The sequence below is a fragment of the Zootoca vivipara genome, chromosome 2 (assembly GCF_965207765.1).
Source record: "Zootoca vivipara chromosome 2, rZooViv2.hap1.1, whole genome shotgun sequence".
NCBI lineage: Eukaryota > Metazoa > Chordata > Lepidosauria > Squamata > Lacertidae > Zootoca > Zootoca vivipara.
Window position 1 is genome coordinate 102117499 of NC_142584.1, and position 58103 is coordinate 102175601.

At 46.0% G+C, this 58103-nt stretch overlaps 2 protein-coding genes and 1 long non-coding RNA gene across 3 annotated transcripts; 2 read left to right on the plus strand and 1 right to left on the minus strand.

Moving 5' to 3' along the window:
- Positions 1–255: 255 nt before the first annotated feature.
- LOC148686986 (uncharacterized) lies at positions 256–14721 on the minus strand. Its single transcript, XR_015948302.1, has 5 exons — positions 11275–14721; positions 9364–9465; positions 7213–7406; positions 6438–6574; positions 256–5388 (listed from the first exon to the last, which is right to left on the minus strand). It is a non-coding gene; the product is annotated as an uncharacterized LOC148686986 (long non-coding RNA).
- LOC118080065 (monoacylglycerol lipase ABHD6) lies at positions 6410–11264 on the plus strand. The gene is made up of 5 exons (XM_060271276.2): positions 6410–6531; positions 7367–7482; positions 8903–8957; positions 9386–9486; positions 10914–11264. The coding sequence occupies exons 1-5, from the start codon at positions 6453–6455 to the stop codon at positions 11088–11090; spliced, it is 528 nt and encodes a 175-aa protein (XP_060127259.2). The 5' UTR covers positions 6410–6452; the 3' UTR covers positions 11091–11264.
- An 8631-nt stretch (positions 14722–23352) lies between the features above and the next one.
- On the plus strand, positions 23353–55078 carry LOC118080066 (monoacylglycerol lipase ABHD6-like). The gene is made up of 9 exons (XM_088662633.1): positions 23353–30855; positions 37462–37603; positions 38974–39130; positions 40616–40729; positions 41173–41305; positions 41791–41948; positions 44319–44373; positions 46095–46195; positions 48034–55078. Exons 2-9 carry the CDS (start codon positions 37491–37493, stop codon positions 48208–48210), a joined length of 1008 nt encoding a protein of 335 aa, XP_088518759.1. The 5' UTR covers positions 23353–30855; positions 37462–37490; the 3' UTR covers positions 48211–55078.
- The last annotated feature ends 3025 nt before the right edge of the window (positions 55079–58103 follow it).

A 58103-nucleotide genomic window follows, 5' to 3' on the forward strand; every position in this document is an offset into this window, starting at 1 on the left:
ACCCATCCTGTATTCGTGCATTTCATTTTTTTTTGCCGAAGTGTAGTACTTTACATTTCTCCTTGTTAAAATTCATCACAGGTCCCTGTGAGTACTGTCACAAAAGCCCTGATTTAACAGTTACGGCTTCATTCAAAGTATCATGGGAACTGTCATTTTTTAAGGGTCCTGAGAGTTATCAGGAGATGCCTCACAGAGCCACAATTCCTAGCACCCTTGGCAAACTACAGTTCCCAGGATTCTTTAGGGGAAACCATGGCTGTTAAAATGGTATAAGTGTGCTTTAAATGTATGGAGTGGATGTGACCTCACTTACTTTTAATCCAGTTTTGTTAAAAGTGGTATACAGTGGTACCTTAGGTTAAGAACTTAATTCGTTCCGGAGGCTCGTTCTTAACCTGAAACTGTTCTTAACCTGAGACATCACCTTAGCTAATGGGGGCTTCTGCTGCCGCTGCACTGCCGGAACACGATTTCTGTTCTCATCCTGAAGCAAAGTTCTTAACCCGAGGTACTATTTCTGGGTTAGCGGAGTCTGTAAGCTGAAGCGTTTGCAACCTGAAGCGTTTGTAACCAGAGGTACCATTGTACTCCTTGTACTGCTCTTCCTTGCCTCTCTTTTGAAGAAACAGCTAACAGCAGAAGACATTTAAGTGGTGAACCTTAATTTTAATACACTGCCCTCTTTCCCTCCCAATTGACCATATTCACCTGAACTATTATCCAATTCTTTTATTTGTACAGGCAGCAAAGAAGAGTGTTTGGCTACCCAGCATGGAGCTCTCTCTGGCCAATATATTCTTCAAGATTGTGAGCATCGTTGGATTAATCTCTGCACTGACCCTTGTCACAGTGTACCACCTGCTGGCTAGGGCAAAAATATCCAGGATCATGATATGGTGAGTGTATCTCTAGGAAGGGATATGGAATGATTTCCATGTCTTAGGTTTAGGTTAGGTTTCTGACATTTGCACCTTCCACAACAAAAAATGTGGGATGTAATCCACTGGGAGCAGTCAAATACAACATTCCTTGTTTTCCTAGAGTGGACAGGCAAGGGGAGGTTTGGTCCAGCCAGTCAAAACTTCCTTGTTCCTCCTGGGCTGGAGCATCCTTCCTTTTGCATGGGCGTGACCTAACCTGTCCAGGTAACAAAAGGACAAGGCATGCTGCCATTCTCTCTCTTTTTCACTTCCTTCGTCGTTGGACCAGCTTCTTAGCTAGCAATACTCTGGTAGCTTCTCAGCTAGCAGAAGCACTGAGATTAACCCCCCATATGGGGTAGATCCACGTGTACAAATTTGTAACTAAGTCTGCCTTCAGGGATCCAACTGTGAACTGATGTGAGTAAACTTCTTTTATTGACTTTAAATAAGATTGTCGTATCTTTATTCTTTTAAGAGGGATAAAAGGGAACTTGTTGTTGTTCAGTCGTTTAGTCATATCCGACTCTTCATGACCCCATGGACCAGAGCACGCCAGGCTTTCCTGTCTTCCACTGCCTCCCGCAGTTTGGTCAAACTCATGTTAGTAGCTTCGAGAACACTGTCCAACCAAAAAGGGAACTGAATTGTATGATAGTGAGAGGCTTACACAAGCCTGCAACCAGCTTATGGGTGGCATGGTTATCTACTATATGGAAAGGGAAAGAAAAACAAAGAATTCCAAAACCATACTGTAAGAAGGGCCTTGTGGGAGGTGTGGGAGAGAACCAAAGGAAAAATAATAGAGAAAACTCCCTGGTGGGCATCGCCAGTTGAGGCAAATGCCACCTTAAAATGTTATTTGAGACAGGTGTGGCCAACATATAGGGACTTAACCGAAAATGTTAATGGACATATTAAACTTAAAGAATATGATGAACTAAAGGTTAAAGGAATGTCATGGCTTGAATATTTTCAATTGAAAGCAACCTTTGAAAAAGATATTCAAACAAGGGGGTTTGATGAGGTGAATACAAGGTTCGAGAAAGAAATTCTCAATAGTAAAAACAAAACCCTCTCCAAAATGTATAGATTATTAAGGGAACCCAAACAACAGCAGGAAACAAAAAATAAGTATATCAAAAATGGGAACAAGACTTGGGCTACACGATAGAACATACTAAATGGAAAGAATTTTGGGAGAGACGAATTAATTTTACAGCTTCATATGTATTGAAAGAGAACTATATGAAAGTACATTATAGGTGGTACTTGACCCCGGTGAGAATAGCAAAAATAAACAAAAGTGGTAACAATAAGTGTTGGAAGTGCCAACAGGCTGCCGGGACAATGTACCACATGTGGTGGCTGTGCCCAAGAATTAAAAAGTTTTGGGAGATGATTCATCAAGAGATCCAAAAATTAATTAAGATATCATTTAGGAAAAGAGCAGAAGCATATTTATTAGGAATTCTCAATCGGGATATTCCACCCGATAAGATAGATATCTTCCTATATGCAACAACAGCAGCTAGGATGACAATAGCGAAAGTTTGGAAAGAACCTATTATACCATCGAAAGGAGAATGGATTGACAAGCTTTGTGAATATCTGGAGCTAGCTAAATTAACGGATTGGATACGTAACAAACCTAGAAATAGAGTCAGGATTCAGTGGGAATGCCTAAATGATTACTTAAAGAACTCAGGAATGGGAAAAGATACATGGATGTGCCTAGAATAACTGTGTAGGATAATCATATTGATAGAGGTTTGAAGTATTATTATTATTATTTTCTGTATTCATGTAAAAGTGGTTACCATCGAGAGGACAACCGTATAAAAGTGAAGAAAGGTTTAATTATGTGTTCAGTGCAGTGGAAGGAATGTTAGATGTAAAGAATGTAGGTAAGAGAAGGCTGTTGATTCAGTCCTTTTTCCCCCCCTCTTTTTTTCTGATTTTTCCTTTTTTCCCCTTTTTTCTATTTTCTTTTTTCCTTTTTTTCTTTTTTTTTCTTTTTTCTTCCCCCTTTTTTCCTCTTAGTTCTTTTTTGGGATTTTAATCTCATGTAAACAGTATAAAATTGAAGCCATATATGGTATATATATATATATGCTTGTACTGTATGCATGTATTGTTCTTTTTTGCATTAATAAAATTTCTTAAAAAAAAAAAAAGCCTGCAACCAGCTATCTACTGTGCATGTAAAAGGGGGATGTAAACTCTGCTAAGTGAAGGAACTTGCTAATGAAAGTTAGGAAGGATATTAATAAATCTTCTCTCTCTTCTCCCTCCCTGAAGATCCACACAAAAAAGTCCCAAATGGATTTACAATGAGGACAAAAAAAATGCATCAACATAGAATAGAAACATCCAATCACTGGTGCTGCCCAAATGCCCAGGAAAACCATTGATTTGAAGGCTGGGCTGAATTATACCCATTTTGCAGATGGCCAACCCTATGCAAGCAGTAGAGCTGCAGCAATCCTAAAGCCCCTACTTTAATTGGAAGCCACTGCAAAATCACCCCTCCAGTTGAAAATCCCTTGTCCATTCATTTTGTTTCTCTCTCTCTGCTTTTAGGTACAAACGTCAGAAAAGGGGTGTGGCAGTGAATTATGCTGAGCACGAGGGCTACAGGTTCTGCTACTTCTGCCGAGGGGAACCCGGACGCAAGCCATCTGTGTTGATTCTTCATGGATTGGCATTCAACAAGGACATATGGTTAAATACAATCAAAGTATGTTTCTGTCCTTCTGTTCAGGCAACCATGGTTGCCAAATCAAGGCTAGTGCAATAATAATAATAATAATAATAATAATAATAATAATAATAATAATTTTTATTATTATTAATCTGGCTGGGCTTCCCCTGCCACTCTGGGCAGCTTCCAACAAACATCAAAATACATCAAATATCACACATTAAAAACTTCCCTGAATAAGGCTGCCTTTAGGTATTTTCTAAATGTCAGGTAGTTGTTTATCTCTCTGACCTCTGATGGGAGGGCGTTCCACAGGGCGGGCGCCACTACCGAGAAGGCCCTCTGCCTGGTTCCCTGTAGCTTTGCTTCTCGCAGTGAGGGGACCGCCAGAAGGCACTCGGCGCTGGACCTCAGTGTCCGGGCAAAACGATGGGGGTGGACAGAGGCCGTTTAGGGCTTTAAAGGTCAGCACCAGCGCTTTGAATTGTGCTCGGAAATGTACTGGGAGCCAATGTAGGTCTTTCAAGACCGGTGTTATGTGGTCTCGGTGGCCGCTCCCAGTCACCAGTCTAGCTGCCGCATTCTTGATTAGTTGTAGTTCCCGGGTCACCTTCAAAGGTAACCCCACGTAGAGCGCATTGCAGTAATCCAAGCGGGAGATAACCAGAGCATGCACCACTCTGGCGAGGCAGTCCGCAGGCAGGTAGGGACTCAGCCTGCGTACCAGATGGAGCTGATAGACAGCTGCCCTGGACACAGAATTGACCTGCACCTCCATGGACAGCTGTGAGTCCAAAATGACTCCCAGGCTGCGCACCTGGTCTTTCAGGGGCACAGTTACCCCGTTCAGGACCAGGGAGCCCTCCACACCTGCCCGCCTCTTGTCCCCCACAAACAGTACTTCTGTCTTGTCAGGATTCAACCTCAATCTGTTAGCCACCATCCATCCTCCAACCGCCTCCAGGGCACTCACACAGGACCTTCACCGCCTTCACTGATTCTGATTTGAAAGAGAGGTAGAGCTGGGTATCATCCACATACTGATGAACACCCAGCCCAAACCCCCTGATGATCTCTCCCAGCGGCTTCATATAGATATTAAAAAGCATGGGGGAGAGGACAGAACCCTGAGGCACCCCACAAGTGAGAGCCCAGGGGTCTGAACACTCATCCCCCACCACCACTTTCTGAACACAGCCCAGGAGGAAGGAGCGGAACCACTGCATGACAGTGCCCCCAGCTCCCAACAACTCTAGACGGTCCAGAAGGATGTTATGGTCGATGGTGTCAAAAGCCGCTGAGAGATCCAGCAGAACTAGGAAACAGCTCTCACCTTTGTCCCTAGCCCGCCGGAGATCATCAACCAGTGCGACCAAGGCAGTTTCACATTGTGCTGCTGGAGGGTAGGGGAGCCCTGTGCTTTCCCACAAGTGTGATTTGTTTCAGTTGGGCTAGTGTGGGAGATCATTCCACCCAGTGCATTGTGCTAGAGGACAGGGCTAAATTAACCATACGGCTTAATAGGAGGTGTCCACTCTCCTATTTTTGCCCCTATTTAATGGCCTCCCGCTCAGGGCTCTGTGCAACATTTATACACTTATACTGGAGAAACACCAGGGTGTTCTTTGACAACAAAGAACTCCAGCTATTATTGCTTTGATTCCTTGGCGTCACCGCTGATTTGACATCCTTTCACAGTTCCTTCCGAAGGACCTCCACCTGGTCCGCCTTGACATGCCTGGTCACGGTGAAACCACATGCCTGCTGGGAGACAGTTACGCGGCGGTTGATCAAACTAAAAAGATACACCAGGTACGGTCCTGCTGTCCTCAGGTGTGCCTTGAAAGCTGGGAAGTGAGAGGTTGCGAGAAGATGGCCTCTTTTTGTGTGGTGTGGTGGTGGTGGTGGTGAGGGAGAGATGTTTACTGACCAAAAATAAAGCATCGCAATTGGCGATGGTTACTTAAACTAGGGTAAAAACCAGATCTGTTGAGCAGCATTGGCTGGCAGGGCATGGACGTACCCAGCATGGGCAAGGGGGGCAGCTGCCCCCTAGAAGCAGGGCAGCTGGAGAGGACAGGCAGGGACGCTGCCTGCTGTGCTCTGCCTCAGCCTGCTTGGCTGAAGCGAAACGGCAACAGCGGCAGCGAAGCTGCCTCCGTTGAAAAATACCTGGACCTGGACCTGGGCTAACTTCAGCCCACACTCCTTCAAGTCACAGCAAGCACAGCACAGAAAGTGCTGCCCCACAATGCTCCGCGGCACCTTATTTGCTTCGCTGCTGCTGCCTCGTTTTAGTCACCGCTGCCATTAAAGGAGCGGGCGAGGCAGGAGTGCAAGCGCGGGTGGCTCTGTGTGCTGCCTTGCAAACGGCCCCCTTTCCTCTGGGGGGCGTGGACGTTGACCATGCCTCCTGGGGGGATCCTGGCCACGTCATTGCCAGCTAGCCAATCAGGTGGCTGGGGGCGTGGCTGGTGTGCTCCCCCTAGCTTTGATCCTGGGTACGCCCATGTGGCAGGGCAGTGGGGTGGGAATGCGTTGATGACCTGGCATCCTAACCCCCACCCAAGTGTCAGTGGCACTTGCCAAGGATGGGAGTGGTGAGCTTGGCCACTGTGAGGACAAGATACTGGGCTAGATGGGTTAATTGCCTGATTGCTCTTCTTATGGTCTTCTCCAGAAGTTCTTACAGAGAGACCTGGGATTTTCTTGGAAAATGTCCCCAAACCAGAACATCTCAGCAATACAACCTCTCTTCATTCACGTTTCAGTTTGTTGAGTGCATTGGTCTGAACCAAAAACCTTTTCACCTGGTTGGCACGTCCATGGGGGGAATGATTGCTGGTGTTTACGCAGCTCAGTATCCATCCGAGGTATCTGGCTTGTCCCTCCTTTGCCCACTTGGTGAGTATTTAGATTTTCAAGGGAGATCTGAAGCCGATGAACTCTGAATAAAGAAGATATGAAAATATGTCTGAGAATAACAAGAGAGAAGGGGGTTGTTACTATGGGTTGTAGCCAATACTAGTCATTCTCAAAGCAGATTCATTGAAATAAATGAACATAGGGCTCCCACCCAGGTGGCGCTGTGGTTAAACCACTGAGCCTAGGGCTTGCTGATCAGAAGGTCGGCGGTTCGAATCCCTGTGACGGGGTGAGCTCCCGTTGCCTGGTCCCAGCTCCTGCCAACCTAGCAGTTTGAAAGCACGTCAAAATGCAAGTAGATAAATAGGAACCGCTACAGCGGGAAGGTAAACGGCGTTTCCATGTGCTGCTCTGGTTTGCCAGAAGTGGCTTTGTCATGCTGGCCACATGACCTGGAAGCTATACGCCGGCTCCCTCGGCCAATAAAGCGAGATGAGCGCGCAACCCCAGAGTCGGTCACGACTGGACCTAATGGTCAGGGGTCCCTTTACCTTTACCTTTAGGGCTCCCAAATTCAGTGGGCCTGCTCTGAGTAGGATCTCACCCCCCTGGTGCTAAGCTACTATTCTGTAGCATTTTCCAGAACATGAACGAACAGGGATGATGGCAAATCCATGATTATAAACACCTTGGACAGGCCACCTTTCTGTGCTCGCATACCTTCACTTGCAGTAGTCCCAGCATGTCCATAACCTCCTCAGCCGTCAATCATGCCAACACAACCCTGACAAGCAGCAGGTCGGAATCCCATATTTTGGAATTGGTTTTCCACTACATTCCTTCTCTCAGCTGTGCACTCTCTGCCAACTCTTAGGGCTGCGATATCCAGACGATAATAACGACACCTTCAAGCGCTTGAGGGAGCAATTGATTAAGTCACGTGATGTCTTCCAACTTGGTTTATATCATCCCAGCACAAAAAACACGCAGGTGAGGAAGGCAGCTCTCCAAAGATGGGAGTGCTCTGCCCCAGGGATGTTGCTTAAAAGAATTCAGCTAACGTTGACTCATGGTGGACCAGATCCTTTGGCCTTCCAGATGTTGCTGAACTACAGCTGTCCTCATTCCTGTTCATTCGCCATGCTCCTAGAGGCTGATGGGAGCTGTTGTTCAACAACACCTGGAGGGCCAAAGGTTCATTATGCCTGTCCTTGACCTATTGAACTTAATAGCCACGACTAACTTTGTTGTTGTTGTTTAGTCATGTCTGACTCTTCGTGACCCCTTGGACCATAGCACGCCAGGCACTCCTGTCTTCCACTGCCTCCTGCAGTTTGGTCAAACTCATGTTCGTAGCTTCAAGAACACTGTCTAACCATCTCGTCCTCTGTCGTCCCCTTCTCCTAGTGCCCTCCATCTTTCCCAACATCAGGGTCTTTTCCAGGGAGTCTTCTCTTCTCATGAGGTGGCCAAAGTATTGGAGCATCAGCTTCACAATCTGTTCTTCCAGTGAGCACTCAGGGCTGATTTCCTTCAGAATGGATAGGTTTGATGCAGTCCATGGGACTCTCAAGTGCCTTGTTGTGGCGAAGGGGCTTGAATAACTCAGAGAAGCTATGAGCTATGCCATGCAGGGCCACCCAAGATGGACGGGTCATAGTGGAGAGTTTTGACTAAACGTGATCCACCTGGAGAAGAAACTGGCAAGCCACTCCAGTATCCCTGCCAAGAAAACTCCATGGACGACTAACTTAGGTCCATTAATTTCAGTGGGTCTCCTCCGAATGAAACATAGTTGAGTACAACCCCAAATGCTTACATTTGCTACAGTGGGACCTCGATTTACAAGCTTACAATTTTTCCGAACGGAAAACCCATTCGCGGCTAGATGTGGTTTCCTCGACTTACGAGTTTTTAGATGCAGTTTCCTCGACTTATGAATTTTTCTGTTTCCAATGCATTCCTATGGGAAACTGCTTTTCCTATGGGAAACTTGACTTACGAAGTTTTCGACCTACGAGTGTGCATTTGGAATGGATTAAATCCGTAAGTCGAGGTCCCACTGTATATGCTCTTGAAATATATAAATAATGCAGCCCATCCCTTCAGGGCTTGCGATCTAAAGAAACAGAGGGCACATGAGGGAATCACTGCCACTGAGGCCCTGGCTGAAGAGGATGGGAATGGCTTAGGGGCCGGGGAAAACAGATTGGGATGGAGAGCTGCTGTGCAGCAGCCCCAAGCATCTGTGCCTGAAGGAACCACTTTATATGAACCAAAACAAGGAGATACTGATTATCACCCCTCCCTTGGCCTACATTGATGGAACTGTTACATACTGTTGCATGATGGGGTCCTAACTACCTTGCATTTCCCATGAATGACTCTCCTCTTTCCCCCCTCTCCTTAGCTCCTAAAGGGATATGTTGCCGACTGGAGACAACAGAATGCTTTTTTGGCAAAATGTAAGTACGGTAGCAATAATATTACTATGGTGGTGGTGGTGGTTTATTACCTGCCCTTCACCTTCTGAGGCCCCAGGGCAGGGTAGAGCATGAGACTCTTAAATCTCAGGGTTGTGGGTTCAAGTCCCACATTGGGCAAAAAGAATTCCTGCATTGCAGGGGGTTGGACTAAATGACCCTCTTGGTCCCTTCCAACTCTATAATTCCAGTTCAAAACGCAACATTAAAAACAGTCTAGGAGCTACTTAAAATCACAAGGATAGCGTGGGCCCTAAAAATATACATTCCAAGTTTCAAAGGCTATGGTAAAAGCATGTGTCTTCAGCAATTGCCAAAATTTGTCTAGTGAAACCCATTTGAAGCGCAACGGTAGGAATGATGCCTTCCTGAAAAATCTTCACTCTACCTTTTTGGTTTTCGTTCCAAAGGTTTTTTTGATCTTTCCAACCCAAAGTCCAAGTTCAGCCTTCATGACAATATGAGCAACATTAGCGCTCCCACACAGGTCCTTTGGGGAAAGGATGACCAGGTAAATGCTTTATATTTACATGTCTTCTTTAGCTATAATTGTAACGACAACAACAACAACAAAATCCATTGTTTGGATTCCATGGTAGGGCAAGCTGAGGCAACTGCCTCAGGTGGCAGGATCCACAGGGGCGGAAGATCCAGCCTCCAAGGAATCCATCAGCCACTGCTGCTACCACGGCTGCAGGAGGAATTCAGTGTTGCATTATGGCAATTGTCAGTGCAAGCATTTCCAGTGGCGTCGCAAGCCCCCCCTGGTACCAGGGGCGGCCCCCCGCCCCGTGTCGCACAGCGCCCCTCCATAATGAAGTGCTGCATAGTGACATAGGGACGTACGGAGCGGGTTTGGCTGCAGCGGTGCTGGAGCTCCGCCACCGTCAAACTGCTGTGTCTTGCTCGCAGTTTGACAGCGGCGGAGCTCCAGAACCGCTGCCGCCAGCAACAAACCTGCTCCGTAGCACGCAGCATTGTTCCGTAGTGACGTAGGGATGCATTCTTTCTGCTTTCGGGCTCGCCCAAGCAGAAAGAATCAACGCTCGAGTCAAGCAAGCCACGGCACGGAGCAAGTTTGATTCTTTCTGCTCGGGCGAGGCAAGGGGCGGGCTGCTGACGCCCTCTCTGGCCCGCCCCTCGCCTCACCCGAGCAGAAAGAATCAAAGCATGCGCCGAGCAAGCTGCCCTGTCTGCTCCAGCAAGGCGAGGGGCGGGCGCCATACCTGCCAAGTTGCTGTCAGAGAAATAAGGGACCGGGCCGGAAATAGCAGACCGGAAGTAGCGCTGCCGCCATTTTGGAACTGGGCGGAGCATGCTCAGAAGTGACTTTTGATGTTGCTTTGCCCAGTTCCAAAATGGCCGCTGCGCCAGAAGTCGCACTGCAGCCATTTTGGAACTGGGTAGAGCAGCATCAAAAGTCACTTCTGAACATGCTCCGCCCAGTTCCAACATGGCCGCCGCGCCAGAATAAACCGGGGGAAAACAAAAAATTCTGTTTTTTCAGCTAGGAACAGCTGGAAAAATGGGGATTTCCCGGGGAAAACGGGAGACTTGGCAGCTATGGCGGGCGCATGCGGCGGCCATCGGTGGAGGTAGCGAGGGGGCGCCGCGCTGCCCCCCACAGAGTGGAGCCCGGGGCGCCCCGCCCCCTATTGCGACGCCCCTGAGCATTTCAGCTTGTCAGACTGAACGATTCCCATTCTCCTCCTCCTCCATGCTGCTATGGGGGTTCTCCTGGGGGGTTGGGGCACAAGGGGAGGAGGGTGGAAGCCCTGTTGCTCTAGCAGAAATATTTGCAGGGGCTTCCACTAGTTAGCAGGTCAATTGATCGACTCCTGCCCCCAAACAGCAGCTCATAACCCGAATCTTTCAAAAAAATAATAATCAAAGCACTTTGCAAGATGGGAGGAAAAACACCAATTCTTTGTTGTTCAGGTGGCTGACTCGTCTGGCGCGGAAATTTTAGCCCACGCCATTCCCAACTCCCAAGTGCATATGCTGGAGAGATGTGGACACATCATATCATTTGAGAGGCCCAGGAAGTCTGCAAAGCTCCTCTTGGAATTCTACAACTCAGTTTGCGACAAAGCGGAGAATAAGAAGTTGGCCTAAACCTCACTAAGGAGTTAAGACCCTGATGCATTCCAAGCGACTTTCTACTCTGGAAAGGAAAATATGGATCTGATATCCAGGATGTCTGTGATGGTTTCCTTCACTGGTCATTAAAAAAAGAAGAGGTTGGCCTCCGCCCCCTGCCCAACAGATAAAGTTCGGTGTTATTTGTTTATTTACTTACCTTGCTGTCAAGGTCTCCGCTCCTCCACCTGCAGCTGCTGAGTGACCTTGGGCTAGTCACACTTCTCTGAAGACTCTCAGCCCCACTCACCTCGCAGAGTGTTTGTTGTGGGGGAGGAAGGGAAAGGAGATTGTTAGCCGCTTTGAGAATCCTTCGGGTAGTGATAAAGCGGGATACCAAATCCAAACTCCTCCTCCTCCTCCTCCTCCTCCTCCTCCTCCTCCTCCTCCTCCTCCTCCTCTTCTCCTCCTCCTCCTCCTCCTCCTCTTCTCCTCCTCCTCCTTCTCCTCTTCCTCTTCTTCTTCTCCTCATCCTCTTCCTCTTCTTCTCCTCTTCTTTTCTTCTCCTTCTCCTTCTCCTTCGTCTTCTTCTTCTTTTCCTCCTCCTCCTCTTCCTCTTCTTCTTCTTTTCCTCCTCCTCCTCCTCCTCCTCCTCCTCCTCCTCCTCCTCCTCCTCCTCCTCCTCTTCTTCTTCTTCTTCTTCTTCTTCTTCTTCTTCTTCTTCTTCTTCTTCTTCTTCTTCTTCTCCTCCTCCTCCTCCTCCTCCTCCTCCTCCTCCTCCTCCTCCTCCTCCTCCTCCTCCTCCTCCTTTACTTTTACAAATTTTCATACTGGTGTAATGACCTATGGGCACAGAATGCAAAAAATATTAAAATTTTGGTATTTTTTGTAGTAGATGACTACTTTAATCATTGGAACAGAAGTTGAGAACCTGAAGACCAGGACTCTCTATCTGGCACAGCCCCAGACCAGAGCCCTCACTTGTCCTCCCTCCATCATGCCTTCCTAAAGTTATTGTTCAACATAGAACTGTACAGTTGGAAGGGACCCTGAGCATCATCTAGTGATGTCCAACCCCCTGCAATGCAGGAACATGCAGCTGTCCCATACAGGAATCGAACCTGTAACCTTATCAGGATATCAGGATGTCCATCGGGCCTCGGGGCTGTCGTCCTCCATTCAGCAACCCAGCATTGGCTTCCTTCCTTTTCCACGATAAATGAGACAGAATGTACTTTTATTCCACCTACAACACAAGAATCTCTGTGGAGAGGATACTTGTAATCAATAATACATAAATGAATGTATTGCTTGTGTACTATGTACTCCGTATGAAACTTAGTAAGAATGTACCACTGGACAAGTTACTGTACAGTAGTTATGTGTTGTTCTTGTATTTAAATGAAAAACAAACAAAAAAATTATTGGGGTTAAATGTGGCGCTGCCCTGGAAAAGGTGCTTGCAGAGACAACAGCTTGTATTGTGGCATCAAAGTTCTCCAAGGTGCTCTGGATTCCTACCTTGAATTCCTCTTAGACCATGGGTAGGCAAACTAAGGCCCAGGGGCTGGATCCGGCCAATGCAATTCTGGGCTGCATCAATAGGAGTATAGCATCTAGATCAAGGGAAGTAATAGTACCACTGTATTCTGCTCTGGTCAGACCTCACCTGGAGTACTGTGTCCAGTTCTGGGCACCACAGTTCAAGAAGGATATTGATGAGCTGGAACGTGTCCAGAAGAGGGCAACCAAAATGGTCAAAGGCCTGGAAACGATGCCTTATGAGGAACGGCTTAGGGAGCTGGGTATGTTTAGCCTGGAGAAGAGAAGGTTAAGGGGTGATATGATAGCCATGTTCAAATATATAAAAGGATGTCATATAGAAGAGGGTGAAAGGTTGTTTTCTGCTGCTCCAGAGACGCGGACACGGAGCAATGGATTAAAACTACAAGAAATAAGATTCCACCTAAACATTAGGAAGAACTTCCTGACAGTAAGAGCTGTTCAACAGTGGAATTTGCTGCCAAGAAGTGTGGTGGAGTCTCCTTCTTTGGAGGTCTTTAAGCAGAGGCGCGACAGGCATATGTCAAGAATGCTTTGATGGTATTTCCTGCTGGGCAGGGGGTTGGACTGAATGGCCCTTGTGGTCTCTTCCAATTCTATGATTCTATGATTCAATCGCCTTCTAAATCCGGCCCGCAGACGGTCCGGGAATCAGCGTATTTTTACACGAGTAGAATGTGTCTTTTTATTTAAAATGCATCTCTGGGTTATTTGGGAGGGCATGGGAATTGGTTCATATTTTTTTCCAAAATATAGTCCGGCCCCTGACAAGGTCTGAGGTACAGTGGACCGGCCCCCTGCTGAAAAAGTTTGCTGACCCCTGTCTTAGACTATTGATACGGCCAGGCTTCCCCTGCAAGCCTTGAGCATTCAAAGGTCAGGACACTGGACACTGACAGTGGCACCAAGGATATCCCTTTAGACCAGGGTTTCCCAAACTTGGTTCTCCTGCTGTTTTTGGACTACAGTTCAAATGGTGTGCCTGCACAGCATCATATGATTGATTATGCCTCCCCCCAGCAATATTTTATTCAAGTTGACACCTCTGCCTCCATGTATTGTAAGCCTTGTGGAAGTAAATCATGATGATTGCTAAAGAAATAGTTCATCAGGAGGAGCCCAGGCCCACAACCACCTTGACCTTCTCAGTGGAAGGAAGATCAGTATCTGTTTACAGCCAGAAGAAACAGAACAGGATGTGGTGTGGGTCAGGACAGGGGCCAAGTATACCTACGTCAACGGTTTATGAAGTGATTACACCGAGAGCAGCCTTTTCATGGTCACCCTACGATTTCATGGGTGTAGTAGCACGCATGGGCACCATGGTTTCACTTGGTGGCGTCGACCTTTAATACCCCACACAGCTTTGGCCCTGTGTAACTGAAGGAGCGTCTCCACACCTTCTATCATTCAGCCCAGACACTGAGGTCCAGCTTTGAATCCATTCACTGGTTTATGTCAAAGCTCGTTGGCATAGCTGCCTAGGCCCTATCTATGACGTCTCCATCAATATTGTTGTTGTTGGGTGTGTGTCTGTAAATTTAGCCTTTGGAAACCCGGATTATTTAGGATTTAAGGATTATTAGGAGAAAGAAGACTGCTGAACAATAAAAGGGGCGGTGGAGGAAATACTGCCGCAAATTGATTACTGCTACCACTGACACAATAGTCCTTAGAGTTCTCATTACATTAATGCGATTTTCATCTTGACTTGCTGGACCTTCTGTTTGGCATTTGGGTTACAGTCGTTAGTTTCTTTCACACCATATTTTTGTGCCCATAAAACTTAAGACAAGCAAAACATGATCGTCCACAAAATAGGCTAGGTCAGCCTTCACCAACCTGGTGCTGGCTAGAGCTGGCTTGAGAGCAGTATATGTGAAAAGGATCTAGGAGTCTTGTTAGACCACAAACTTGACATGAGTCAACAGTGTGATGTAGCAGCTAAAAAAAGCCAATGCAATTCTGGGCTGCATCAATAGGAGTATAGCATCTAGATCAAGGGAAGTAATAGTACCACTGTATTCTGCTCTGGTCAGACCTCACCTGGAGTACTGTGTCCAGTTCTGGGCACCTCAGTTTAAGAAGGATACTGACAAGCTGGAACGTGTCCAGAGGAGGGCAACCAAAATGGTCAAAGGCCTGGAAACGATGCCTTATGAGGAACAGCTTAGGGAGCTGTGTATGTTTAGCCTGGAGAAGAGAAGGTTAAGGGGTGATATGATAGCCATGTTCAAATATATAAAAGGATGTCATATAGAGGAGGGAGAAAGGTTGTTTTCTGCTGCTCCATAGAAGCGGACACGGAGCAATGGATTCAAGCTACAAGAAAGAAGATTCCACCCAAACATTAGGAAGAACATCCTGACAGTATGAGCTGTTCGACAGTGGAATTTGCTGCCAAGGAGTGTGATGAAGTCTCCTTCTTTGGAGGTCTTTAAGCGGAGGCTTGACAGCCATCTGTCAGGAATGCTTTGATGGTGTTTCCTGCTTGGCAGGGGGTTGGACTGGATGCCCTTGTGGTTTCTTCCAACTCTATGATTCTATGAGTTGTAGTTTAAAACACCTCGAGGGCACAAGGTCTGGGTTGGGACCTCGTCATTTATAGAGATGTGGTGGCAGACAAGCGTGTTTCTGCGTTTAACAATATCATCAAAGCATGAGAAAGAATCATAGAATCGGAAGGGGTCTTGAGGATCATCTAGTCCAACCCCCTGCCATGCAGGAATCTTTCACTCAACGTAGGGCTTGAACCCATAACCCTGAGATTAAGAATCTCATGCTGTACCAACGGATCTACCCCTCAGGGCTAAGAAAGCAACGGTGCAATATAATTAGAAACATCTTATAGCAGAGGTTTGCAAGGGCTGGGAGGGTTGGATCTGGCTCAAACTCCATAGTTCACACATTGAAGGTCAGGGAGTCTCTGGGTGTCTGGGTGCAAAAAAATCAAGATGTCTCAAGGTTGCAGAACCTAACAGCATCTCAAATTGGCACGTGCTCCTGCATCCGTGTGGAGCTCCCTTATATGGTGAAGCACTGGACTGCAGGCTAATGGAAAAAAATCTTCTGTTCCTAGAAGTGAGGTCACATCCACACCACAGAAGTAGTGCAACGTGTTCGGCCGTACTGGGTGCTGTGCTGCAGGGGGCGCCACAACCATTTGTAGCATGAGAGGTAGGAGGAGCTGAATTTTACAATCGCACAGGGAGTCGCTGAAATTTGAGAGCCTGAAGTCCATCGCTGTGCACCACACATCAAAATCAAAGAATCCTGGGACCTGAGTTGTTCCGCACTGCCCTGCCCCCCAAAGCTGCCAAAAACCTGGAACAACTGTTCTGGTCACCTCACCTCAAAAAGGAGTTAGGAAAAGGTTCAGAAGAGGGCAACCAAAAAGTTCCCCTGTGAGGAAAAGTTGCAGCCTTTGGGGCTTTTTATTTTAGAGAAAAGGCAAGTAAGAGGAGACGTGATAGAAGTTATGGGAAAAGGCAGATAGGTAAAGCTAGAACTCATGGACTTCCAACAACAACAACAACAACAACAACAACAACAACAACAACCATTTATTATTTATACCAGGCATCCCCAAACTGCGGCCCTCCAGATGCTTTGGTCTACAACTCCCATGATCCCTAGCTAACAGGACCAGTGGTCAGGGATGATGGGAATTGTAGTCCAAAACATCTGGAGGGCCGAAGTTTGGGGATGCCTGATTTATACCCTACCCATCTGACTGGGTTTCCCCAGCCACTCTGGGCGGCTTCCAACAAAATATTAATGATAATAATAATAATAAAGCTATAAAACATCAAACTTGAAAAACTTCCCTTGCGGATAGTAATCTGGCAGGGAATGTCTTAGAGAGCCAGTGTGGTGTAGTGGTTAAAAGCAGTGGACTCGTAATCTGGTGAACCGGGTTCGCTTCCCCGCTCCTCCATATGCAAGTGCTGGGTGACCTTGGGCTAGTCACTCTTCTCTGAAGTCTCTCAGCCCCACTCACCTCACAGAGTGTTTGTTGTGGCGGAGGAAGGGAAAAGGAGATTGTTAGTCACTTTGAGACTCCTTTAGGTAGTGATAAAGTGGGATATCAAATCCAAACTACTACTACTACTACTACTACTACTCCTCCTCTTCAATGCAGCTGGTTAACTCAGGGGGCAGAGGGCTAGCTGGTTTAGGGAACCAGTTGCTGCTGCCCTCTCTCAAAATGTCTGCCAACTGAGGCAACCGGCTGACAGGGTTATCGTGAAGATAAAACTGGGGCAGTAAGAACCAGCTCTCTGAAGGAAGGGCAAGATTAAGAATGCAATAAACGCAACAAAAGTATTGTCTTGGATGCATGTTTGCTATGCATGTGTCAGTCAGCCGAGCTTCATCATTTACAAATTACCAAGATGTACATCTGGGCCCATGATCTTATCTACTCCCCTCCCTAGATGAGTAACCGTGACAGAAGGAATCAGACCTCCGCATGTAACTTGCTTGCCTTTGGCAAGTCACTCGGTCTCAGCCTACACAAGCACACAGGAAATTGGTGTGCTTAAAATGGGTAGCAGCTGCATAAGAAGAATACTGCTGGATCAGGCCAATGGCCCACCGACTCCAGCATCCTGTTCTCACAGCGGCCACCCAGATGCCTGTGGGAAGCTGACAAGCAGGACCCAAGCACAAGAGTACCGTATATTCCGGTGTATAAGGCGACTGGGCGTATAAGACAACCCCCTACTTTTCCAGTCAAAATATAGAGTTTGGGATATACTCACCTTAATGAGTATATCCCAAACTTCCAATGCACACCAATTAAAAATTTTCTGTATCTCTTCCTCTCCCTGCTTTTTAAACACCAGTACAGTGGTACCTCGGTTTATGAACACAATTGGTTCCGGAAGTCTGTTCATAAACTGAAGCGTTCATAAACTGAAGCGAGCTTTCCCATTGAAAATAATGGAAAGTGGATTAATCTGTTCCAGACAGTCCGCGGAGTACTTAAACTGAAGCGTTCATAAACTGAAGCGAACTTTTCCATTGAAAGTAATGGAAAGTGGATTAATCCGTTCCAGACGGGTCCACGGAGTTCTTAAACTGAAGCGTTCATAAACTGAAGCATAGGTGTAATTGGTTCCGGAAGTCTGTTCATAAACTGAAGCAAACTTTCCCATTGAAAGTAATGGAAAATGAATTAATCCGTTCCAGATGGGTCCGCGGCGTTCGTAAACCGAAAATTCATAAACTGAGGTGTTCATAAACCGAGGTTCCACTGTAAATGAAGCCAAAAGAGAGACATCAGTGCTTAAATGCACAGGTGTTTAAATGCACTTAGTTGCAGGCATGCTAAGAACTACGGTAGCATTTTGAACTACCGTAGATTTCATTCGGAGGGAGGGGAGGAGAGGTGGGGAGAGGGAGAAGGGGAGGGAGCCTGCTCCACTGGCACTCTGTTGTTCCAGGCACCGAGGCGACGGGGGGGGGGGGGGGGAGAGAAAGAAAGAGGCTGCCGTTTTCTTTCCGTGCACACGCTTTCTTTCAGTGCTTTTCTTTCCCCTCTTCCTGCAGGGAAAGAAAGCAGCAGTTGCTTACACGCGCGTAATTGGGTGCCGCTTTCTTTCCCTGCAGGGAGGAGGGAGGAAAGCTTCACGCGTTCCCCCTTCCTGCATGGAAAAAAAGCAGCTGCTGCTTACATACGAGTAAGCGGCTGCTGCTTTCTTTCCCTGCAGGGAGGAAAGCCCCGCGCGTCCCCTCTTCCTGCACGGAAAGAAAGTGGCAGCCGCTTACACGGTCGCTGCATATGGCGGGGATGCGCCTGCGGGCCGTTTTTGAGCTCCCCCCCACCGTATGCGGTGACCGCAGAATCTTATACCTGGTGTATAAGACGACCTCCCAACTTTTGAAAAGATTTTCCTGGGTTCAAAAGTCGTCTTATACGCCAGAATATACGGCCATCTCCTCTTGCGTTATCCAGTAACTGGCATTCAAAAGCAGTACTGCTTCCAACCAAGGAGGCAGAAGACAGTCATTAATGGCGAGTAGACCCTGCTAGCCTTACCCTCTATGAATTTGTCCACGTTGGTGGTCATCACTGACCCTGTGGCAGTGAGTTCCATAGTTTAACTATGCACAGAAAAAGACAGTGAGGGAGAACTATGCATGCAGCCTCTTTGAGCTCCTTGGAAGAAAGCTGGGATATAAATGCTGCAAATAAATATGAAAAACTTGGGGATGGTTGCTCTCCCCAGATGACGAGTTTGGGGTACCCTGGAGTCAACCTTCTCTCTCAGCTTTGTGAGAGTGGTCCTCTTTGCATGTGTTAGCCAAGCAGTGAAGGCAAGCAAAGTTACAGGTAGGTAGCCGTGTTGGTCTGAGTCGAAGCAAAATAAAAAAATTCCTTCAGTAGCACCTTAAAGACCAACTAAGTTTTTATTTTGGCATGAGCTTTCGTGTGCATGCACACTTCTTCAGAGCGAGGCAAGCACAGATATCTGAGGCAAGCACAGATATTTTGGCGCTGTACTATTAAGAGATAAACAATGAAAAGGGGATGTGTGGGTTTTCTGGAGGAAAGTATCAGAGGCTGCTTCTCCCACTGCAGCACCCTAAAATATCCTTCAAGCATGGCTTTATTGCATCTCCAACTTAGCCAGATGTCCACAGGGAATCAGGCAGACTAGAAGTAGCCATTCAATGAGCGATCGCTGTGAGAATTGAACCCATAGCCTTCAGTACATTTCAAACATTTGGGCCTAATTCTTTGATGTTCTCTCCTTTTGTGGGTTTCTTATTAAGACCGATTCACGTGCTAAAGTTTTATTGAGTGCCTGCAGGCTGTACTCGCTGAACCAGTTGAAAGGGCAATGGATCTCTTTCTCTTTTTAACTGTATGTGTGCCTGGATGTATCCAACCATAAACTATAAACTAAACTATAAACTATAAAGTGAGTAAATGGTTTGTGTGCATGTGAAACACCATGTGAAAAGCCGCCAGGATCTCGGGAGTTTCAAAAACAAGAAACATTTTCAACTAGCAACCATTCCCATAGGAAGAAAAGATTATAAGGTTCTATCATCGTAAAGTTATATAGGCAGAGTGATTAATAACATAAGGTTAAATTACTACCCTTGTACCATTATTAAATGTGTCCATAAAGCCACACAATCCTTGCCTATTACTATAAGACATATTGCTTTAATTGTTCCATTCATTTTTGTAAGCCACCCTGAGGGGGCAGTATACTTTTTATAATTTAAAACCTATAAGAACATAAGAACATCTAGCCCAGCATCCTGTTCTCACGCTGACCAACCGGATCGTAGAATTGTAGGGTTGGAAGGGAAGGGACCCCCAAGGATCATCTAGTCCAACCCCCTGCAATGAAAGCACCCATGATAGAATTATGGGTTATGTTATGTTATGGGAATTATGTTAGAATTCTGCGAGCACAAGAACACTCTCGCCTCCTACAGTTTCCAGCAATGGGTATTCAGAAGTAAACTGCCTTTGACTGTGGAGGCAGGACATAGCCATTGAGAAGGCATGCCTTCCATGAATTCATCTGATCCTTAGAAAAAACAAAACACAACTATCTAAGTTGGTGGTCACCACAGCCTCCTGCGGGGGGGGGGGGCAGTTCCACAGTTTAATGATGCACTACGTGAATTCACATCTATATAAACTATATCTATATGAACTTACAACAGGGGCAGACTAGAAATGACAGAGTGCCTCCTTAACAGAGATCCAGCAGCAGGGAGGAGCAGGGAGGAAGGATCTGCCAATGTGAAGTGGAGAGTTTCATGGGGGTAAAGGTAAAGGGACCTCTGACCATTAGGTCCAGTCGCGGATGACTCTGGGGTTGCAGCGCTCATCTCGCTTTACTGGCCGAGGGAGCCGGCATACAGCTTCCGGGTCATGTGGCCAGCATGACAAAGCTGCTTCTGGCGAACCAGAGCAGCACATGGAAATGCTGTTTACCTTCCCGTCGGAGCGGTACCTATTTATCTACTTGCACTTTGACGTGCTTTCGAACTGCTAGGTTGGCAGGAGCAGGGACTGAGCAACAGAAGCTCACCCCGTCGTGGAGATTCGAACCGCCGACCGTCTGATCAGCAAGCCCTAGGCTCAGTGGTTTAGACCACAGCGCCACCCGCGTACTTAACCCTTTCTCACCGATCCGAATTGCCCTCCTCCTCCCAGCCACTTTCTCAGTTAAGGGAACAGAACCAGGATCTTTCACACAAGCATTTGTTCCAATGCTCATTTACATCCTCTAGGGCAGAGGTTTTCAACCTTTTTGGGTCCAGGGCTCCCTTGACCAACTACATTCTTTCTGCAGCACCCCTGTGGGGCTCACTCAGGATCCCTGTTACGCCACCCCTTGGCTGCAGAGCGGACAACCCCTCACCGCTTTTCGAACACCCTTCCTTGTGGAGGGTTCCCTCCGCTTCCTCTCCTCTCCCCTCTCCTTGGGAGTCCTCTGGACAGCCACTGCTTCTGCCCCTTGTCTCTGAGCTGCTCTCCATGCCCCAAAGAGAGGTGCCTCCTCACACTGCCCCACAGGGGCCTGGGAAGCAGCCCCTGGCCAACCCCAGAGGCACAGTTCACTTGAGGAGCTTGTGGCCAGGCTGCTGCAACAAAACAGCTGTGCAAGCGTTTGGGAGGCAGAGACTCGAGAGGGTAGAGGAGGGAGGGAGGGAAGGAAAGAGGGACAGAGGCCAGTGTTTGCCATGACACACTGGTTGGAAAACACTGCTCTAGGGAATTAATCTAGTCAGGAGAAAAGTCCCACAAAAAGGAACTGCAGCAAGGTGGGCAAGGGGACAATTCGGAGGTTCTCCACCTTGTGCTCGTTTTTTCTTGTTCAATTTAGATCGCCCAACCCGACTTTCTCCGTGAGGGGTAGAAAGGCTTAGGGTTTAATCTTCCCATTGTTTGAATTGCTTTCGTACCACCTGTACCCATTGCTTTTTTTAGTGTTTTTTTAAAAAAATTGGTAAGTGCTTGTTGTATCTTTGTGAATCGTTTCGCAGAACACATTGACTGAATTTGTATGAAGAAAAAATGGCTACTGTAAATGCTGAACTTTAAACCCGATTCAAATCTACACTCTGGGGGCCCTCCAGCTGCATGGTTGGGGGGTTTTTTTGGGGGGGTGTTAGATGTATTCTGCTAAATGTCATTTAAACAGTAATGGACCATTAGAGGTGAATTTATACTAGACTGTCCGCTCACCATTCCACTTTATTTGTTGTTCTGCAATGCTTCCCCAATGTTACCATATTATTGCCATCTGGAGAAGCACTCTTGTGCAACCTAAGTGGGACAAAGAAGTGGTTGAAGAAGCTGCAGGATTTCAGCAGGAAGGTATAGAGCAGGGGTCAGCAAACTTTTTCCGCAGGGGGCCGGTCCACTGTCTCTCAGACCTTGTAGGGTGCCGGACTATATTTTGGAGGGGGGAAAATGAACAAATTCCTATGCCCCACAAATAACCCAGAGATGCATTTTAAATAAAAGGACACATTCTACTCATGTAAAAACACCAGGCAGGCCCCACAAATAACCCAGAGATGTATTTTAAATAAAAGGACACGTTCTACTCATATAAAAACATGTTGATTCCCAGACCAACCGGGGGCTGGATTTAGAAGGCGATTGGGCTGCATCCGGCACCTAGTTTGGGGACCCCTGGCATAGAGCATGCACCAATTGGAAATGAAGCGCCTGAAAGCAGGTTCACATATAACCCCCTCCCCCGGAGCACAAATCATCATGAATGCATGATAAAAAAGGACGTCTAGGGGTGTCCTTGGCCAGAAAGTTCACTGGGTGACCTTGGGCCAGTCATTCCCCCCCCCCACCTCGCAGGCTTGTTGAGCAGAAAACGTGGGAGGAAGATATCTGCAATTTGGAGCTCCTTTGGGAGAAAACGTGGGATTCAAATAAAGAAAGCAGACACAGAGGAACTGCACCTTCACAGCTAGTTTTTCCGCCCGCCCCCCGCTTTTGCTATTCTACTCTACTACTGTAGAATGAATAAGAAAGTCTTCTGACTGATCCCGTCAATTTTCGAAACAGAAAACTTCTAAAGAATGGATTATGTAAAAAGAGTATTTGAAACTGTATTGTAAAAGCAATTCCATGCTAGCAGAAATTGAATGATATTTGTAAAGAAAAAGACTAAAAAAAATTGTTGAATGGACGAGAAAGAAAAGATATAACACAAACCTGTGAAAAATTGATGATATAGTAAAGGGTATGATGAGAAGAAAGAAGGCTGATCGCCTAAGGATTGATGCTTTTGAATTAGGGTGATGGAGGAGACCCTTGAGAGTCCCATGGATTGCAAGAAGATCAAACCTATCCATTCTGAAGGAAATCAGCCCTGAGTGCTCACTGGAAGGACAGATCGTGAAGCTGAGGCTCCAATACTTTGGCCACCTCATGAGAAGAGAAGACTCCCTGGAAAAGACCCTGATGTTGGGAAAGATTGAGGGCACAAGGAGAAGGGGACGACAGAGGACAAGATGGTTGGACAGTGTTCTCGAAGCTACCAACATGAGTCTGACCAAACTGTGGGAGGCAGTGCAAGGCAGGAGTGCCTGGCGTGCTCTGGTCCACGGGGTTGCGAAGAGTCGGACACGACTAAACGACTGAACAACAACAATGATGAGAAGGATTGGAAGTACTAGATATATAAACCTATTAGTATGCTGGGGAGAGTCAGCCAGATGGGCAGGGTACAAATAATAAATTATTATTATTATTATTTGTTTTAACTTTTAATTTCTTTTTCTTTTTTTGTTTTTTTCCTCTTCTTGCGTGTGTAAAAATGTCAGTGTATGTTTTGATTTGTATTTTAAATAACAATTAAAAAAAATAGAATGAAATAAGAAAAGTCCCCCCCCCCCACCGGACATACATTGCCACCGCAGGATCATTCTTCAAGGCTTTTGCAAATCTTGTCCTTCAGCTGGAGCAGAGAAGCTTGCTGAACAGCAGCTGCTGCCTTCTGCTCAGGCCCAAACTACAAATTACATTCCACAACTACTACTACTCCTTCTCCCTTGTAAAATGTTATTAGAGGAGATGCTAGACCTGATAGATAAAGAGGAAGGGGAGAGAGTTCTCCCTCCCTTTCTGTCTGTCTCTGGTTCCTGCTTCTTGCTTCTAGAACAACGTTCAACGTTCAACAACGGAAGCGAGCTGCAAAAGGGTCTGGAAGATTGTGCCTGATGGGGAGGGAGGGGGGAAAAGAGGCTTTTCCATGGGGAAAGGGTCGGGATGAGGCTGGGAGGCTGACAGAGGTTGGGTGGGGATCAGGTAGCTTAGCCTCTCTGACAGCTTTACCTTGCAACAGGCACCAAGGCAACTCAGATCGGCTTGGAAGGGAGTGGAAATAGCTGGATATACAACATAGGAAGCTGCCTTATATGGTGTCTATATAAAAAGTGAAAGGTAAAGGACCTCTGGACGGTTAAGTCCAGTCAAAGGTGGCTATGGGGTTGTGGCGCTCATCTCGCTTTCAGGCTGAGGGAGCCGCCGTTTTTCTGCAGACAGTTTTCCAGGTAATGTGGCCAGCAGGACTAAACCGCTTCTGGTGCAACTGAACACTGTGATGGAAACCAGAGCGCACGGAAACGCCATTTACCTTCCCGCCGCAGCGGTACCAATTTATCTACTTGCACTGGCGTGCTTTCGAACTGCTAGATTGGCAGGAGCTGGGACAGAGCAACAGGAGCTCACCCTGTCGCAGGGATTCAAACAGCCAACCTTCCGATCAGCAAGCCCAAGAGGCTCAGTGGTTTATTGTCTACACCGACTGGCAGCAGCTCTCTGGGATCTCAGATACTTAAATTTGTCTTCAAACCAGAGCAGGGGAATGCCTCAGTGTGTTTGTGTGTGTGTGTGTGTGTGTGTGTGTGTGTGTGTGTGTGTGTGTACACAAGTCCGTAGCTCAGTGGTAGACCATCTGCTGAGCATGTAGAAGGCCCCGGTTCAACCCCTGACCTCTACAGCTTGGGCTCAGAAAGGTAGCTTCCTGCATGGCTCCTTCTCCACAGAATCCCACAACCATCCCCTTAGGATCGTTCTTCCAAGATGGAATGAGGAATGAACCGAAGAGGAAAAGTGGGTGCAGAGCTACAAAACAGAACAGCTTTTCTGGGACGGACATTACGAGTGCATTGAGTGATACCTGACACCCGTGTGTCACACAGCGAAAAAGTGCTTGAGGCCTGTCTTGACTTGCCCTTTCGTAGACTCATGGTCATTACTGTTAATTAATTGGTTGTATTTTTATCTGCAACACCCACTTAAGAATGAAATAAGTAGTATATTACTGCCAGCCAGAGCCTCCTCACCTGTAATTGAGGCCTCTCTTGTGGCTACCACAGAGCAGGTGCAACTGTTCAGCCTCAGTTGGCCAACCTGGTCTTGCTCTCCCACACCATGCCAGCCAAGCAGCAGCCATTTGAGAGATGCTCTGAGGGCAAGTTGAGGCAAAGGGGTTTGCAGCCCTTGGTAGCCAATAAACAACAAGATGTTGTCTCTCTGTCTCCCCATCTGCACTAAGCTGTATTATCCCACTTGTCAGTCAGCCAATGCTTCCCCAGAAAGAACCACAGGATTTGTTAAGGGTGCTGAGAGTTGTTAGGAGACCCCGATTCCCCCACAGTGAGCTGCAGTTCTCAGAGTGGCTTCACAACCAAGCCCTCATCACAGGAAACTCTGGAAACCCCGCGGTCTGGGTGAGCCACCCTACGGACACTGCAAACCCTCCAAGTGTCCCATTTCCCAGGGACAATCCCAGATTTACAGAAGCCATCCCGGTTTCTGATTCAATTCTGGAACGTCCCGCTTTTCCTTCGGGCGTCCCTGTTTTCATCAGAAGGAATGGAGTTATGTGACCTCCAAGCCAAGGCGATAAGTAACTATACAACCTTTAGAAGACATCTGAAGGCAGCCCTGTAAAGGGAAGGTTTTTTAAATGTTTAATGTTCTATTATTATTTTTTATATGTTGGAAGCTGCCCAGTGTGGCAGGGGCAACCCAGTCGGATGAGCAAGGTATTGTTGTTGTTGTTGTTGTTACTGTTACTGTTATTATTTAGGATGTTCCCATTTTCATTGGAGAAATGTTGGCGGGTACAACACTGGCATTGCTCCTGTTTGCCTGGACCTCTTTGCCACCCTGCCCTGCCCCAGCCCCATAGCGCCAAGCAGCGCCTGCCTCTTCTTCTTCTTCTTCTTCTTCTTCTTCTTCTTCTTCTTCTTCTTCTTCTTCTTCTTCTTCTTCTTCTTTGATTTGAAGAGAAGAAGAGTTTGGATTTGATATCCCGCTTTATCACTACTCAAAGGAGTCTCAAAGCGTCCAACATTCTCCTTTCCCTTCCTCCCCCCACAACAAACACTCTGTGAGGTGAGTGGGGCTGAGAGACTTCAGAGAAGCGTGACTAGCCCAAGGTCACCCAGCAGCTGCATGTGGAGGAGTGGAGATGCGAACCCGGTTCCCCAGATTACGAGTCTACCACTCTTAACCACTACACCACACTGGCTTCTTCTTCTTCATCATCATCTGCGATCACTCGTAGCCGAGTAAGATTGTCTTCCATAAACACGGTTTTAACAATGAGTCCGTAAGTGATTGTGGTGGCCAATTCTGGATCCTTCCACAGTGGGGACATAGGTTTCTGCTACAAATAATGGGCCAGTCCGCCAATGTCCGTTTCTTGTTTTTCCAGTCTTCAGTTCGGTTCTTCACATTTCCACGTCAGTTTGTGAAATATGTATTCCCTCCCCCCCCAAAGCCCTCATGATAATCCATCAGCATTTCAGTGCAATATTCTCCCAATATATTCATTTCTGCCTGTAATTCTGCCCAATATACACAACTTGGCAAAGCAATTGTCCCTAATGTGATGCATTTGGATGTGCTACTTTCACCAACTTTTATGCACACTCTACCATGACATAGGTATTTTTCTTTTTGCACACCTTCCTTGGGCTGGAGAACTTGTGCTGCCAAATCCAGAGAAGAGCAAATGTCAAAGGGTGGCTCTGCTTCGGTTTGCGTATTGTTTCGCAAAGTCTGAATTAGGTAGGTTCACCTTTACATGGGGACTGACTTGATTTTCTCCTGCTGCTACTGGCCATTGCTGCTTCCACAGAGCATAGAATTTGAAGGAGAGAGAGGGGGGGGAAGGGTGCAGGGGTGCTATCCTCTTAACTTTTGGTTGGTTTTTAAAAAGTGCTACAATACAAGACTGGCACTGGCAGTGGTCTAAGTCCTTTGTTCTAAAAAGAGGGGTGCAGAACACCTGGAAGGGAGAATGACCTTCTGGAGAGGAGCAGAATCTTTGGAGCCTCTCCAACCTACCCCTGACCAAGATTTGACAGCAATGACTGCCCTCAGAGAATGGGCAAGGAAGCTCTGGTGTGAGCCATCAAGGGCAGGAGATAAGATTTACGAGAGGGAGAGGACTCAGCACTCAGCACTCCACCCCTGCCCTCAGCAGCTGAGGCTCTGTGTCACAATCACCACCCGTTCGGCGTTTTGGGAAAGGTTCCCTGCCCTAGGTGGAAGTCCTACTGGCCCACACACCATGCACCAGAGTGCAGCCTCATGATATTGTGCAAATATCTCCCCGAGTTCTTCTTCTGCTGGTCTTGGGCAGATGAGAAAGTAAAGCCGTTTCAGAATTGGGGGGCAGCGTGTCTCCAATTCCAAAGTTTGAGAAAAGTATAAGCAGAAGACAACTCTCCAGGCAACCACAGAAGACGATCAGGGATTGTGTACGGGTGCCTCCAGATGATCCATATTTTGCGAGAGATATTCAAGTACAGTCGTACCTTGGAAGTCGAATGGAATCTGTTCCAGAAGGCTGTTCGACATCCAAAACATTCGAAAGCCAAAGCACGGCTTCTGATTGGCTGCAGGAAGCTCCTACAGCCAATCGGAAGCCATGGAAGCCCCGTCAGAAGTTCGGCTTCCAAAAAAATACTTCGCAAACTGGAACAGTCACTTCCGGGTTGGCGACGTTCGGGAGCCAAAACGTTTGGGAACTAAGCTGTTTGAAAACCAAGGCACAACTGTAACCATGTTTCTCCAAAAATAAGACACCGTCTTATATATATATTTTCCTTAAAAAAACACACCACGGTGGCTTATTTTCAGGGGATGTCTTTTTTTTAAATTAAGTATGGTACAGTTTAACCTACAAGGTTAAACTGCCTATCACTATGGCTTATTTTTGGGGCATGGCTTATTTTTGGGGTATGGCTTATTTTCGGAGAAACATGGTATATAATAGAACTTCAAGTTTGCACAGTTGAAGTGGATTAAGGCTCTGTGGATTAAGACTGTTGCCCTAGTACAGTAAATTCATTCATTCATTCAAGGTTTTGCATTTTGGAAAGTGACTGTGAAATGTACAGACATATAAATGTCCTGTAACAAATCAGGACTAGTGCAGGATGAATGCTAGTTGTATAATTACTGCCCATAAACAAACCCAAAGGCTCCATAAAAACCAGACTGGACTAAATTTAGTGTAAGAAAATCAGGATGAATGCTGCGGTCCACAGAGAGTTCTTGTTTGACATTGTATTATGTTATACCTTTGGCAAGCTAGGAACGCAAACAAACTCATCTCCCTACCAGAAGCTCGATTGCTGCAGCATTTAATTTGCACTAGATAATATTTTAAATGTTTATCTGTGCAAACGAGATGAATATGCTTGGCTTACCTGGAACCGAATCTTGCTGGTTTGCTCACAGAAAAGTTTGCCAACCAAAATGGCTTAAGGCACATGTAGAAGCTTGGTTTCAACAGGACAGGAGTTTATTTAAGAGAGTTATCTCTCTACTCCTCCCAGATTTAGGGCAAGCTACTTGTGGTTTTAGTAAGTAAATATGCATTTTCTCAAAAACATATCTGCTGGGAGGGATGGGTGACTTCATTTATTTCCATTTCTCTGCGTTTCTCATTCAGTTCTTCACATTTCTTCATCTGTGCAAAGCTGCTTTGAGGGTTTCTCAACCCACCCTATAATCAAGTGGTATATGCATTTTATTAAATAAATAAATAAATAAATATCTGCATTTAAAGAATCGTCATGAAAATTTCTCAGCATTTTAGTGCAAATGTCTCCTTGTTTTGTATATAATGCTGCTGAATATAGGCATTTGGCAAAGCAATTTCCCCTAATATACAGTGGTACCTCGCAAGACGAATGCCCTGCAAGACGAATTTTTCACAAGACGAATGCGTCTTGCGATCTGATGGTGACTCGCAAGATGAATTCGTTTTGCGAAAAATTCATCTTCCGAATCGCTGTTTCCCATAGGAATGCACTGAAATTTAATTAATGTGTTCCTATGGGCAAAATAAAAAATAAAAAATTCAATGCATTCCTATGGTAAACTGTGATTCACAAGACGAATTTTGCGCAAAACGAATTGACTCGCGGAATGAATTAAATTCGTCAACGCGAGGCACCACTGTAATGCAATTTTCGCATGCTATTTTTCAATAATATATACATATTTCTGCACATGTTCACTAGCATATGCATTTGTTCACACATTACCTGGCTGGAGAATGGCACCGCAAATTCATAGTGCAAATTTTGAAGGATTGCCTGGGTCAGGGTAGAGCCATTAAAATAATGAACCTGAATTGTTCCCTGAAGGATCTCCCCAAGGAGTCTTGCCTGGCTCCTTCATTACATATCTTTAGGCACAGGGCAAAAATGTTTCTCTTCAACCATTTGGCTGATTAACATTCTATTCCCTTTTAAATGTAATTGGGGGAGGGGGCTGTTATCGGTTTGTTTGGCTTCTGCATTTTATGTTTTTGATTTTTCATTTTTCTGTTGTGAACTGCCCTGTGATCTTTGGATGAAGGGCGGTATACAAATTTAAACAACAACAACAACAACAACAACAACAACAACAACAACAACACTAATAAATGTCCATTACCTCGAATGAGTCTACTCAGAGGAGGGCAAGTATTGGCTACAACCCTCTCTGTGTTCTAATTCACATATTGTTCCAGAAAATGCCCAGTTACTTGCACCTATCCCAAGGTGTGACAGTGCCCATCAGCTACCCCGTCCTTAGTCTCAGTGTTGTCCTCCCAGCTGACTTCGACAAGGGACGATGGGGACGAAACCAGAATAAGTTGGCTCTACTTGCCATTGGCTCAGGTGCCACATACTGTTGGGTGCCCTGCCTTTTACCCCACCAGCCCCAAAGGGCACCAGCCAACACTGATTGGCCTATCTAGAACCCCAAGGTCTACCAACCAGGTCCAGGTACAAAACAAGCATACTGAATGGCACCAGCCAACACTGATTGGCCTACCTAGAACCCCAAGATCTACCAACCAGGTCCAGGTACAAAACAAGCATACTGAATGGCACCAGCCAACACTGATTGGCCTACCTAGAACCCCAAGATCTACCAGCCAGGTCCAGGTACAAAACAAGCACCTGGTTCGTTCCCCACTATCTCCAGGTAGGGATGGAAGAGACTTCTGGCTGAGTGTTGATGACACTGAACTCGATGGACCCATGATCCCATCCAGCAGAAGGCGGTTTCTTGTGTAACATATTACCTATGCAGCCTACTTCCAGTTCACCCCTGACCTGGAACAACAGAAGCACACGTTAGCTCCACTGTATACAGGGCAGCCCTTCAAATAGTTGAAGATGGCTATCTCGTTGCCTCTTAATTGTCTTTTCTCCGGGCACCTTCAGCCCTTCCTTCTAGGACTTGGCCTCCAGGTTCCTCCTTGCTATTGCTCTTTTCTCTAGGGATCCCCTGATTGGCAAGGGGGGAGAGCCACAACATTCATTCACCCGAGTCTCCTTTGCCTCCAGAGCAGCCAGTCACCTTTTAACTGTCTTCATGCCATGAGGCTGGGCACCTAATTACAGCAGGAGGCTGCCGAGTTAGAGAGGAACAAGCCCAAAGGTTCCAGGGATGTAGCAGTCATGGGCCCTTAAGTGTTTCATCACAGAACCTCTGGCGATTTCAAGGCGGCAGTGCCTGTGTATGTGTGTGGGGTGGGGAATTGTGATGAACCCAGCTGCAGAATGCTCCTTCGGTGTCCAGGAGGCTTTCGATGTGGGAGGAAGGACGTCCTTAAAAGACTCCTCCACCCAGCTTGAAGATGCAGATACCCACAAATGAGGCAGCAGTGAAAAGCGAGAGTGGACACCTGTGCACAACTCCCCGTCCCAGGTAAGACTCCATGGAAGAAACAGGGAATTTGACAGACAGGGCGCAAGTTTGCGAATTGCTGTGCATATCTGTGCAGGTAACTCAAATGTGTGCATGGGGAATGGCAGGCTGAGCAACATCTAAACCAGGCATAGGCAAACTCCGGCCCTCCAGATGTTTGGGACTACAATCCCCATCATCCCTGGCTAACAGGACCAGTGGTCAGGGATGATGGGAATTGTAGTCCCAAACATCTGGAGGGCCGGAGTTTGCCTATGCCTGATCTAAGCAATCTATTGCACACAGTGTTTTAATCTATGCCATGTATTCCTCTAACCCTTTTGGCATTCTGCTAAACACAGAGTGGTATACATAAGGAGGAATGCTAGCATACCTAAGAAGAACTTGTTACTCTTTGTCATGTTTGCCAGTCAGTGATGCTATGATTTCCCTTTCAGTGGAAGTTTTATATTATATCATATATATTTTAATCAGTATATTATATTATATTATTTGTAATTTTGTGTTTTGAACCATGCTGAGATCTACAGATGACAGGCAGTATAAAAATTTTAAAAAGTTTAAAAAATAAAAAAAATTCTTTACTAATATTTAAAAGATTGATAGCCTACTCTTGATTGGTACCAATACCAGGGCAGGAATACAAAATTAAACATATTATTATTATTATTATTATTATTATTATTATTATTATTATTATTATTAACCCATCAGTAGAACAAAAAAAAGCAATTCTAAAAGCATCAGCAAAGGCAATGAAAGAGAACAGAACAAAGAGGGCTAAAAGTCACTTGTGAAGATCAAATTAAATCATTATAATAAACACCTTAGAAGCCTGATTGATCAGGTGTTCAGTGCTCAAATCATAGAATTGTAGAGTGGCAAGGTAACTGAATCAACGAAAAATGTATGATGAAGAGCCAGTGTGGTGTAGGGTTAGAGCACTGGACCTAGGAGAGCAAGGGTCAAGTTTCCACTCAGCCGTGAAGTTCACTGGGTGGCCATGGACTAGTCACTGCCTCTCAGCCCAGCCTACCTCACAGGGTTGTTGTGAGGATAAAAAGGGGAGAAGGCAAACCATGTATGCCACCTTGAGCATCTTGGAGGAAAAGGGGGGGTTAAAACAATAATAAACAAATAACTATGCAAATTAAAATTAGATCCCAAGCTTAACATGAGTCAACAGTGTGACGCAGCAGCAAAAGAAGTTAATGCTATTCTAGGCTGCATCAACAGAAGTCTAGTGTCCAGATCAAGGGAAGTCATAGTCTTGCTCTATTCTGCCTTGGTCAAACCACACCAGTAATGCTGTGTCCAATTCTGGGCTCCACAATTTAAGAAGGATGTTGACAAGCTGGAATGTGTGCAGAGGGGGGCAACCAAGACGATCAAGGGAGGGTCTGGAAACCAAGCCTTATGAGGAATGGTTGAAGGAGCTGGGTATGTTTAGCCTGGAAAAGAGGAGACTGAGAGGAGATATGATAGCCAACTTCAAATATCTTAAGAGCTGTCACATGGAGGAAGGAGCATGCTTGTTTTCTCCTGCTCTGGAGAGTAGGACTTGAACCAATGGCTTCAAGTTACAAAAAGAAGATTCTGATTAAGCATTCGGGGGGGGGGGTCTATTCAGCTGAGCAAACGGGCAGGACCTTTGCCTTATAAACTCAACGATTTGCTTATGGATAAATCTTCAGAAGAGTCCAACTGCATACATATTGATACAAGCCACTCCCAACCTCCACAGCAAGGAGTTCCAGGCACTGCCTGGACTGAGCTGGCAGTAAACCGGACTGTGCAAGCTGGAGTTAACTCTTTATTAGCAACAACATGATCTGCACAAGCTTGGTGGTGTAATGAGCAGAGCAGTTCATCCCCAGTAGGACTTGACCAATGGATCAGTTGCAGAGATGGAAAGTCCCTGCTTCCTCATAGCCGTTTAAGCCCCCTCCTCTCCAGGGCTTTCTCCAAGCAATCAGAGACTGTGCCTGTGTGGAGAGTCTCACTGCTCCACCCGTTTTAGCCCTCTCCTGGTTCTGGGAGACAAGGGGGAAGGGAGTTTGTTGCAGCAAAAAGGGGAGACACCCATGACTTTTCACCAGCCTGACTCATCTTGGCCTCCTTCCTCTCCTGCTTCTGCTTCTGTCTCTGTTTCTGGTTTTTCTCTCTGCCACAGACTCTCCCAGCTCACCAAGCCCCATTACCTCTTCAGCTTCCAACACCTCCTCCTCCCAGTCTGCTCCCTCTTCCCCTTCATTGTAGTCCCACCGCCACTCCCTGGGTTCTGATCCTTCTTCCCTTGGTGTTTCCCCATCTGGTTCCTCTCACTATTCTTCTGCATCCAACCGGTCCATGACAGGCACTTACCTAAGGCCTTTGTTTCCTTATTTGAAACGAAGCACAACAGAGACTGTGGTGTCTTTATGATCTATGGTTTATTTACACATATATACAACCTGAGCCTACGTAGGAGTGGTCCACAACATTCATACCCCAAGAGGTTGTGGCTTCTTCCATAGCTACCATTGTTCTCAAATGCTGCTCTTCACACACACACCCCTCTCTCTCTCCAGCATGCTGCTTCCCAGCTTTGTTGCTTAACTCCTCCCTGCAAGCCCAAGACTCATGGTTTTATCTCCGAAGTCGAAAGGGCCCCACCTCTTTGCTCTCTGCGGCGAGTTCCTTTGATGCATGGTTGTGCTAAACGTCTCATTACCCCACAGGCTACCACCTCCATGGAAATTAGTCATTAGTAAATTAGCACCAGCTTGCCTCATTTAGCCCATGACACGTGCTAATTCCAGAGGGTTTAGACACGTCCAATATGCAGGTCAAATACACACATGGGTCTAGCTATCACCTCACACAGGGTGTGAGGAGTGACTAGCTTTCAACACCTCAAATCTGAATGAAATTCTAGCACCTATAAACCAATTTTTATTCATTTATTTATTGAATTTATATACCGCCCTATACCCGCAGGTTTCAGGGTGGTTCACAGAATAAAATCAGAATAAGGTAAAGGTAAAGGGACCCCTGACCATTAGGTCCAGTCGTGACTGACAATGGGGTTGCGCGTTCATCTCGCATTATTGGCCGAGGGAGCCGGCGTATAGCTTCCAGGTCATGTGGCCAGCATGACAAAGCCGCTTCTGGCAAACTAAAGCAGCACATGGAAATGCCGTTTACCTTCCCGCTGTAGTGGTTCCTATTTATCTACTTGCATTTTGATGGGCTTTCGAACTGCTAGGTTGGCAGGAGCTGGGACCAAGCAACGGGAGCTCACCCCGTCACAGGGATTCGAACCACCGACCTTCTGATCAGCAAGCCCTAGACTCAGAATATAAAACCACAAATACATAATCAAAATAAAAACAACAACCCAATAACTCCCCCCCAAAAAAAACCATTTTTAAAGGGCATAAGATGTCAATCAAATCAACCAAAGGCCTTGTTAAAAGGGAACATTTTTTAAAACAACAACAACAACAACAAGAAGAAGAAGCAGTCAGGAATGGTGGGAGTTGTAGTTCAAGGGCATCTGCCCCCCCTACCTGCTGTACCCCACACAGTCCGCACTGGGGTTTGTAGTCCCCAGGATAAGCAGCCAAAATAATCTTGGGAATAGTTGCTTCTAATCTGCCGGAGGTTCAAATAGGTTTACTTCTGCCTGGGAGGTGATGATGAGAGAAATTATTTCCCTTGGCTCAGGAGCTGCCCAGAACAGTTTCAGCCAGAGCACTACTGCATCTTTCAAGATCTGTTTCAAGATCTTGTGGGGAGCTCTTCAGAGGTTTGGAGCCAGGTTCATCATCAGCACACTCATAACACACAATTGGGTTGCAATTCACCAACACCACCAGAAGCACTTGTCTTAGTCCTAAACAGGCTTTTGGGATGAATCACGAGGAGGACAAGCTGAATCCAGGCAGAAGAGGGTTGATGAGAATAGAGCACAGGTAGGTAGCAATGAAAGAAGACATGGTTTTTCCATCCCCACACTGTATCTGTCACATGCAGCCCTGTTCCTGTTCTGCTGCAGTTCACCTTCCCCACCAACACGTACCTGATTATCTGGCTGCCCGTTGCGGTGAAACTCTGTAACTTATGGAATTTATGTAATTATGAAAACTGCATTGCTGTAACTTTACTCCATCCCATTCCCTCAAATGCAAGGAAAGAGCAATGCAAATGGCGGGCGGGTGGGGGAGATGCAATAAATGACATAATTTTTACCAGACCGGAAGCAGCGATACATATCATATTCATTGGATTGCTTTCTGTTTCTGACATGGGACAAATAAGCAAACACATGCAGATTCTGTTTGTATTGGGATACGACAACATCCCTAAAGGTAGGGAACCTTATTGCCCTTCCCTGAATGTTTTCCATGCATGGAATGTGTATTTGTACTGCAACAATACCTCTGTCTTGCATCGATGGAGGGTGCGTATGTGGCAAGTGTAGAAATTTCTGGTTTTTGTATAGCTGGAATGTAGCCTACTGCACAATGAGTTACACATCTGTTGCTCTGCCTACTGTTTGCCTCTGATCCTGCCCGCCATTGGTATCTGACCCCTCCCAGAGGCTGCCCATGAGGGAATGTAGCTGTCACAGAAAGGCCTATCTCTTGAGGCACCATACAATAAGCCACACTTTTTGATGGGACAACTCGTCAGGCCTTCATTGCAGAATGTACGGCTTGGGTTGGCAGATATGGGGAGAGACCCTTCCTCGTGTATTTGGGTATTCACAGCTTGAACTGGGCCCAGTAGCAAATAGGCAGCCAATTCAGCTCTCTCGGGACAAGTGTTATACAGTCCCTCCTTGCCTCATCACATTCTGCCCTAGCTGGAGCTTCCGGACCATCTTCAAGGGTAAACCCCACTTACAATACATGGTTGCTGTTGTTATTTAGTCATTTAGTCATGTCCAACTCTTCGTGACCCCATGGACCATAGCACCCCAGGCACTCCTGTCTTGCACTGCCTCCCGCAGTTTGGTCAAACTCATGTTCATAGCTTCGAGAACACTGTCCAACCATCTCATCCTCTGTCGTCCCCTTCTCCTAGTGCCCTCCATCTTTCCCAACATCAGGGTCTTTTCCAAGGATTCTTCTCTTCTCATGAGGTGGCCAAAGTATTGGAGCCTCAACTTCACGATCTGTCCTTCCAGTGAGCACTCAGGGCTGATTTCCTTCAGAATGGATAGGTTTGATCTTCTTGCAGTCCATGGGACTCTCAAGAGTCTCCTCCAGCACCATAATTCAAAAGCATCAATTCTTCGGCGATCAGCCTTCTTAATGGTCCAGCTCTCACTTCCATACATCACTACTGGGAAAACCATAGCTTTAACTATACGGACCTTTGTCGGCAAGGTGGTGTCTCTGCTTTTTAAGATGCTGTCTAGGTTTGTCATTGCTTTTCTCCCAAGAAGCAGGCGTCTTTTAATTTCGTGACTGCTGTCACCATCTGCAGTGATCAAGGAGCCCAAGAAAGTAAAATCTCTCACTGCCTCCATTTCTCCATTTCATACATGGTAGTCTATCTAAGTAGAGCATGGATCACACAGCTAGGCTACTCAGCTCCATTTGTATTAACTAAGTATTTTTTTTCTTCCAATTGCCTTGTTGATGAAACACACCAAGATGAAGGCCTACCAGGCTTGTGTCTTGAGCACGCTGCTTTATGGAAGTGAGAGGTGGGCAACTTACAACCGCCAGGAGCGATGCCTCAACAGCTTCCACACACACTGTGTCAGGAAGATCTGGGGCATCACATGGCAGGACAGCATCTCAAACAAAGATGTGCTGCTCCCCCTAGCCGAAATTCCCAGCATGTTCGCACTCCTGTCTCAGTGAAGTCTACGCTGGCTTGGTCATGTCCACAGAATGGAAGATGTCAGGATCCCCCAGGACGTGCTCTACAAGGAGCTGGCTTCAGGCACCAGGCTTGCTGGCGGAGCAACTCCCAAGACAGGCGGATGCCAACAACATGAGAGATTCTTTTGTCCCCATCACCCTCCCTGTTGAGTTCCACCAGGGGCAGCCCTGATATTATGGTGGATGTAGCTGGCAGCCAGTGCTCTCCTCTGGACTGGTTGTAAGATCTTAGTCAAGAAGGTGGGGGCTGGTTGAGGTTGGTGGGGCAGTGTCCCATTTGACCAAATAAAGCAGCCTTTATATAAGAAATCAGCTTCTGGTATTATAGTGGTACACTTCTAACACTAGTGCTATACTGGTTGTTTTCTTTATAGATGCATTAACCACACTGCATGTCCATCACATGTGAAGGTTATTTCCTCCTCTCTTCTGACATTCCTAAAAATTAACCTCAAATGTACCTGAAATACCTTTGGAATAATATAGCATCTGGTCATAACCTGAGAACAATTTTCTTTCCAATGAATGCACAATGAAAAATTATTACCCTACTTCAAATAATCTACCCCAAATGGCAAAAGAAACAGGTCTCTCAACTAATTCTAAGATTTCTTTATCTGCTCTTCTGGGAAATGAAATTCTAGCAGAACTGCAGGCATTAGGATTCACATCCTATTAACTGACTTTATTCTTTTCTATGATTGTCTGATTGGTTTATTATGTGCAGGCCACAAAGAACCACCTTAACGAGCAGCCATGGATCTCACCGTGATCAAGACGATTTTTCGCATCCCTATGAGTATCCTAACAACTTCCATTTTTGTGCGGTACCATGCGTTGCCTTCACTAATATTCAGGATCATGAAGTGGTGAGTGCATAGCTCAGGTTATATATAGTAGTGGTGGGATGTTGTTGGACTCCAGCTCCCATCAGCCTCAGCAGGAATGTTCAAGTGTGATGAGTGTTGGGTATCAGCAACATCTGATATATGAACTGACTTCCATCTGTGGTCAACTATGCAGTGTCCTAACCAGGAAGCAGTATCTGTTTGGTGCAAGTTCAGAATCCAGGAAGCCAGAAAGCTAAAAGCTGCAATAGGACAGCAAGGGAGAATCTGTGGTCCTCCGCTGTTCTCAGACTCCAGCTCCCATCAGTCCCAGTCAACACGAGCAATGGCCAGGGATGATGGGAATTATAGTCCAACAACATCCAGAGAATCACCTGTCCCCAACACCCTGCACTAGGTCTGATACTAATCTAGAGCATGTGTGGGTAGGTTTTGGCTTTCCAGCTGTTGTTAAACTACTCCCATCAATTCAGACAAACATCAGAGGCAGGGAGAGAGTCCCTAAACCTGATCTTGATGCAGGGCTGTCTTAGCTGCCAAACAAATCGGATCCCCAAAACCGCAAACCTGGATGTAAGTGTTCCGGTTTGCAAATGTTTTTCGGAAGCCAAACATCCAATGTGACTTCTGCTTAAGTGCAAGAAGCTCCCGCAGCCAATCAGAGGCCTTGGTTTTCATATGGTTTCAGAAGTTGAACGGACTCCCGGAACGGATTCAGTTCAAGAACCAAGGTACCACAGTACATGAATCTATGAGAGGAGAGGATAAAATGTAACAAAAACAAGGAGGTAACAGCTTGCAAAACAACACTACCAAAGAAGAGCCATAAATAAACAGGGTGGCAATAAATGGCCCCTTTAAGGAGTCTAAGGCTATACTTTTAAAGCACATTCAAAACACATTCTTTCCTTCAAAGAATTCTGGGTACTCTTGTTTCTTAAAGGTTCCTGGCAATGGCAACTCTGTGGCAGGTAAACTACAGCACCCAGAATTCCTTGAGCGGAGTATGTTTCAAATGTGCTTTAAAGGCACAGTGTGCTCACAACCTAAATCCAAGGGTTTGTTTGTGTGTGTGTGTGTGTGTGTGTGTGTGTGTGTGTTTAAATGGGTAGCAGGTGAACCAAAAATGGGCAGAGAGAGTCAAATTTACACACAGAGAGGTCAGGCTAGGAATTGTGTCTTTCCCTAGGCTATCAAACCACCAGTAACCTTGGGATTGCAACTCTCTGCTGTAACTGGCAGCTGTTCCTCACGATCACACAGGCTGTATTTCCTCTGGTTGTTATGCTGGCCAAAGCAAAGCCGGTGAGCAGCAGAAACTCTGCCACGCTGATGTCAACTGGAAGTGCAAAATCACTCTTCCCTCATCTAGGTTCTCTCTATACTTTTAGGTTCAAACGTCAGAGAAGGGGCGTGAAAGTGGAGCACATGGATTGTGAGGGCTACCGATTCTGTTACTTCACGCGGGGACAGCCTGGACCTCGTCCAACCATCCTGATGCTTCATGGGTTCTCTCTCGACAAAGACATATGGTTAAATACAATCAAAGTAGGTTCCTATTTCTTTATTTGGACAATGCCCAATATGTGCCCAGGGAGCTGCTTCGATCTGGAGAACTGGCACCTTTGCCAAGTGCCACAAAAATGCTCATTCTGCATTTGTAAGGAATCAATCATCTAGCGTGGCGACAATAACACTCTGGAAATCCTTGCCCCTTGACTCTATTTATTTATTAAATTTGTATCTCACCCCTCCCTCCCTCCCTCCCTCCCTCCTTCCTTCCTCCTTCCTTCCTTCCTTCTCTTGCTATATTGTTTTCTTTACAAATCATATTTTGTTTAGGCAAGTCTACCCAGATATGTAAAGCTGACATGTATTTTAATATGTACTGTAATTTTACTTGACCATATATAGTTTAAACTGTTGCTTATTTTGATTATGGTGCTTTTTAAGGTTAGCTTGTTTTTAACTCTGGCTTTGATTGGTAACAACTTTAATATATATATTTTATGAAAACCACTTAGAGCCTTTTTTCACAATTAAGCAGTATACAAATTCTGTTAAATAAAGAAACAAAGCAGCTCCATCCACACCCTACATACAAAGCACTCCTATACCAAGTTAACAGCCATGGCTTCCCCCAAAGAATCCTGGGAAATGTAGTCAAGGCTCCCCTAACAGCCTTAACAAACTACAGCTCCCAGACATGGCAGTTTAAATTGGTATTATACTTTCAACATATCATGCAGCTGAGGCCTTTGTTAAACTTCTCTACAAGTAGATAACTTCTCTGGCGGGAAGGTAAACGGCGTTTCCATGCACTGTTCTGGTTTCGCCAGAAGCGGCTTAGTCATGCTGGCCACATGACCCAGAAAAACTGTCTGCAGACAAACGTCGGCTCCCTCACCCAGTAAAGTGAGATGAGCACCGCAACCCCAGAGTTGTTCGCCACTGGACTTAACTGTCAGGGGTCGTTTACCTTTTTTTTTTTACTGCCTTTCTGCCCAGGCACCCAAGGTTGTTTAAAATCTTAAAATACTAAAACAAACAAAAGATATAAAATATAGAGCAACAGAGTCCTCTCAGGCTGACTGATGGTCTCTCCAGGAGCTGATGGCATGAGCTCTCAGGCCTGGGCCTCCCTCACTTCTGCCTTCCCTCAGGTCACACAAGTCTTTCTTAAGCAACCCCAAGCAAGGTGGGGAAAGCGGCTGTTGATGGTTCTAGCAAGAACTGATGGTTCGTGTGCTCCCAGTCTATACATATGAGACCGGCCTGCTAAGAAAATATGCCACCTTAACCACACCACCCTTCAGCAATGAAGAGGTCCAGTTATGCAGTTGGTAGAGCATGAGACACTTAACCTCAGGGTCATGGGTTCGGGCCCCCACACCGGGCAAAAGATTCCTGCATTGCAGGGTGTTGGAATAAATAACCCTTGTGGGCCCTTCCAACTACAATTTTATGATCCTCTATGATTCTATGCTTGTTTTGATTCCTTGGTTTTGTATGAAGAACTTCGTCTTTCCGCAGCTCTTTCCTCGTGACCTCCACTTGATCTGCCTTGACATGCCCGGTCATGGAGAAACCACTCGCCTGCTGGGGGAAAGTTACACAGCTGCAGCTCAGACTAAACGGATACACCAGGTAAGGCCTCCGTTTACCCAACAGATAGACCCATTCTATCTTGAAAGCTGGCAGGCGAGTGGTTCCCAGAGAAGACCTTTTACTGATTGGTGGAACGTGGGAATTGTCATCACGGCTGGCTTGTGTGATCACTTCAAATTGGGCCAATGGGCTGCTTAGAAGAAACCAAGTTGGGAGTTGAACCCTAGTTTGCAGATTGTGGCCCAACACTCTATAACCATTACACCACATTGGCAATGGTGCTTAGAAAGAAAGGAGAGGCCTGGTTTTGTGTGTTGAATAACTGACCAATAAAACAGATCACTGTCTTCTCTGGAAAACACCCTGCCTGGCTTAGTTGCTACAGTAGGGTCATAAAAATATATGTAACACAATTTCTCTTTACCTGCACTGCATAAAAGTAAGAAGTAATCATTTAATAATAACATTTTTTATTATTTCAGTTTGTTGAGGCCATTGGCCTGAGCAAAAAGCCTTTTCACCTGGTTGGCATGTCTACGGGAGGAATGGTTGCCGGCGTTTATGCTGCTCAGTACCCATCTGAGATTTTCTCCTTGTCCCTCCTTGGCCCGGCAGGTGAGTACCAAAATTCTTCAAACCTCCTTCTCCAGTTGCCTTTCCAAAATGACATAGAATCAGAGTTGGAAGAGGCCACAAGGGCCATCCAGTCCAACCCCCTGCCAAGCAGGAAACACCATCAAAGCATTCTTGACATATGCCTGTCAAGCCTCTGCTTAAAGACCTCCAAAGGAGGAGACATGGGTGATTATTCCTAGAAACTCGGAACTAAGTCATAGCATCGCAGAGTTGGAGGTGACCCCCGGGGGTCATCTAGTCCAACCTCCTGCAATGCATGAATCTTTTGGCCAATGCAGAGCTGGAGCCCCAGGTAATGGCGACCTTCTTATGGAACACTCTTCCCAGCTGGTGCCTCTCCATTTGAAGTTGCTTTTACTAGCTGACCCTTTAAATTCTGCCGCCATCTTGTCTGTTGAAACTGGAGTTGTGCCACAAATGACTTTGGTTTGTCTGGACGTATCGCATTGTCTCCCAATTCCTAGGTCTAAAGTATCCAACAGAAAACGAGTTCTTCGTGCGCTTAAAAGAGCTGATTCAGGCCAAGAACCCCGATGACGCTGCTCTTAATCCAGTGACTGAAAAGCAGGGCAAATACTTGCTCAAACTCTGCTTGCATCGCCCCAGCATTGTGAACACACAGGTGAGGGAAGCTGTACTCCAAATAATGCCCAATCTTCTGCAGTGACGTCTCCTACCTATGCCAACATCCTGTCCCCATTCCTCAAAGTTGCTTAAGCTGGAAAGGCGCAGACTGAAATCTGAAAAGGCGCCATTAATCTATGGAATTAGCTCCCACAATATAGGTAGATATGGCTCCCAACTTGGATGGCTTTTAAAAAGGATTGGATAAATTTCTGGAAGAGGATATCCACAGCTACCGACCACAGTGGCTATGCCTTTGGATGCCAGTTGCTGGAAACCACAGAAGGGGAGAGCATTGTTGCACTGACTGAGGTCCTGCTTGTGGGCTTCTCAAAAGATATCTGGGTGGCCACTGTGAGTCCAGATGGGTCTTTGGCAAGAGAGTGCAAGTTCCCTGTAGATAATACCAGGATGCCTTTCACCTGCAACTGGTAAATATGATATGAGCCAGCACGGCTGCTTCATCCCTATTTTGAAGTGAGGTAATTTTGAAGTGAGGGATGCGGGTGGTGCTGTGGGTTAAACCACAGAGCCTAGGGCTTGCCGATCAGAAGGTCAGCGGTTCGAATCCCCACGGCGGGGTGAGCTCCCGTTGCTCGGTCCCAGCTCCTGCCAACCTAGCAGTTCGAAAGCACGTCAAAGTGCAAGTAGATAAATAGGTACCGCTACAGCGGGAAGGTAAACAGCGTTTCCATGTGCTGCTCTGGTTTGCCAGAAGCAGCTTTGTCATGCTGGCCACATGACCCGGAAGCTGTCTGCGGACAAACACTAGCTCCCTCGGCCAGTAAAGCGAGATGAGTGCCGCAACCCCAGAGTCGTTCATGACTGGTCTTAAGTCAGGGGTCCCTTTACCTTTAATGCATGTTAGCATCTAAAGACCACCAATCCATTAGACCTTGATAGCCAGAGCCTAAAATTACATAACTACACCACTGATTAATGAATGCGGCAGCTGGACTGGTGACTGGGAGCGGCCGCCGAGACCACATAACACTGGTCTTGAAAGACCTACATTGGCTCCCAATACATTTCCGAGCACAATTCAAAGTGCTGGTGCTGACCTTTAAAGCCCTAAACGGCCTCGGTCCTGTATACCTGAAGGAGCATCTCCACCCTCATCGTTCAACCTGGACACTGAGGTCCAGCGCCCAGGGCCTTCTGGCAGTTCCCTCACTGCGAGAAGCAAAGCTACAGGGAACCAGGCAGAGGACCTTCTCGGTGGTGGCGCCTGCCCTGTGGAACACCCTCCCATCAGATGTCAAAGAGAAAAACATCTATCTGACATTTAGAAGACATCTGAAGGCAGCCCTGTTTAGTGAGGTTTTTATGAGTGATGCTTTAACGTATTTTTAATCTTTTGTTGGAAGCCACCCAGAGTGGCTGGGGAAACCCAGCGAGATGGGCAGGGTTTATTTATAAATAAATAAATAAATAAATAAATATTATTATTATTATTATGGTCTGGCAGCAGCAGAATGAATTTGTAAATACAGGAATGAGCAACTACCACCACAGCTTCTCTCCTGTAACAGCCATTTTGCCAATTCGCAGCTGACAATTCCTATAAACCAGGCAGGTCCAACAGGTAGATCGTGATCTACCAGTAGATCACTGGACGTCTGTGGTAGATCTCTGGTAGGTCACTGGCTCCCTCCAAAGAAGCTCAACAACTTTGGCTCTACCCCAAAAGGCTCAAAATTTTAGCTCTTCACCCCCCCCCAAAATGGGGTTTTCCACCTGCCTCAGAAAAGCTCAACAACTTTGACCTGAACCCCTTAGAAATGGGCCTTCCTTAAAAAATCTCAGCAACTTTGACCTGAACCCCTAAAAAGGGGGGTAGATTACTGCCAGTTTTTAACTCTGTGAGTAGATCGCAGTCTCTTGGGAGTTGGCCACCCCTGCAGTGGAACAGATCTGAGGTGAATTTACTTCCGTTAGTCTCATTTTCATAGCAATGCTTTATTAATTTCTTCACACGCTGTAAAAAAAAAAGGCAACAGATTGTAATTTGCATATTGATATGCCTTGTAATTCTTTTTAAATGTCAATATGCCAAGTTTTCATCCGGTCTATGAAATACATAGAATCCTAGAGTTGGAAGAGACCACAAGGGCCATCCAGTCCAACCCCCTGCCAAGCAGGAAACACCATCAAAGCATTCTTGACATATGCCTGTCAAGCCTCTGCTTAAAGACCTCCAAAGAAGGAGACTCCACCACACTCCTTGGTAGCAAATTCCACTGGCGAACAGCTCTTACTGTCAGGAAGTTCTTCCTAATGTTTAGGTGCATATAGTTCCATGACTCGAACCTCACAGCCTTCCGATGTTGTCATCTTTGACTCAGGCCTTCTTGTTTTCCATGCTTAGCTGCTGAAGGGTTATCTCGACGACCGGAGACCACATAAGATGTTTTTCATAACATGTAAGTAGAGAAACCAGTTGTGGAGTCATTCTGTGTTGCTTCACACATTACATGGAGTTAAGCCAGCTGAGAATCAGGAGCGCACTCGGCAGCGGACAAGCATACCTGCCTAAGTTTGTTGCGTTCACATATTCCAGTTTTCTGAAGAAGCAGAAAGCAGCTTGCTAAATATTCTTGAGAGATGCTCATGCATCAGAGAAAGGTAAAGTTATGGATTCAAGCTATCACTGGAGCATAGAAAGATGTCTTATTGCATCAGACCACTGCGTCCACCTAGTTATACTGACTGGCAGTGGCTCTCCACGGTTTTAGGCTACTGCAAGGGGATTTGGCCATCAATGGCTACTAGCTAGGATATCTGTTATGCCACACACCTGAAGTTTCGCAGTGAGGGCCCAAGTAGATGCACGATTGAGATGTCCCTGGCTGTGGTGCAGAAGGGTTGTTGTTATCCCCCCCCCCGCACTCCTCCAGAAGGGTGGGATAGAAGTTGAATAAATAATATTTGTTTTTACCGTATTGGCCCGAATATAAGCCGCACCTCCCCCCCCCCCCAAAAAAAATTCTGACCGTGAAAAGAAAAATGTGGCTTATATTCACGACGTTACAAAAATTGGCTTGGAGCCGGCTTGTCCCTGGATGTTGCCTGGTTTCGGCTGGGCCGGCTGCCAAGATGGCGGTGCAGCGTGGGGGCCCTGAGAGGGAGCCAGAAGGCGGTGAGGAGGAAGGAAAGGAGGAGGGCAGACGAGAGAGCGAGAAGGTCTGCTAGGAGGAGGAACAGATGATGCAGCCAGTGTGCTGGGGCTAGCACTAGCCCAAGGTGCTGCCTGGCTTTAGCCCGCCAAGAAGAAGAGAGGAAGAGTTTGGATTTGATATCCCGCTTTATCACTACCCAAAGGAGTCTCAAAGCGACCAACAATCTCCTTTCCCTTCCTCCCCCACAACAAACACTCTGTGAGGTGAGTGGGGCTGAGAGACTTCAGAGAAGTGTGACTAGCCCAAGGTCACCCAGCAGCTGCATGTGGAGGAGCGGGGAAGCGAACCCGGTTCCCCAGATTACGAGTCCACTGCTCTTAACCACTACACCACACTGGCTCTCCAAGGGGCACATAAGTCCCGCCAGCTGCCTCTTCTCCCTGCCCGTCCTGTTGGTGGGCAATGGTGGTACTGACCTTCTGGAGGCGCTGCTGCCCACTGTCACCAGAGTGAAGGCGCTGCCTCCTTGGCCGCCCTCGGCCCCCGCTCTTCCTCAGGTATTGTCATTCCCCCCTCCCGATTTAATTTTAAAGGTGTGGCTTATATTCAGGGTACAGCTTATATCTAGGCCAGGCATAGGCAACCTTGGCTCTCCAGATGTTTTGGAACTACAACTCCCATGATCCCTGACCACTGGCCCTGTTAGATTTGGGATCATGGGAATTGTAGTTCCAAAACATCTGGAGAGCCAAGGTTGCCTATGCCTGATCTAGGCCAATATATAAATGCAGCTGCATGTTTTCCCCAAAAAGGCAACCTCCAGCTGGGGATGGGGGAGATTAATTATGAAAACAGCTGGGGAGTCAGCTAAAGGTCCTTCCTCTGTGGCACAGCCCCTAACGCAAGCAGGTAACATTATTTTTTTAAAGCTGCAGGAGATTGTGATTACAGATCCCCTCGGTGTATCTAGTTCCCACTCTGCGCATGACAGAAACCGCCCTAACTCTGCTTCCTTGTTGGTAAAGGTTTCTTAGACGTCTCCAGTGCTCAGTCCAGATACAGCCTTCATGACAACATGAGCAAAATTAGGGCACCTACACAGATCATTTGGGGACGGGGTGACAAGGTAAGTTGTGCTTGTGCATGCTTGTGTTCCTAGGGAGGAAGGCAAAAAAAAAAACATGAGCTGTTTCGGTGGCATTTCATTTCCCGAGGTTGTTGCTGTTCTGAATGGTTCGTTTATTTAAATTTGGCACATTTACCTTCCCACCTTTCATAATGGAATTCATGGCAGCACGCATGGGCTTCTTAGAGTCTAGACAGTCTCTCCTCCAGACACTGACCAGGCCCAGACCTTTATTTGCTTTAGCACGGTGGCTGCATCACATGCTCTCAGACCATGGCCTAGGTTAGCTCAAAACAAAGAACTTGGTTCATGGCCTTTATTAAGCTGGAAATCTAAGTCGGGGAAAACAAGTGCAGCAAACAATTCATTTATGGCTTCTACAAACCCAATTGAAGCATACATCCTGACACTACAGCCACCAATCGTTAAAATACAGGTACAAATAGGCATGTGTCGACCAACAACTACCATGTCAGTACAATCAATATTTGTTTATAATCTGAAATTTAAGGCACCACAATTCCAACACCTAAGAGAACAGGTAATATGGATGCCCTGGGGAACATAAATTCCCACTGAAGGGATGACATACTAAATTACACTGGAGTTCAAATTTAGGAAGGTGAATACAAAATGGGATGAAGACCACTTCGTTCTCAGAGTAAGGTGAATAATATTACAGTAACTGTGCAATGAGCATTTTTAATGATTCCGTATTTTCTTTGTTGTATTGTGAATTTTACTATTCTATGAAAGTCAGTCTGAGATGTTGTGCAAGTAAGTTTAATCAGCTGGTCAATAGGGTGACACTACAAGCAGAATTGGGATTCAGCTTGTCACTAAGTACCACTTAGCAGTTGCAAAGTTACTGCGCAGGGCAAAACCTCTCTGAATGGAGAACTTCCCTCTCCCTCCTATGCCCCCTGCCCCACAAATTTGATCCTGGTTGTTCCCCGAACCCTTTAGAGCAGATTTGGGGGCAGGGGCCCACAGGAGGATGAGAGGGTGGGGAGATTTGTTGGATTCAGTTGTAACTGACTACTGAGGGTGGTGATGATGGTAATAGTCATGATCACACAATATAGATTTATACCACAACTCACCAAAGGTTAGGGATGCTATCAGTAGTCACAGGCGAGACATTCCCCCCCCCCTCCAGTGCAATGAGACACCAGGGGGGGAAATGTATACTCGTTCTTTGTTTGCATGCTCTAGTTATCTCCCGCTTGGACTACTGCAATGCGCTCTACGTGGGGCTACCTTTGAAGTTGACTCGGAAACTACAACTAATCCAGAATGCGGCAGCTAGACTGGTGACTGGGAGCGGCCGCCGAAATCATAACACCAGTCTTGAAAGATCTACACTGGCTCCCAGTACGTTTCTGAGCACAATTCAAAGTGTTGGTGCTGACCTTTAAAGCCCTAAATGGCCTCGGTCCAGTATACCTGAAGGAGCGTCTCCACCTCCATCATTCGGCCCAGACAATGAGGTCCAGCACCGAGGGCCTTCTGGCGGTTCCCTCGTTGCGAGAAGCCAAGTTGCAGGGAACTAGGCAGAGGGCCTTCTCGGTGGTGGCGCCTGCCCTGTGGAACGCCCTCCCAACAGATGTCAAAGAGGAAAACAACTACCAGACTTTTAGAAGACATCTGAAGGCAGCCCTGTTCAGGGAGGCTTTTAATGTTTAATAGATTATTGTGCTTTATTCTTCTGTTGGAAGCCGCCCAGAGTGGCTGGGGAGACCCGGCCAGATGGGCGGGGTATAAATAATAGAATTATTATTATTATTATTATTATTATTATTATTATTATTATTATTATTATTATTATTATTATTCAGGTCTTCGATTCGTCCGGCGCAGAAGTTTTGGCAACAGCCATTCCCATCTCCCAAGTGCACATGCTAGAGAAATGTGGACACTTCATAGCACTTGAGAGACCCAAGAAATCTGCAAAGCTCATCCTAGAATTCTACAACTCAGTTTGCGACAAAGCAGAGACAAAGAAGGCAGCATAAACCTCACCGAGTCCGGCAGCTGGAGTATTTAAAGGGACTTCCTACTCTGGAAAGAAAAAAAAAACTTGGGGTGTAACATTGTGCGTGTCTGTGCTGGCTTCCCCTGTTTTTTTTTTTAACAAGACGGTTATTTATTTATTTCTAAAGTTGGTCCTGTCCCACCTTTCAGCCCCGGACTGACCTTAAGGATTCCGGAATGTTCAAGTTGAACTTCTTTCCTTCGACATATTGGAACCCGGAATTAAATTTGCACGGTTTGCAGCACACGTCTATTTAGAAGTTAGTCTCACTGAGTTCACCGGGGCTCACTCCCAGAGAAACGGTACAGCGGAGGTGGGGAACCTGTGGTGTTCCAGTTGTTGTTGGACTCCAAATCCCACCAGCCCCGGTCATTGCCAATGGTCAGGGGTGGAGGAGCTGGAGCCCAATAGCATCTGGGGACGGCCCACGTTCCCCGTGCTAGTGTCACACAGCCTTCAATTTTAAAACCAAACTTTATGGAAACATATTGTGTAATTTTTACTTGATGCCTGTCACTTCCCCTCTCGCTCATTTCAAAAATAGGATGCGCTTCAGGAACCGATAGATCTGCCAAAGGCACCTTGCTCTCTCAACAGACATTGTTAAGACAAACTTTAGGCTGCTTCCAAGATTCAGCTGAGATGGTGGCGCCAGAAAGACAGGTCCCTTTTTTTTTACAGTCAATATATTCCATCTGCCACCAAATCCTTATTCAGACGCTTCTCACAATACGTTGCAAAAATAGAAACGCTGCCATTTTTCTCCAGCCCTTCAATAAAGCTCTGGCCACATCTCCTCCTTTGTCAGATCTCAGTCCTTTTCACCTCTTAACCAAACTGAGCATCCAATGAGAATTCACCTCTCCATACTGGGAAGTCTGTGATGCCCCTCCTCAAATTTTACAAAGTCCTGTGCCCTTCCACATCCAGCACAACTAACTGCCTGGTCTTTCCTGTTAAAAGCAATCCAAGCTTCACAAATTGGGCTCACTCCTCTCTGCTTCTAATATTCACTGGCATTTCCACCACCATCAAGTTGCTCAGAAGCTTGAAATGGATCTGCTCAGTTTTTGTGCCGTTTCTGGGATTACCCCCCCCCCCCGGATCACCTGTGTAGTTCAACTTCTTTTCCTTCAATTCCTTCCCCCAAAGCGCACATTTTCAACGCAGCATATTGCTTAGCCTCTTAAGTCCACATCCCCAAGGGAAATGAAGCTCTGCAGCACAAACCTATGAATGCCCATCAAAAGAAAGTCCAGCTGTTTCCAATGGTGCTTAGTCCAAAATTAGTCTTTAAAGTATTAAAACTTGCCCATTTAACCATGTTTGTTCATATCCCTAGGTGCTCTTAGTCTTTTCATCATTCCTCCACTGTTGACATTTATATTGTAAGCTTACTGGGGTAGGGACCTGGATTTTTCCCTTTCATGGAATAATAATAATAATAATAATAATAATAATAATAATAATAATAATATTTTTTTTTATTTATACCCCGCACATCTGGCTGGGTTTCCCCAGCCACTGGGCGGCTTACAACAGAAAAATGAAATAAAATAATCTATTAAACATTAAAAGCCTCCCTAATAGAATTGTAGAGTTGGAAGGGACCCTGTGGGTCATCTAGTCCAACCCCCTGCAGTGCAGGAATTTTTTGCCCAGCCTGGGGCTCAAACCCACCATTTCCTTATTCCTCTTTGTGTAGCACAGTTTCCAGCAATCCTGTGCCCCTCAGAAGTTTTGGACTACAGCTTCTATCAGCCTCAATCAGCCTATGCACTACTAGACAATGGAAATTGTACATGAGGATGTCACATAGAGAAAGATGGGCTGTGGACTTTGACATGTCTCAGAATTGCTTCTCTCGCTATAATACGATGAAGGTGATTGTTGCTCCATGGGTAGCACCATCAAAGAGAGACAAGCATTACAACTTGAGGTTCTAATCGTCCAAATCATGTTTTTCTCCTTATTTGGGAAAGTTGGTTAATGGGCAAGGGATCTGTGCCCTCCACACTCTTTAGACTTAGCAGAAAGAATAGCCTAGAAAGCAGGACATCATCAAAAGAAAATCCCCATTTAAAAAGCTGTGAAAGGGACAGTCCTCACCACCTCTGAAGGACATATCATGTGTTTCTGTCATGTCGTTTAGGAACATGCAAGTGGCAATGTTATTCTTCCATGGTATACTTCCACGGGGCTTCAAAGGACTTGGCAAAGTAGAGCTTTCTTGTGCAAACATAATGCTGATTATCCTGTCAATTATGGTTCAACATTAATAAACCAAACTGAGCATGACTAGCTGACATTACTAAGGAATGCGTCCCCAGGAAAATGTGCACACAGTCCTTCAACTCGAGAGCTTACCTTTATTTCCCAAAGCTGAAGTTGACAACAGCATTAAAGCTATTCTCCAACTGTACTGAACACTCCAACATGAAACAATCCCCATGTTTAAAAATGAATGGAAAAAACAGAAACACGAAGGCATGACAGAGGCTTACAAACACTTTGCAGATAAGATAGGCACACACGCCTTTCTCCCATCCTTATAAATTTTGAAGCTTTGGCTTTCGAAATGTTTGATTGGCATTAGGCTCAGGACAGCTAAAAGCTTCACATAAAACAACTGATGGAACTCACTGCCACAAGATGTGGCTAACAACTTAGGTGGCTTTTAAAAATTATCATACAAATTCATGGAGTATTAAGTCCATCAGTAGCTTATCAGTAACTATAAGGTATGATAACTAAATCTATGGACCATCTAGGTACCAAAAATATATATACAGTGGTACCTCGCAAGATGAATGCCCTGCAAGACGAATTTTTTGCAAGACGAATGTGTCTTGCGATCTGATGGTGACTCGCAAGACGAATTCATTTTGCGAAAAATTCGTCTTGCGAATCGCGGTTTCCCATAGGAATGCATTGAAATTTAATTAATGCATTCCTATGGGCAAAAAAAGAAATTTCAATGCATTCCTACGGGAAACCGCGATTCGCAAGACGAATTTTTCGCAAAACGAATTGACTCGCGGAACCAATTAAATTCGTCTTGCAAGGCACCATTGTAGTTCTGAATTTTAGGATAACCAAGGGATGGTTTATTACCCCTCATGTCCTGTTTTAAAGCTGGGCACTGTTAGGAAAAAAACCTACGTAGTACAAGGGCATATTTTTTTCTGACTGAGGTAGCAAAAACAGGCTCAAATAGAGAGACTGGCTTTATAAGCCATTGTGACCAGTGCTGTACGTCTGCTGCCATTCCATGAGTAAAGAGCTCCTTTTCCGAAGGGACTGAGTTTTCATTTTAAAGAAGTTCCTAGAATTATATGAGTGGAAGCTAAAGATTTCCTGATGGCAAGGACATGCCTCAACCACAATTATGCAAAATGAGAACATGCTAATTTGCTTAGTTTGCATAATTTATACAAGACTGAGAAATGGGTTAATTTCAGGGTGAATTTGCTGTAGAACTACTCCCCCACCCCCCAAAAAAGTCAATACACACAGAGACCCGAATATAACATACTCTAACAGCAAGTTCTACTCTATTCCAGCTTTCTACTGGCAAGCAAGAGAACTTAGCCCTGCTCAGACTAAAATAGGCTTTGTTGTTTAGTCGTGTCCGACTCTTTGTGACCCCATGGACCAGAGCACCCCAGGCACTTCTGTCTTCCACTGCCTCCCGCAGTTTGGTCAAACTCATGTTCGTAGCTTCGAGAACACTGTCCAACCATCTCGTCCTCTGTCGCCCCCTTCTCCTACTGCCCTCAATCTTTCCCAACATCAGGGTCTTTTCCAGGGAGTCTTCTCATGAGGTGGCCAAGAAAACTCCATGGACAAAGACAGCAGGCATATAAAAAAAAATAGGCTACATTACTTTCAATGCACTTTCTCCTACTGTTCCTAGAAATCTATGGAACAAAGCTTGCTACTTTTTGCCACTATATAACTGAATCATTGGGGCTCCTAGGTCCTAAAATCTGCTTTGTACAGTATTGAAATGATGTTTTAAAGTGCAAATGCAACTAAAGAGCCAAACAAGAACTGGAACAAAATAAGATAAAACTTGCATTAGTTTAATGAGAACTATACGGATCATCCTTCCCTGTGCAAGGGGATGTTTCCTTTTCATGCAGATCTATTCTCTGTAACAATAATCCTTAAAGCCTTCATAAGCTCAGCTTCAGATATCATAAACAGCACACAAAAATAGCACTATAAAAACAGCAGTGCCGGCAGGCATTGGACCAAGAGTCAGGTTGGCAGTGGAGCACTCAAGACAGCCATGGGGTGTGGGGCTTCCAGTGACCCAGGTGAGTTGGTGCGGCATGGCAGCGAGAGTTTAAAAGGTTTGCAACAGAGCAGCCAAGAAATGTCGTATGGTACCAAAACCATGGACGCGGGTGGCGCTGTGGTCTAAACAACAGAGCCTAGGGCTTGCCAATCAGAAGGTTGGCGGTTCGAATCCCCGCGACGGGGTAAGCTCCCGTTGCTCAGTCCCAGTTCCTGCCAACCTAGCAGTTCGAAAGCACGTCAAAGTGCAAGTAGATAAATAGGTACTGCTCCAGCGGGAAGGTAAATGATGTTTCTGTGTGCTGCTCTGGTTCGCCAGAAGCAGCTTAGTCATGCTGGCCACATGAGCCGGAAGCTGTCTGCGGACAAACGCCGGCTCCCTCGGCCAGTAAAGCGAGATGAGCGCCGCAACCCCAGAGTTGTCCGCGACTGGACTTAATGGTCAAGGGTCCCTTGACCTTTGCCTTACCACAACCTGAGTGAATAATTTTTGCTAAGGGCTACTGAGGAGAGTAATGGTTTCTCAAGAAAGCAGGGGAGAGTTGCACGAAAACTACTTGGTATGGGCAGCACTTCTCATCACGCTTAAGGGTGTGATGATTCAGTCCTTGGACTTTGGGTGGAAGTGGGGAATTAGACAATTAATTGATCCTGTTTCGCCTTAACTTTGGGAGCCAAGGTAATCTCATGAGCTGCCCTAATCCACTTTGCTTGATCTAGTGTGGGGGTACCCAGCTTCATTTTTTTTTCTTTTAAAGCTTGTCCAAGTAAGTTAACACAATGCTTATTTGCCTTATGCAGGTGGAGCAAATTGTGTTCAATCAAAATTCCTGCGCTTCCCAATCAATGAAATTTTATTATTTACTTATTGAAATATATGTAGAATAAATTTGGAAAAATTCTCCCTATTTTCTTCTTTTTCTAACTTTTCTTTCCTTTTTTATACTTATTCTTTCTTCCTTTTCTTCTTTCTTCTTCTATATTTTTCTTTTTATTAACATTATCGAGAACTTTGGATATATGTATGTAATTGTAATACTTTGCTTTGATTTTGTAATAATTATGCTAAGTTAATGGGGAATTTTTTTTTTTTAATCCTGCACTTCCAAGCGGCAACATTATCAGTAAGAGAGAAATGAAGTGAGGAAAATGAATGCTGTGCTGTTGATGCTGCACATTTTTTGTTTTATAACATGTTGCTAGGTAGTGTAGGAGAGGTACAGGCTAGCCATTGGTGACAGTCCTGCCCATCTTATTCTGTTATTGAAAGACACTACGTCTCTTTTTGTCAAACAAAATAAGATTCCAGGGCTGGATTGAATGACTGTGTATGGAATTTGCATGCAAGGCTCCCTATTTCTAAAACTGGATTCTAGTTGAGTCTTAGGGTGTATGGGAGAGGTGTGGTCAAATGTAGCTTGCGCAATCAACATGGGAGCACGAGAGTTGAGTTTTAGCCAAGTGAAAGACAAATGCTGACAAGTGAAAGACAAATCAAGGAGAATAGCAGCCATTTCAAACAAATTATGCCCCACCTCTAGTTGTGAACTTGGGTCCTAGAGTAGCTAAACAAGCAGAACGGCTGGGATGCAGAACCTTTCAGTAAAACCAGGCTGTGTTTTAGGTTTCTACAATCACCTCCATTCACATTGCATAACATTTATTTTCCAGAGCCACCAGAATGTGACGAGAGGTAAGATATAAAAGCAGTGAAAACTGTCACCCAATTGTAAAACGATGAATGCTTAATTGCTTGAGACTTAATTCAATGTTCGTTAATGTAAGAAAAATAAAGTTCTAAGAATGCATTTATCAAATAAAGGACCATAGGATCATAGAATTGTAGAGATGAAAGGCACCCTGAGGGACATCTGGTACAACTCCCTGTAATACAGGAATCTCAAGAAAGCATCCATGACAGATGGCTACAACTTCTTCCTTTCCCAGTCTTAACCAGAATTTGGCATTCATTCTCATCTTAACAAGGATTTGAAAGAGATTAACTCTGGTTAAGAGGGAATCTGGTTGGCATTAGTTGGTGCGGATGCGGATGTAATGTTAAACCACTGTTAAAGAGGACAGAGGGAAAGAAGGGAAAATTTGCTCCAGAAAGTGGAAGAGGGGAAGGGAGAGCACAGAGCAACATTATTTCTTAACTATAGTTAAGGCCGAGGGCCTTCTGGCGGTTCCCTCACTGCGAGAAGCAAAGCTACAGGGAACCAGGCAGAGGGCCTTCTCGGTAGTGGCACCAGCCCTGTGGAACACCCTCCCATCAGATGTCAAAGAGATAAATAACTACCTGACATTTAGAAGGCAGCCTTGTTCAGGGAAGTTTTTAATGTGTGATATTTTAATGTATTTTGAATTTTTGTTGGAAGCCACCCAGAGTGGCTGGGGAAACCCAGCCAGATGGTCAGGGTACAAATAAATTATTATTATTATTACTAGTGTATTTCAGCCCGTTCAATAACGGGCTCTAGAAAATTCTGGGGTTCGGAGAAGCGCTTGCGCAGCGCTTCTCCGAACCCTGGGACCTGTCATTGCTGTTGGCGGCAGGGGGACAGGAACGGAGGAGGAGAAAGCGCTGCTTTCTCCTCCTCCGTTCCTCTCCCGCAGCCGCCGACAGCAAGGAGACCTCCCAGGGTTCGGAGAAGCGCTTGCGCAGCGCTTCTCCGAACCCTGGGACCTGTCATTGCTGTCGGCGGCAGGGGGACAGGAACGGAGGAGGAGAAAGCGCTGCTTTCTCCTCCTCCGTTCCTCTCCCGCAGCCGCCGACAGCAAGGAGACCTCCCAGGGTTCGGAGAAGCGCTTGCGCAGCGCTTCTCCGAACCCTGGGACCTGTCCTTGCTGTCGGCGGCAGGGGGACAGGAACGGAGGAGCGCTTTCTCCTCCTTCCTTCCTCTCCCCCAGCCGCCGACAGGAAGGACGCGTGCACTCTCTCCCCCCCCCCACCTCCAACCGCCGCTCCTCTCACGGGCCAGGGAGGGTTGTGAGGAGGCCTTCGCCGGCCTCCACCCTCGCTTCCCTGACGTGCCCTGCAGTGAGGCAGTGTCCGGCGGGAGCGGCGGTTGGAGGAGGCAGAGGGGGGGGGGAGAGTGCGCGCGCGCAGTCTCTGCTGTCCAATCCCTGTATCCCTGGGGCACATGCGCAGTACCCCAGGGACACACGGGACAGCTTGGACGCAGGGACATCTTGGACATTATTATATAGGATTATTATTATTATTATTATTATTATTATTATCATTATTATTATTATCATTATTATTCCCAACTTTCTTCAAGGTGAAGGAATGGCAACAGGATCCTGTTCGGCAGCGGAATTTGCTACCAAGGAGTGTGGTGGAGTCTCCTTCTTTGGAGGTCTTTAAGCAAAGGCTTGACAGGCATATGTCAAGAATGCTTTGATGGTGTTTCCTGCTTGGCAGGGGGTTGGACTGGATGGCCCTTGTGGTCTCTTCCAACTCTACAATTCTATGATTCCTGGGCTATCACCCAGAAAGCCCTTAAAAACACATGAATAGATTACACATGAACAATCACACATGACTACAGAAAAACAATCACGTGTACACAGCCATGTTCACACATCAAATTAACCATGGTTTATCGTGATTTCCACCAGCTGCATTGAACTTTAGATTCCTGCACTTCCCCTTCCACCTCCCTGTGGGGCTGGGAAGAAGCATGCAGGAGCTTTAGCTTCACTTTGAGTAAACCATGACTTCCTGTTCCAGCTGAATCTGGAATTGTAGATTAACACTACTTTGATCGATTTCAAAACAAGCCAACTCCAAACCATGGGCCATGAAGCTGGATTGTTTAAAGCAACCAGAGTTAGCATTAACTCATGATCCCGTTTGGACAAAATTTGTGTTTTACCGAAAGTGAAAGCATCTACAGTCCTTGTTCCAGTCACAGAAGAAAGGGGAGCAGGGTGAAGCCCAAGGGTCACTAGGGTTGGACACATCACATGATATGCAAACTAGGTCACTGTGCAAACAACCCCAAAATGTCAGGTGTCACACTTTCACAATTAAATGAGCTTAAGAACCCTGCTTGGAATGACACTCCCATTTAGTTTTAAGTACTTCAGAAGCGACTTTGTCATGCCGGCCACATGACCTAGAAGCTGTGCGCCGGGTCCCTCGGCCAATAACGCGAGAAGAGCGCCACAACCCCAGTGTTGGTCAAGTGGATCTAATGGTCAGGGGTCCCTTTACCTTTACCTTTTACTATACTTAAAAACAAATCATTTCTCTTTTATCTACTGTTTTGATCAATGACACATTTAATTAGTAAAAGCCTTTTAATCAAGAAAGCAATCTAACCAATTAGTTAAGCAATCACTGCAGCTTTCTACAAAATGCCACTTGAACATTCATATCTGGCGCAAAGGCTTTTGAATTAGTGTTTAAATATTATTGATGAACTCATTTAATGCAATATGCCAACAACAGAAGCATGCACTCATTAAACTGTTATTTTTCTTTTGGTTCAGGGCAGAAAGTGAAGGCAGGTAAGTTGTGTTGCAAAAAAAACCCCACAATGTAAAGTAAAAGGTCCCTACTCGTGTTAATAGGAACACAAAGCCACCAGATGGTTATAATTTGCTTAGAATTATTATTATTTATTAAATTTGTTAGGTGCTTTATCTCGCCCAAGGCAACCCGAAGAGACACACAACCAGAACTAAATTAAAATGTGGCCTTTAAAAGGTTACCAAAAGAAAATTATTCAAAGTGAATGGCAAGCAGTAATGGAGAATGGTGGTGTCACAGCTTCACAACATAGTAGCTAAGTTATGAAGTACAAACCCAGATGTCCTCAGTTCAAATATTGCTTCCCCTAGGAGCTCACAGATCTAACCCACAGCATGTCACTCTTAGGTTCAGTGTAATGGGGCTTTCCCCTTCTACCTCCCATCCCCCCCCCAAATTGGCATGCAGAGGAAAGGAAGGGTGGGCTGTTAATGGGCGTAGCCAGGCTTCATGGGGGGGGGAGGCTTTATGTTGGCGGGGGACAGAACCAAGCTATCTGTGATGCGATTGGTCAGTTAAGTTTTTTTATTTATTGACTTGATTTGGGGGGGGGCAGCTGCCCCCTTGACTACTCCCATGGGGCTGTTGTAACTGGCAGCATGCTGAATTTCTCCCACAGCACTGTGGGATGTAATCCACTGAGAGCAGTCAAGTACAACATTCCTTGTTTTCCTAGAGTGGACATGCAAGGGAATGTTTGGTCCAGCCAGTCGAAACCTCCTCTTCCTCCTGGTCTGGAGCATCCTTCCTTGCATGTGACTAGTGGGTGGGTGTGACCTTTCCAGACCTGGTAAAAGGACAAGGCATGCTGCCACTCTCTCTCTTTTCCATCTTTTCGTCCTGTGAACTTCCTGGAATGAACTGCTGGCTGCCAGCCAAGCAGTCCCTCAGGTCATCTCCCTTAAGGGGTAAACCTGTTTTTATACATTTGTAACTTTAAGCCAAAAGCCTGCCTTCAGGGATCACACTGTGCTCTGCCTGATCGTGAATAAACTTTCTTTTTATTGCTTATGAATAAGACTGTGATGCCT

Excerpts from the sequence above, each read along its gene's own strand:
- LOC118080065 (XM_060271276.2), top strand. The coding sequence starts at position 6,453 with ATGGGGGGAATGATTGCTGGTGTTTACGCAGCTCAGTATCCATCCGAG. Across the intron at positions 6,532-7,366 it reads GTCCCTCCTTTGCCCACTTG|GGCTGCGATATCCAGACGAT; the intron begins GTGAGTATTTAG and ends GCCAACTCTTAG. Across the intron at positions 7,483-8,902 it reads CCAGCACAAAAAACACGCAG|CTCCTAAAGGGATATGTTGC; the intron begins GTGAGGAAGGCA and ends CCCTCTCCTTAG.
- LOC118080066 (XM_088662633.1), top strand. The coding sequence starts at position 37,491 with ATGGATCTCACCGTGATCAAGACGATTTTTCGCATCCCTATGAGTATC. Across the intron at positions 37,604-38,973 it reads ATATTCAGGATCATGAAGTG|GTTCAAACGTCAGAGAAGGG; the intron begins GTGAGTGCATAG and ends CTATACTTTTAG. Across the intron at positions 41,306-41,790 it reads GTCCCTCCTTGGCCCGGCAG|GTCTAAAGTATCCAACAGAA; the intron begins GTGAGTACCAAA and ends CCCAATTCCTAG.